At 46.0% G+C, this 60,948-nt stretch overlaps 1 protein-coding gene and 1 pseudogene across 3 annotated transcripts; one reads left to right on the forward strand and one right to left on the reverse strand.

Moving 5' to 3' along the window:
• Nucleotides 1–22,887: 22,887 nt before the first annotated feature.
• Nucleotides 22,888–51,257, reverse strand: VANGL2 (VANGL planar cell polarity protein 2). Of its 3 annotated transcripts, none has more exons than XM_030937030.1 (9): nucleotides 50,952–51,242; nucleotides 42,940–43,088; nucleotides 35,799–36,059; nucleotides 35,525–35,645; nucleotides 32,093–32,700; nucleotides 31,161–31,297; nucleotides 30,529–30,664; nucleotides 27,305–27,536; nucleotides 22,888–26,460 (listed from the first exon to the last, which is right to left on the reverse strand). In XM_030937030.1, the coding sequence occupies exons 3-9, from the start codon at nucleotides 35,867–35,869 to the stop codon at nucleotides 26,200–26,202; spliced, it is 1,566 nt and encodes a 521-aa protein (XP_030792890.1). In that variant the 5' UTR covers nucleotides 35,870–36,059; nucleotides 42,940–43,088; nucleotides 50,952–51,242; the 3' UTR covers nucleotides 22,888–26,199. The 3 variants fall into 3 exon arrangements, with proteins under 3 accessions (XP_030792890.1, XP_030792891.1, XP_010359048.1); XM_030937031.1 differs by lacking the exon at nucleotides 42,940–43,088 and adding an exon at nucleotides 49,741–49,824; XM_010360746.2 differs by lacking the exon at nucleotides 42,940–43,088 and having other exon boundaries at nucleotides 50,952–51,257.
• Nucleotides 51,258–58,860: 7,603 nt separating this feature from the next.
• On the forward strand, nucleotides 58,861–58,993 carry LOC115899328 (annotated as a pseudogene).
• Nucleotides 58,994–60,948: the final 1,955 nt, after the last annotated feature.

Consider the following 60,948-nt stretch of genomic DNA (forward strand, 5'->3'; position numbering starts at 1 on the left):
AGTGCATTCCAGCCTGGGTGACACAGTGAGACTCTGAGAAAGAAAGAAAGAAAAGAAAGAGAGAAAGAGAGAAAGAAAAGAAGAAGAAAGAAAGAAAGAAAGAAGAAAGAAAGAAGAAGAAAGAAAGACAGAAGGAAGAGAAGGAAGAAGGAAGGAAGGAAGGAAGGAAGGAAGGAAGGAAGGAAGGAGGAGGGAGGAAGGAGAGGAGAGGAGATGGAAGGAAGAGAAGAGAAGAAAGGAAGGAAGGAAGGGAGAAGGAAAGAAGAAAGAAGAACGAAGAAATCAAGACGACAAGAAAGAGCTACTACGCAGACATCCCTCCAAGCCCATTCCCTACTAGCAACTCATCTAATATAGAGACTCTCAGCCTAAGAAAGACACTCAATCACTAACATCCATACCAAGCAGACTACATAAGACCGAATCAGCAAAATAAATCTATAGGAAGCATTAATTATATCAACCATCTAGTCCTTGATTACAATCTGGAAACAAAATTATCAAGGCTGGATTTATGGACTTGTGACCTGCATAGTCACTCAAGGTCTCACATTTGATTTAATGCTCTGCCGTTGTTGTTTTTAAATTCTAAATAATTTTTTAACAGGGGACTTGCTTTCATCTTGCAATAGGCAAAGGTCTTGTTTTCGTCTTGCAATAGGCAAGAGGTCTTGTTTTCATCTTGCAGTAGGCCCCACAAATTAGGTATCCAGTTTTGCAATCCATTCAAATCTGGGGGAAGAGTGCGGTGGTGATAGTAATAATCACATCTCATTTGCATAGCTTCTTAAGGTTTCAAAGTCCTTTCACACACATCTTACTTGACTCTTACAACCTATCTACTAAGGAGGCAAAAATGACAAGGAATAGCTGTGTTTGTCCGGGGGCACAGAATCAGAACTTTAGAACAGATATTACCAGCTGTCCAGTTTATCTTTCCTGTTCCTCATCATACAAATTATAAAGCTCAGGTTCAGGGAAGTTAGAAGACTTAGCCAAGATCACACACAAGTACACTATCAGGAAACAAGCCTTCTTGCATCTACTCCAGTATTCCTCCCATGATACCATGTTGTCTCTAAAGAAGTTCTGGACTGTGAAATCCTTGAGGACTGGGATCATATTTTATTTGTTTTGACAGGACCAGAGTGGATGCCTGGTGAATGCCTATACAGTTATTTCCATTTTAAAAATACTTTACTATTTACAGCTATACTATCTGATGTGATCTTCCCAATACGTTTATAAAGTGAGGTAGCTATTGATATTCTCATTTGTTAGTGGAGGAAACAGGTACAAAGAAGATGTATTGTTTTAAGCTTCAAAGTGACCCCAGGGACAGCCTGGGTGGCTCTTTGCCCTTTCTCATAAACTTCTCATCTACTCTCATCAACTAAGAGTCCTCTTTTCCATTTCCTCCTTAGATACATCAGCGCTGTTCTACCCAAAGCAGGAAGAAATCAAATATTTCCTTAGTACTCACTCTAAACAGTATCTGTAAGAGAAACTGGAGCTATGGAAAGGAAAACCAAAAAGATATTTAGATACATATAGTCACACAAAAAGATGGTGACAGAGTCTCATTTGAATTTTAGAAGTGAAAGAGATAGTGTAGCTCATGTAGCCCAACAAATAAGAAAACTGAGAACAGGGTCACACACAAAATAGTTAAAGAAAGGACGGAGATCCTCTTGCTTCCAGGTTAGTACACAACTTCCGCAGACACTACTCCTTTAGTTCACTGCCCATATTATTTGCTTAGTGACTTGAATTTTCTCCTTCTTCTCCCCAGGTATCAAAGCCTGAGAGTCAACTATTCACAACAGTTACCAACCACTCAGCTCTGATTTGCATGACTTGGGATGAGGCCACCGATGGGGACACAGCATCCAAGGGGGCTTACAAGTCATGAATGGTAGTTAAATCAAGGAAGTTAAGAGATAATACTGATTACACTATAGTGTTTTCATGATACTACATCTGTAAAATAACCACATAGAAACAATAAACGGAGAAGAAGAGAGAGCAAGTACACAAAGTTAATCATTCAACTGTTCTCAAATATGAACAGGGGACAGTGATTACCCCACTGGAAAAAGTCATGGAAAACTGATATATAACAAAGATAGTAATGTGTATCAGTAGGAAAACAAAGGATTTTTAAAAATAAATCACACTGGAACACTAGACCTCCTCCCACTACCTGACACTATACACAAAACTCAACTCTAGGAGTATGAAAGACCTCAATGTAAGAGACAAAAATACAAAGATTTTAAAAGGTATTATAGGAGAATATCTTCATGACCTTGGCATAAAAGAGGATTTCTTAAACAAGAAATAAGAAGTACTAATCATACCCATACATTAAATTTTTGAAAATCCTTTTACTTAAAGAAACCATAAAGAAAGTAAAAACCAAGCCACAACTGGGAGCAGATATTTACAATATATGTAACTGACAAAGGACTAATATCCAGAAACATTTAATGAATTCCTGTGAACACACACACACACACACACACACACAAGCAGCATTTCCCAAAGGGTAAAGAAGAAATCCAAATGATCACTGAAGATATGTAAAACTGTTCACCCTCTTTAATAATCCCGGAAATGTACATTAAAATCACAGCGAAGGATCACTACACACCCCTAGATGATAAACGCATTAAAATCTAATAACGCCAAGTATAAGAAAGGACATGGAGCAATGGAAACTTGGTACCTGTTGGGTGCAGAGTCATTTAGTGTAAACGGTTTAGCTTTTTCTTCCACTCAGTAAATCTACCCGTAAATATGTACACTAGACTTGGAGGGATTTCTGCAATCTGCGCCAGGAGACACATGTAGGAATGTTCACAGGAGTGTTGTGCTAATTAGCTAAAACCCAGAAACAACCAAAGTGCTCTTCAACAGTAGAATGAATAAGTACGCTGTGATTTATTCACAGAACGGAATATCATACAACAACAATAAAATCTATAGGCCGGGCATAGTGGCTCATACCTGTAATCCCAGCACTTTGGGAGGCCAAGGTGGGCGGATCACAAGGTCAAGAGATCAAGACCATCCTGGCCAACATGGTGAAACCTCGTGCCTACTAAAAATACAAAAATTAGCCAGGCATGATGGCACATGCCTGTAGTCCCAGCTACTCAGGAGGCTAAGGCAGAAGAATTGCTTGAACCCGGGAGGTGGAGGTTGCAGTGAGCCGAGATCGTGCCACTGCACTCCAGCCTGGCAATAGAGCAAGACTCCATCTCAAAAGAAAAAAAAAAACCTATAAATGCATACCCATGGCTTAGCTCCTACTTAAAAGTGAGAGCATGCAGTATTTGGTTTTCTATTCCTGAGTTACCTCACTTAGGATAGTGGCCTCCAATTCCATCCAAGTTTTTGCAAAAGACATTACTTCATTCTTTTTTATAGCTCAGTAGTATTGTGTGGCATGTATATACACATTTTCTTTATCCACTCATTGGTTGATGGGCACTATGGGTTGATTCCTATCTTTACAATCATGAATTGTGTTGCAATAAACATACGTGTGTAGGTCTCTTTTTTAGTATGACTTCTTTTCCTTCCTACTGGGTAGAAGGAAGTAGTAATCCCAGTAGTGGGATTGCTGGATCCAAGTGTAGATCTACTTTTACTTGTTTAAAATATCTCTAGATTTGATAAATGAATTCATCAAAGTCTTCAGGTTACAAAAATTAATGTACACAAATCAATAACACTGCTATACACCAACACAACCAAGCTGAGAATCGTATCATGAACTCAATCCCATTTACAGTAGCTACCAAAAAAAATAAAATAACTAGGAATACACCTAACCAAAGAGGTGAAAGATCTCTACAAGGAGAACCACAAAACACTCCTGAAAGAAATCATAGATGACACAAACAAACATCCCATGCTCATGGACTGGAAATCTAAGAAAGTGGTATAATGGACATTGGAGACTCAGAAAGGGGGAAGTCAGGATGAGAAAAAGGGATGAAAAATTATCTATTGGGTACAATGTACACTAATTTGGGTGATGGATACATTAAAGCCCAGACTTCACCACTCTACAATTCATCCATGTAACTAAAAAACACTTGTACCCCCAAAACTATTGAAATAAAAATTAATTAATTAATTAAAACTATAAATGCATGCATCAGGTCTGGAAAATCTCATAAACCTAATATTGAAGGAAAAAAGCAACTTGGAAAAGAACACTTGCAGTATAATCCATTTATATAAAGACATAAAAAATAAAAACTATATTCTGTAGGGATGCCAACACAGTTGTTAAACTACAAAGAAAAGAAATAATTATCACAAAAGTCAGCATAGAATTATCTACAGAGGGGAAGGAGGAGGAGGGGCACATAGAGGGCAATGCTCTACTCTTTAAACTGTGTGCTGGTTATATTAGGGTTTGCTTAACTTTAGTTCATTAAACTAAGATATAGTAGTTCATTAGTTTCATTAAATATGAATGAATTGGCTGGGCGTGGGGGCTCAAGCCTATAATCCCAGCACTTTGGGAGGCCAGGGCGAGTGGATCACTTAAGGTCAGGAGTTTGAGACCTGCCTGGCCAACATGGTGAAACCCTGTCTCTACTAAAGATACCAAAATTAGCCAGACATGGCGGCACATGCCAGTAATCCCAGCTACTCAGGAGACAGAAGCACAAGAATCTCTTTAACCCAGGAGGTGGAGGTTGTAGAGAACCGAGATCATGCACTGCACTTCAGCCTGGGTGACACAGCGAGACTCCATCTCAAAAAAAAAAAAAAAAAAAAAAAAAAAAAAAATATATATATATATGTACACACACACACACATATGAATGAATTAATATAGTTCATTAAAATACAATATAGTATATTAAATCATGAAGTTACTATTGTTATGTGCCAAATCTGAGCAAATATTGACAATTTCACATGGTTCAACAAATATAGTCTGTGTGTTCATCCAGTATAGTCTGTGTATGACATATTTCACAATAAAAAAATGAAAAAAGCAAGAAAGAAGCATTGGATAAAAGTCAGGACACCCAGGTTCTAAGGTAAAGAATTGGATTCTAACCTGAGTTATAATACCACACAGGTGCCCTTTACCCTAGATTCCACTCGCTAGTGGTTAAACACTGGATTCTGCAGATGGCAGACCAGGTTTTAATCCCAGCCCAACACTTATAAGCTATGTCTCCTTGGCCCAATTAATCGACTTTTTGTCATTGATTTCCTTTTGTGTAAAGCAGAGGTAGGTAACAGTACCTATCTTACACAGTTATTACGAAATGTATGTAAATATATATGTACATAAAGTGTTGCCAATAGTGTATATAAATAGCTTAGCTTAATACCTGACACTTCATAAATAATTTATCAATGTTAGTCTTGTTACTGGGTCCCATTCTCTTCTGTCACATTTCTTCAGATGGTTTCAGAAAGGGGCAAATGAAGAATTGTGTGAATATGCTTTGAAAAAAACAGAAGATCCCATGCAAGCACTATGACTGTTACTATTCTTATTCTCTTACACGTCCATGTCAGTCCATTATCATTCATCACAAGAGCAACATTATCAGTGTGGAGACACTGGAGGCAAAGCAGCCAAAAAGAGTTAAGACAGAACCACCACTGCTTTCATGAAGTCTGGTGAACAGAACAGAGATTTAAACTGCATACTCTTCCTAACCCCAATCTCCTAGTGCAAAACTGAGAGTCTTGAACTCACAAATCCCAAGCCACCTTTCCAGGGGAGCCAGTTGTGCCAGGGAGTCAAGGTCAGCCAAGGCTTTGAGGATACCAGGAACAGAAGCTCTGAGTGTGTAAGGTCCCTTTTCAGACAAAGCCACAGGCTGCCCAGACTAGCGTGGATTTCTGCCTCACTAGGGCTTGCAGATGGCTTGTTTTTTTCCACCCTGAAACTCTTTTTTTTTTTAATTCAAAGTTGTACAAACTATTTCTATATAGAACGTTAAAAAAATAAACAGGAAATGGGAGGTATCTGCTGTGGAAACAGGATGGATTGTGCCAACGGTCCCTGCCCCACCCTCGTAAACACCCCACCGCCATCCAATTAGCACTAGGCACCAAAGACTGGAAACTCAGCTTAAACTTGGGACCAGAAGAAAGCTTAAAATCCCTGGCTGATTCAGTTTCAACCAGTTTAGTTTAAAAACAAAACAAAACAAAAAACAGGCATGTGGAAAGAAGGCAAGTTATGTAGAAATGTAAGCACAGCATAGCTCTCTCATTCATATTTCAGGTAAGAACTTCAAGTTTTGTTTATCATTTGGCTGATACTGTTGGGTGAATTAAGAGAATGCAACAGACTTCCCAAAATTCAATGCAAAGTACTCAGTTACATCCTTCCAAAAATTTCCTAAGACCCCCTCAGCCCGTAATGTCACAGATATCTGGATCTAATCTCTGGGGCATTACCTTGTTGGGTTCATCATTTATTGGTGTAAAAAATAACTTTGACAACCCCCAGTGAGTCCCAATACTATTCTAGAAACTCAAAAGAAACCAAACACTAACAAAAAGTCAAAATGAAAATAAATACTAAGACCGACAGCCTGGGCAACATAATGAGACCCCATCTCTACAAAAGAAAAAACAAAAAAAAAATTTTTTTTTGAGATGGAGTCTCGCTCTGTCACCCAGGCTGGAGCTCAGTGGCACAATCTCGGCTCACTGCAACCTCTGCCTCCTGGGTTCCAGCTATTCTCCTCCCTCACCCTCCCGAGTAACTGGGATTACAGGTGCGCACCACCACACCCGGCTAATTTTTGTATCTTTAGTAGAGATGGAGTTTCACCAGGTTGGCCAGGCTGGTCTTGAACTCCTGACCTCAAGTAATCCACCTGCCTTGGGCTCCCAAAGTGCTGGGATTACAGGCATTAGCCACCGTGCCTAGCCCCCCAAAAACTTTTTAAATTAGCTGGGTAAAGTGGTGCATGCCTATAGTCTCAGCTACTCAGGAGGCTGAGATGGGAGGGTCGCTTGAGCCTAGGAGTTCAAGGTTGCAGTATCACACCACTGCACCCCAGTCTGAGTGACAGAGCAAGACCCTATCTCTAAAAGAACAAAAAGTACTAAGACTGACCATACACCACATTATTCTTCCCTCACTTCATTTACATTGTCTTTTGCCCAGAGGATGCCCTTTTAAAGATGATGTTTATATAGGTATATTTTATATATATATATATATATATATATATATACATACACAAATGAATTAATATGGTTCATTAAAATACAATATAGTATATTAAATCATGAAGTGACATGAAGTGACTCTATTTACAGTGAGTCATAGATAATTATTCAGATAATTTAGAAATTATTAATTTATATCATGTAGTGATGCCAGTGAACTCCAGAAAGTGTAGCCCAGAGGTAAGAAATTGTCAATGGTTTTGCTACTGTTGAATTACCTTATATGGACCATCTGCAAAAGTGGTCAGTATGGACATACTGTTGGGATTATTCTCTATCCTAGACCTTGTATGAAAAAGGCCCTAGCTGCTTAGTTCACTGGTCAAAACTCACCTTAGCCCAATTCCATTGTTACTCACAAACACCAAGTCCAGTGTTTAAAAGCGAGTGAAGAGTATGGTTCAGGTACAGACATGGCAACATATGAAGAAGGTTCTTATTTGTCTACCAAATCCTTATTCCAGACTGGGATAGTGATAGTGAAGTTAAAATTGAGATATCATCCCATTAGCCATTTGACACACATCCAATTGCTGAGCTTGGAGTGACATGTTGCAAATGATGGGAAACCTGGCAAATCTTAATGACCACTTTTCTTCATCAGTTTATTTCAGGGACCCTACAGCCATCTACACTATTATTTTGGCCTACTTATTACCTTGCAGTGATTGAGGGGCCAAATGATAAAACAACAACCCCTCCTGCCCTCCTGCCTGTGATGTGTTGCTCCTATGTGGAGCTTGTAAAACTGAATTCTTATGTGGTAGGCCTATTGAGGTTCCAAGGAAAAACTTCATCCCTTTAGGTAAGAGTAAAGTTTTTCCTGAAGGGAAGGTCTTAACCATGCTATGGAAAAGTAAGTGGAAAGTAATGATGAGTCCACTGTTGGGTCAGAATGAAGATGCCTGTGGATAAGGCAAATGGGGAAACCAAGATACAAGTTGGATAATTGGTACCTGGAGCCACGCTACATAGCTTACGTGACGTTTCACTATAAAGACAGTGCCAGACTTAACAATTTAACATTTTTTAACTTTATGAGGGTGCAAAGGCAATACACATTCAGTAGAAACCGCACTTCAAATACCCATATAACCTTTCTGGTTTTTACTTTCAGTACAGTAGTCAACAAATTACATGAGATATCAACACTTTTTTATAAAATAGGCTTTGTGTTAGATGGGTTTGCCCATTTGTAGGCTAATGTAAGAGTTCTGAGCACTTTTAGCTAGGCTAAACTATAATGTTCAGTGCATTTTTGACTTGAGATATTTTCAATTTATGATGGATTTATTGGGACATAATCCCATTATAAGTTGAGGAATATCTGTATTGGCAAACTTGTTATTTTATCAAGCAAGTCAGCAGATTTCTCTACAACCAATAATCAAAAATTATGTGCATTGTTGATTGAATTAAATAACAAAAAATGATTTGCAAATTTAAGTGCTATTCAAATGTTCAATTAGCTTGAACATTTGAATAGTATAACTTTCAAATCTCCTAGTAAAGTTTGCAGCACTACACAGAATCACGTTTTTTAAAAAAATTTCAGATCTGTTAAAAAAAAGGATAATAGTAAACACCTATGTAGTCAGCACCCAGTTTAATAAATAAAAATTACCATATAATATAAAAGTAGATACATAGACCAGTGGAAAAGAATAGAGAACCCAGAAATAAAGCCAAATACTTACAACCAAGTAACCTTTGACAAAGCAGACAAAAGCATAAATTAGGGAAAGGACACTATATTCAATAACTGGTGCTGGGAAAATCGGAGCGCCACATGTAGAAGAATGAAACTGCATCCCCATCTCTCACTATATACAAAAATTAGCTCCAGATGGATCAAAGACTTAAATCTGGAAGATAACCTAGGAAAAACTTTTCTTGACATTGACCTAGGTAAAGAATTTATGACAAAGACCCCAAAAGCAAATGCCACAAAAACAAAAATAAATAAATGAGACCTAATTAAACTAAAAAGCTCCTGCACAGCAAAAGAAATAATCATCAGAGTAAACCTACATAATTGGAGAAAACATTTGCAAACTATACATCCAACAAAGGCCTAATATCGACAAGGAATTTACAAGGAACTCAATCATAAGAAGGCATACAAATGGCTAACAAACATGAAAAAAAAAAAGCTCAACACTGTCAATCATCAGGGAAATGCAAATTAAAACCACAGTGAGATACCACTTTTTTTTTTTTTTTTTTTTTGAGGCCGATTCTTGTTCTGTTGCCCAGGCTGGAGTGCAGTGGCATAATCTCGGCTCACTGCAACCTCCGCCTCCCAGATTCAAGTGATTCTCCTGCCTCAGCATCCCAAGTAGCTGAGATAACAGGCACCCATCACCACACCCAGCTAATTTCTGTACTTTTAGTAGAGATGGGGTTTCACCATGCTGGCCAGGATGGTCTCAAACTCCTGAACTCAAGTGATTTATCCACCTCGGCCTCCCAGAGTGCTGAGATTACAGGCGTGAGCCACCAAGCCCAGCCAAGAATAGCCGTTATTAAAAAGTCGAAAAAGAATAGATGTTGGCATGGATATGGTGAAAAGAGAATGCTTAGTCACTTCTGGTGGGAATGTAAATGAGTACAACCATTACGGAAAACTATGGAGATTTATCAAAGAACTGAAAGTAGATCTGCCTTTCACTTTGGCAATCACACTACTGGTTTTCTACCCAAAGGAAAAGAAGTCAATATATCAAAAAGACACTTGGACATGTATGTTTACTGCAGCACAATTCACAACTACAAAGATATGGAAACAACCCAGGTGCCCATCAAACAATGAGAGGATTTTTTAAATGTGATACATATGTACACCAGGGAATACTACTCAGTCATAAAAAAGAATGAAATAACACCTTTTGCAGCAGCTTGGAGCCAGAGGCCATTATTCTAAGTGAAGTAACTTAGGAATGGAAAACCAAATACCACACATTCTCACTTATAAGTGAGAGCTAAGCTATGGGTATGCAAAGGCATACAGAGTAAGTCTAATGGACATTGGAGACTCAGAACCAGGAAGGGCAGAAAGGGGTGAGGAATAAAAAGCTACATATTAGGTATAATGTACACTACTCAGGTGACAGGTGCACTAAATTCTCAGATCTCAGCACCGTACAATTCTTCTGTGTAACTAAAAACCACTTGTACCCCAAAAGCTATTGAAATTAACAATACGTATTAATTTAAAAAGAAAGAAACAAAGAAAAGGTGAATTTGTTGTTAGTCCCAATGTCTAAGGAAAAACAGAGATTAATAGCAAAGAGATGTTTAAATGGGTGGGGGCAATATTTCCTTATTGTAAAAGACATATATCTTAAACAGAGGCCTTACTAATAGCTTAACAGGATTAGACCCCTCTCAGTAAAGTTCAAACTATATCTTTTTGGAATTAAATTTGATTCTCATCCATTAAGTCAGGGCTTCTTAAACCTCTGAATGAATCATCCTTAATGCTTTATAATAATTTAACACAACATTATCCATCACATGGATGTCTCACCAGTGCATGGCCATTAGTAACCAGACATCTCATGAACCTACTCATTCATATTTCATTTGAAAATAGTACTAGCCTTATATTTGTTATAACAGTCCTGTTCATTATACTTATGGACAGAACATCTGGTCACTGTACTTCGAATGAATAAACTGCCATAACTCTTGGCCAGCTTTTAAGTTCCATTAGTGTTTTATTACCCTCCTTTAATTTTGTAAGAAATTAAAGGCAGTGAAAACATTGATAAATCTCGAGGTTTTCAAATTTTAAAATTTGTTCCATAAAGTGTGTGCCCCTATTACTATTAACAGACAAGGATATTGCAAACTGAGAGATAGTGTCTTCTGGAAATCACTTACAGACCATCAAATAAGCCCTTACTTATGAACATGCTAGATGAACATCCTATAAAGTTATACATAGTCACTAAAGAATATGTAGGTGAACAACACTTTGCTTGTATAAATCAATCCAACTATTTACTAATGCCCCCCACAAGGGGAACTGAGCTGCCCCCTTTCCCCTAAGGCCTGATAGAGGAAAACCTGTACAATATCATTGAATAACTCTGTTCTCATACAGCAAGCCAGCCATGCCTGATAATTCCTTTTGCCCTTTCTTTGTTCACGTGTGCCATATAATAGACTACACAAGCGTGGTGCTACCAAGCATCTACTTAAGGAGCCCAAAAACTATGGGTGCAAAAAAATAAAAAATAAGCAAAAACAAAATCATTCTAATGGTCTCCAAAAATTCTGAATATGAGATCTGATTTTGGAGAAGAGAAGCATTTGATAGAATCACCAAGGGAATATTGTAATAAATCTACCATTTTTACCTTTATACAAAACAAATTTAGGCCTGGAGTCTCTTGCATTTCTTTGTAATCAAATTTAGATGGATTTTTTTCCTCCTTGGAAGTCTTTGAGATCCCCCCAGAGATTTGCAATAAGCTGATGTCCACTTGTGCTGACAACCTTTCGCCATTTGTAAAGCAATTGCTGGGTTGCTTCTGAGAGCTGGTAGAAATTGAATGTCTGCCTCGGGACACCAAATTATGATGCAACACGAACTGTCCATCATGAACTGGGTGTCACCTGAACCACCAAATATAAAACTGAATTGCCTAGCAGGAATTCATTATAAAACAGAAGTGGAGCCGGGCGCGGTGGCTCAAGCCTGTAATCCTAGCACTTTGGGAGGCCGAGACGGGCGGATCACAAGGTCAGGAGATCGAGACCATCCTGGCTAACACGGTGAAACCCCGTCTCTACTAAAAAATACAAAAAAAAAAAAACTAGCCGGGCGAGGTGGCGGGCGCCTGTAGTCCCAGCTACTCGAGAGGCTGAGGCAGGAGAATGGCGTAAACCCAGGAGGCGGAGCTTGCAGTGAGCTGAGATCCGGCCACTGCACTCCAGCCTGGGCGACAGAGAGAGACTCCGTCTCAAAAAAAAAAAAAAAAAAAACAGAAGTGGAATATACAAAACTGGATCTGAACAGGTCCAGAATACACAAGTATGCTGCATAAGCAGGGGACTTTGTAATTCCAACTACTCTTCCACCTCTCCCTCGCCCTACACTGACAGCCTAATGAGGAATTCCCTATGAACAGTTAATGGAGGAAGAAAGAGCATGGGCCTGGATTTGCATGCTACCTCAGCCCCAGATGAATGAGAATGGCCTCTCCACTACAGTGAACCTCACTCAGTGGAGGCTTCAAAGTCACTAATGAAAGAAAATCTCTCCAGGGGGCAGAACTTGAAGCAGCATATCTAGTTGTACACTTTGCTTGGAAGGAGATATTGCCTGAGGTACACATCTACATTGACTCATGGGCAGCATCTTAACAGGTTGACCACCTTTCAGGCACTTAAACGAAAAACAATATTGGAAAACCAGTAAAAAGGAAGTCTGGGAAAGAACTACGTAAAATGGTCAGACTATTAAGATATCTGTGTCTCAAGTAAACGCTCTTTAAAATACTAGGGTTTCCTAATCCCAGGGTTCTCAACCATGACACAAACTTACTGTTATGCAGAGCATCCAGATTGGCTGCTCCGTATCACCCAGTGGAACTTAGAAGCAAGGAAAACTAATGCAAATATGAAGCTCATGCTACCTGCTGGGCCAAGGGTAATAAAGACCTTTGTCTCTGACCCAGGAGTCTCATGTTTTTTTGTCAGTACCCATGGAACAGTAGCAGGCAAACTTACTAGTTTAGAAGTGACATAACATCTCAGGCTTTTCACAGTTGCTGGAAGTTCTGGCAATGAGGACAAGATGCTGACAGAGATATGGCTTTCAGGAAGAGGAAAGTACAATAGCCTCTTTGCAGGCCTGGTTGGAAGATCTGAGAGACTCCTGGGGATCCAGTAGTGACTGTTCTCATCCAAGTAGTGAGTGAGAGGTGTAGAATGAGGATACCCACTGTTCTACCTGTTAATGGGGCTGAGAGGTAAGAGTTAGGATTGAAGCAAGCTGTCCAAATGGTGCTTGGTGATTGTTCTTTCTCTTCTGGGCGGAAGGAGCGGGGGCATTATTATGATGAAACAGTAAGCCCCATGGCACCAGCCAACAAGCAATAAGGCAGTGGCCACTAGTTAAGGGGTCCCCACAACTAAAATAAATAGTGTTGGTAGTGAGGATATAGATGTTTGGGTAAACCGCAAACAGAATTTGTTTACTTAAACCTGGATCACCACCAGTCACTTGAAACTGAAAGTAAGAGCAGATTGCTTATTGACACAGAGCCGTACTTAAGAGCCTGGTAAAATCATTGCTCTCTGCCCCAGAGACAAACATTATCTTTATCTCGCTAGGCTATTACTTTCTATAGTAAGTTTGAAATATCTCTTAGATGTCTTTGTGAAGATGTCAAATAAGCACTTAGATTTATAAGTCTAGAATTCTGGGGAGAAGTCAGGGCAAGAAATAGAGATTTGGGAGTACTTGGTATATAACTAACGTTTATTGGGTACTTACTACATGCCAGGCATATCAAAGTAGTTTATGAATATTTTCTCAGTTGCACTCCCAACATCCCTATGAGGTTGGCACTGTGTTATTGTCTTTATTTTAAAGATGAAGAAACAGAAAATTTCCCCAAGGCCACATAGCTACTGGGAGCAAAACCAGAAGAAAAACCCAGGCAGGTTGACCCCAGAGCCCATGTTCATTACTACTATGCTGTGCTACCTGGTACACAGATGGTATTTAAAGACTTGGGATGAGATGAGGATACCCGTGGGTAGTATGTAGAAAAGAGAAAAGGGGACTGAAGTACTGCAACATTTAATGATGTCCTTCAGAATTTCCAATTCCTCTTGTCTGGTTCTACACTTAATAGACAAATGCTAATTTATCAATTTGAACTGTCCCATCAGGAATATACCTGTACAAATTACCAACTCCAGTTCTCAAACTAGATCTATCAGTTGTTGTAAATTGATAAATTAACACTCTTATTTATAATTGCTCTTTTATATGTATGGCTGGTTTTATTCCATTTCCAGAATGTTATTTCCCTTTAATTAATTAATGAAGACAGAATGTCTGGACCAGTAACGACCTCCTAAGATACTGACACTCTGTGAGGTACTATCTGAAGCAAACAGGCCTTCTTGGGCATCTCTTTGGCCACAATATGGCACCATACAAGGAATCTGAGGAAGCAGAGGTTCCACATGGTTTGTTGAAAATTCAAGGGGAAAACAACATCTGAACTGAAAATGCTTAACTCAGAGCTCTCCTCAAATAGTAAATACTACTTCAGGAACTGTTGATAAGCTTTGGCAAGACGCTGCCCTCAGAAAGAACCATGGCAGCTGAGAAGTAGCGAGTACCAGGTATGGGTTCTGTGGTATAAGCATGAGGGGCTCCGCAAAGGTGCTCTTCTCTTTAGTGTCAAGCAATTATGTGTACATATACACAGGGTACATTAGATGTTCCAATTCTTCTCCCTGTCTTTGATTTTATTCTTGAAACAAAAGATTCATTTGTAACTTTTATTTCAGTTGCCGTCACTGAGTCTTAGTAAAATAACAGTCCCTTAGTTGTTCAGAAATTCATTTTTATTTTTAGTTATATGGCTACATAATAGTTGTACATATTTATAGAGCACATATGATGCTTTTATACAGGCACATAGTATGTAATGATCAAATCAGGGTAATTGGGGTATTCATCATTTCAAGCATTTATTTATCATCATTTCTTTGTGTTAGGAACATTCCAATTCAACTATTTTAGTTATTTTTAAATATACAATAAATTGTTGTTAACTACAGTCACCCCGTTGTGCTACCAACTACTACAACTTATTCATTCTATTTAACTATATTGTTGTATCCATTAACCATTCCCTGTTAATCCCCCTGTACCTCCTATTCTCCCCAGCTTCTGGTAACCATCATTCTAGTCTCTATCTCCATGACTTCAGTTTTTTTTTTTAGCTCCCATATGTGAATGAGTACATGCGATATTTGTCTTTTTGTGACTGGCTTGTTTTATTTAATATAATGTCCTCCAGTTCCATCCATGTTGTTATAAATAACAGAATTCCATTGTATTTTTGTATCACATTTCCTTTATGCATTCCTCCATTGATGGACATTTAGGTTGCTTCCGTATCTTGGCTATCATAAATAGTACTGCCATAAACATGAGAGTGCAGTTATCTCTTCAGTATACTGATTTCCTTTCTTGTGGGCATACACCCAGCAGGGGGATTGTTAGATCATATAGTAGTTCTGTTTTTAGTTATTTGAGGAACCTCCATACTGTTCTCCATAGTGACTGTACTAATTGGCATTCCCACCAACAGTGCACAAGTATTCTCCTTGCTACACATCCTTGCCAGCCTTCTCAAGAAATATTTTGACAACTTCCAAGGTCCAATTATTTCGACACTCAATTTTTAGACAGCAATTACTTGTATAAAGTTTGGTTATTGAAGAGAATGGGGAAGCTCTTTCTAGTCAAAAAGATTTTGTGCCCCATCCTTTATTTCAAGGAAACCTTTCCTGACAACCTTGGTCAGGTTCCTACTGTAAGATCCCATAGTCCCCTATACTTCATCACTACATTCATCACCTTTGAAATTAAGTGATTACTATCTGAGAACAAAGACTATATCTGTGTTATTCATTGCCATGCCACCAATACCTAGCATAGTTCCTGGCACATAGAAGGTGCTCAACAAATATTGGTTAAATGACAGAATGAGTGAAAAACACTAAACACAGATAAGACAGCTTCCAGCAACATTTAACTACAAGATTGTCAAGATCTTGAAGTTTGTGCAGTGACCAAGACTTGGGCAAAGAAACTTGAGAAGATATTTCTAGATTATTGATATATGATGCTACCTACAATTATTGAAATATGATGTTACTTTTGTGAAAGGAAAATGAATCTTGGGGCCCCAAAATCACTAAGCTAAATGGAAAAGTCAACCAAGGAACTGCTTAGGGCAAACCTGCCTCCCATTCTCTTCAAAGCCACCCCTCTGCTCACTGAGATAAATGCATGTATGATTGCCTCCTTTGGAGAGGTTAATCAGAAACTCAAAAGAATGCAACCGTTTGTCTCTTATCTACCTATGTCCTGGAAGCCCCTTCCTCACTTCGAGTTGTCCCACCTCTGCTTCAAGTTGTCCTGCCTTTTCCAGACCAAACCAATGTTCATCTTACATACGTTAATTAATGTCTCATCTCTCCCTAGAATGTATAAAACCAAACTGTGCTCTGACCACCTTGGGCACATGTCATCAGGACCTCCTGAGGCTGTGTCATGGGTGTGTGTCCTCAACCTTGGAAAAATTAAGTTTCTAAATTAACTGAGACCTGTCTCAGATATTCAAGGTTCACACTTTCATTCTATACCCATAGAAATTAATGCAAATATTGAAGTACATTAAGTCACCTTATCATGCTATCTCAACATGGTAAAACTCATGAATTTCCTCTGTTCTATTGGTCATTGATATGGTTTGGCTGTGTCCCCACCCAAATCTCATCTTAAATTGTAGTTCCCATAATCCTCATGTGTCATGGGAGGGACCAGATGGAGATAATTGAATCATGGGGGTGATTGCCATCATGCTGTTCTCATGATAGTGAGTTCTCACAAGATCTGATGGTTTGATAAGGGGCCACCCCCTTCAGCTGGCACTCACTTCTCTCACCTGCCGCCATGTAAAACATGCCTGTTTTGCCTTCTGCCATGATTGTAAGTTTCCTGAGGCTTCCCTAGTCATGAGGAACTGTGAGTCAATTAAACCTCTTTTCTTCATAAATTATCCAGTCTTGGGTATATCTTCATAGCAGCATGAAAACAGACTAATACAGAAAATTGGTACCACAGAGAGTGGGGTACTGCTATAAGGATATCCAGTTATGTGGAAGTGACTTTGGAACTGGGTAGCAGGCAGAAGTTAAAACAGTTTGGAGGGCTCAGAAGAATACAGGAAAGTTTGGAACTTCCTAGAGACCTGGAGGGCTCAGAAGACAGGAAAATGTGGGAAAGGTTGGAAGTTCCTAGAGACTTGTTGAATGGCTTTGACCAAAATGCTGATAGTGATATGGACAATGAAGTCCAGGCTGAGGTGGTCTCAAATGGAGATGAGGAACTTGTTAAGAACTGAAGTAAATGTCACTCTTGCAATGCAAAGAGACTGGCAGTTTTTGGTTCTCATTCTCTCTCCTGCTGCCAAGTGAAGAAGGATGTGTTTGCTTCCCCTTCCACCAGAATTGTAAGTTTCCTGAGGCCTCCCTAGCCATGAGAAACTGAGTCAATTAAACCAGTTTTGGGTATTTCTTCATAGCAGCATGAGAATGGACTAATACAGTCACGTTGGCAAAATAAAAATTCTAGCCAAAGATAATTTATATTGTAAACTGCTCCTTTAATTTCTGTGGCCTTTAGTGATAAGATCTCATCTTGGCTCTTTTTTGTGTCATTTTAAATGTCTCATTGGATCAATGAAGTTGCCTACTGAACTGCTTTTGTATAAACTCCACACATAAGGCCTATCTCGCAACATATCATTTAAGATTCTCATAAAATCACAATTTGATACAGGTGGTGCAATTTTATAGCATGAGCAACAATGACTTTACCAAACTATTTATTACATTCATAAAATTTAGACCTCTTAACAATTTTGATCTCTTGCATCAATTATCTTAGAGTTAAGTAAGGCTTGTTTAGGACCCTCAAATTGTCAGGGGTATATTAAGCTTCTTTTAGGGCCTTGCTACTCAAAATAAGGTCTGTAGAACAGCAGCAGCAGCACCTGGTGCTTAATACTGTGTTGCCCCGGGACGCATATGCTGAAGCCTAACCCCCAGTTTGATGTTATTTGGAGATGTGGCCTTTGGGAGGTAATTAGATTTAGATGAGGTTATGAGACTAGGGCCCTTGTGATGGAATTAGTGCCCTTATAAGAAGAGACGTAAGAAACCTGGCTCTCTCACTGTCTCTCTCTCTCTCTCTCTCTCTCTCTGTCTCTGCCATGTGAGGGCACAGCAAGAAGGCAGCATCTTATAAGCCAAGAAGAGATCCCTCATCAGATCCAAACCATGCTTGCCAGCCTGATCTAGAACTTCCAGCCTTAAGAACTATGAGGAGTAAATTTCTGGATTTTAAGCCACTCAGTCAGTCTATGGTATTTTGTTATGGCAGCCTGAGCTGACTAAGACACCTGGGCACCTGTTCAAAATGAAGAAACTCAGACCCTACCCCAGACCTGTTGAATCAGGATCTGTATTTCACATAATCCTCAAGTGATTTGTACACTTGCTATATGTACCACTGAAGTTTGAAAAGTCTATTTTGGGGACCTATTTCAAGACAGAGTAAAAACCCGATGAACATTTCAATTACAGGAAAAAGGTTGCCCAGCATCGAATTCTTCAATATGCTCCAAATCAGAAGTACACAATCTCATACCAGTCACTGAAAATGAAATCTACAAGGTCAGTTTTCCCTGCATACGGTTTGGCTCTGCTTTCACTTTAACTGGATTCCATCTTTGAGGCCGGAGGTACTGTGTTAAGATATAAGTAAACTAGCAGAAGACAAGAAGTCTTTCAACAAGTGTTCTTTATTACAGTAAAAACCATCCCAGCCAACGCCACCCTAAAATCACACGTTCGTATGTCAAAGAGAACTAACATTAACAGGAACTTGAAAGGAGCGAAAATCTTCACTAAGTTAAATCACATGTTTCCTGACTCATTTAAGTCCCCTCATGCAAATTTTTGGTTGTCCCAGTATTATTGATGGACCAACAGAGCTTCAGCTTCCTCTTCAGTGGTCTTTAGCAGATTTCCAAGCTCCAGAGTGACACTGTTAAGGGATTCAAGAGAAACAGCACACACCTGCACATTTGCCCCCTGCATCACAAGTACCTACAATACTATCACTTTTATTACTAGAGCAGTATCTAGAACTAGGTAAAGTTGTGCTTGATGTCTTCTTAGTCAGATTTTTTTAAAATAGAGTTTGTTTGCTTGTATTTATTTATTTATTTATTTTTGAGATAGAGTCTTGCTCTGTTGCCCGGGCTGGAGTGCAGTGGCACAATCTCAGCTCACTGCAGCCTCCACCTCCCGGGTTCAAACAATTCTCATGCCTTGACCTTCCGAGTTCCTGGAATTACAGGCGCATTCTACCAAAATAATTTTTGTATTTATAGTAGAGACAGGGTTTCACCATGTTGGCCAGGCTGGTCTCGAACTCCTGACCTCAAATGTAAAAGACTTTTTAGAGTAGTTTTAGTTTCATGAGAAAATTGAGTGGAAGGTACAGGGATTTTTTATACATGCCCTGCCCCCACACTTGCATGGACTCTCCCATTATCAACATCCCCCACCAGAGTGGTACATTTGTTAAAATTAATCACTCAAAGCTCATAATTTACATTAGACTTCACTACTGGTACTGTATATCCTATGGGTTTGGAAAAATTTATAATGCCAAGTATCCACATTTATAGCACATACACAGTAGTTCCACTGCCCTAAAAATCCTAAAAATCCAGTTTCACTTTTAACCACATACTTACCCTAAGTGAAGCAACAGCATGACCTAATTGTGCCCAAAAGCAAGAAGGGACAAGACACAACCGAAGACCTCATACTCCTAATTATTTTTTCTTTTTTTTTTTTTTTTTTTTTTTTTTTTTGAGACAGAGTTTCGCTCTTGTCACCCAGGCTGGAGTACAATGGCCCAGTCCTGGCTCACTGCAACCTCTGCCTCCCAGGTTCCAGTGATTCTCCTGCCTCAGCCTCCTGAGTAGCTGAGATTACAGGTGTGCACCACCACACCCAGCTAATTTTTGTATTATTAGTAGAGACGGGGTTTTACCATCTTGGCCAGGCTAGTCTGGAACTCCTGACCTCAGGTGATCCACCCACCTCGGCCTCCCAAAGTGCTGGGATTATAAACATGAACCACTGCACCCAGCCATACTCCTGATTTTTATAACCTTATAACCAAAGTCATTCCTGTTACAGGATATCAGAGTACAGATGGCTATTTTTGAGAAGCGACATCAAAATAGTTTACATATCAGGCTCAATACCCTCATACACTGTTGGCTTCAGTCTGCCTTTTACAGATGGTATTTACCACCTCCAGGAAAACAGTGTACTTCCTTGGGTTGCCTACAACACATGACAAAATAAAATTTCCCAACTTATCTTGTAAAAGTCCCCTGAGCTCCAAGGGGAGGGGGCCAATGTTCTATTTATCTTTGTATCACAATGCCTACCACACAGTAAATGTGCCCCCAAAACTTGCTGAGATGAAATGAGAGAAGCCAATGCCTTGGCCAGGTTTCCCAACTCTAAACCAGTACCTTCTCCCACTATTCTACATACTTAAATGTGGCATTCACTGTTATGAGCAGGTAGGATATCATGTCTGCCCTGTCCTTTGTACCAAGGGAAATGGATCCCATTCTCAGCCTAAAAAGAAACTAGGGAACTGGACAGGGATGACTATTCTCCAAGATTTACTATGTAGGTGGTCCCTTATGATCTCTCTAGCATCTTCCATCACCTTGTGTATACTAATGCTGCAGTGGTTTTCCAACGGCTGACTTTCCCCTACCCCAGCCTTCCTGGCAATTGGAAGAGCCTTACTATCATATGCCTAAAGTACAAAAAAGCCAAGGGTTACATTAAGCAAGCTGACTTTCAATCTGTAGAAGCCATTAAGCTATCCCAAACAAACAAAAAAACAAAAAGTAACAAAAAAATTAAAATTAAAAAATAAAAAACTAATAACAAATCAGTGAGACCTTGGGCTAAAGATCTTTATGTCTCCTCATCCAGAGCCCCAGCCCCCAGTTCCCCCTCTCAGCTGTATTTCAAAGGCAAAGGCTAAAAAACAAAAATCACACGTGGGCAGCATATATAATCACATATAATGTCATGAAGTGCCAGGCATGACCCTGACAATCCACCAAGCTGGGTCCCTAACTTCAGTGCTATGTGAAGTACTCCCATGGAAAACACATCCTTTCAGACAAAAGTTACAAATACTCTTTGCTGCATGACAAGTGGTCAGGATTATCACTTTTGCTTGCAGCAAACCTCTAGAGAAAATATGATCTTATGAATCAAATATTGAGGTCTGGCTTTAAATCTATGAATTCCTGGGCCAGCATTACAGGAGGAGGTCCCTGAGGTTAACTAGGCTCCTCAAGGGTCCACCAAGGTTAGCTCAGAGAGGGCAGGACCATATCCAATATCTTTACCAGAGAAAGTACTTTAGCATCAAGCTGGGAACATCATAGCCACTAAATAAAGAATAAACTTAAAAGGTGTTTACTATACTTCACTGTTGAGAACAAGAATAATTTCAGAGGCATGCTAAGGTAGACATTTGGTCACGATGTAAGTCACAAGTTGACTCGGAAATGAACTGAAAACAGCAAGTGAAACTACTCTACAAGCCTAGTTACAAAAAGAACAGAGCCGTGAGAATGGGGATGCAGTTTCAAGGGGAAGTATTTTGTTTGTTTTCACATGAGAAAGACTGGAGTGTAATTTTAAAGGGAGAAGTACATGATCCCTTTCATGAGCCCCTATTGTATTGTTAGTTGTTAAGTTCATTATTCATTCAATAATTTTTTATTGAGCACCAACTATATGCGAGGAACTGGTTTCGATTCTAGGAATACTTAGATGAACAAAACGTAATCTCAAGGTAAGGGTGTTCCCCCATCTTGAGCCTTAAACAAACTCCCTAGATTTCTTGAAGAAGGAAACTCCCCGAGCTCCTTGGAATTCAGCCAGGGTTTGTCTACACTCTGCCTGAGAACACACCATGAAGCCTTGCACTAGGGTCACCCGGCCTGTCACCCCTGTAAATTGGGTCATCCTCCAGGATGAAGCCTCTCTTGCCTTTGCATCCCCAGAGCCTGGCAGAGTATGAGGCAGGGGAGAAGAGGAAGAAATCTAGTGAATAGGCCATCTCCATACAGAAATGCTTGTTTTTAACCTTAGTAGGCTGTTTACATGTGAAGCATCTTGCCCAAAGTCACAGAGGTCAGGTCCAGGTAAGACTGAGAGAAGGGCCCCAATCTCTTGAGGATGATTTTAGTGCCTGATTACATGCATTACAGTGACAACGGAGCAATGAGCTCTCTACATATTTAGAACTAAGACACATACTTCAGAAACTTGTCTCAACGAATTGTGATGAGCTGTCACCATTGACTGATATCTCAATTATCCCCTGAAATTCCTATGGCACTTTCTGTTTTAGAAAGACGTTTTAGAAACCCACTCCTGTCCTAGAGGCCATACAGATACAAGCTTGCTCAGGAGAGTGGACCCAGGAAGTAATCTTTCTTTCTCTATCCTGACAACTATACCAGGAAGTGGTTGAGTCCTCATATTCTTGTTTCTCTCTCTTTAGAATCAGGATTCAGAATAAGCAATTTCCTTTTTCATTTTCCCATTTCTCTCCCACACACCCTGAAAGCCTGCAGAACAATGATGGGCTCACACTGCCCCCTCCTGCCCATTCCCTCCCTAACAAGGAGTATATATTCATTCTCCCCTGGCCCTCTTTTGCTCCCATTCCTGTAAAGAAAGAAAAGCAACAGAATGCCCCCACAAAAGTCAAATGTCTTTATTTTATATAAAAAAAATTTGTACAGTTTTAGTTCCTATGTTTAAGAAAAAAACCCTAAAATTGCCATAATGTTTAGATCCACTGCAAACTGTAGAAACAAGCTTTTTATATATTAAAAAAAATTTACATTTTACAATTTTCTACATGCATGCACAAGGTCTCAGCTCTGTAACCCCCCCAAAAAAAGAAAAAAAATCTAGATCCAACAGTGGAAAATTCTACATTTTACAATCTCACTTGGAAGGGACTCAAAAAGCCCCCTTTCTTTTGCGCACAGAAGAACAAATCACAACAATCACACACCAGGACTGAATCCATCAGCAGATACTGCCCCGTGGGAAGGGCAGAGGAAGGAGAAGACAGACAGACTGACAGACACCACAGAGGAACAGGGGAGTTCGCCTGGGAAAGAAGAGAAGTACAAACCCTGGGGAAAAGATGTGCCAAATGAGAAAGTTCCGGAGAGCCCGATGTCTCATCACAGGTGTTACATCAGGGTTTGCCATTGGAATACTGAGTGGAGATGGGAAAGAGAAAAGTAAAGGACTGAAATGGGAGGGGAAGAGGAAGAAAAGATGAGAGACAAGAGGGAAATAAACAAGAAAAAAAAACAAAGAGAGCACAAAGACTAGTTTAGGAGAAAGGACCAATGAGGACAGTGGCAGAGTGGCGAGGTAGGTGAAGGACTGAGGCACAGCGTCCTGGTGTGGAGGGAGGAAGGGCAAGCGTTCCGAGGTGGTGAAAAGGAAGGCCTGCTAGGCACGGTGGGGATGGGCGAGGATGCCATGAGTCACACAAAAGAGAGTACTGGAGAGGCCCAGCCACAACAGCCCTGTGGTGTCCAGGGGGTAAGAGGTGGGCACACCCCCACAGCAGGAGAATAAGCAGATCCAGCGCATGATGGGACAGACACAGTGGGGAAACTGCTCAGAGGGACTGAGTCAGCCGCACACCCCACAGCAGTTTACAGCATGGAGACAACTTCCCACAGAGGAGAAGCAGAGGACGAACACATGGCCATACGTCTGACAATTCATCCTGACATTTTAAAAAACAATAGTAATAATAATAATAATAATAACAATGAAAGAAGACAAAGATACCACAGTTCTGACGCAAAAGACCAAAATGCTACCATTCTCAGGCACAGCCCTTAGTGCTTAGAGAGAGAGTTGGAGGAGAAAATTCTTTTTTTTAGGAAAGGGGAATGAAAAAAAATCACAGTGATTAAAAACATGGCAGGATCTTAAAATAAACACTCCCCTGCCCCTAACCTAGGACAGCAACTAAGATCCCAAATCCTTTCCCTCTCTCCAACCCCAACCTGCTCCTCAGACCACACCACACTCCATCCTGCCCCCAAAGGCAATGACCCTGGTCACCATCCAGGCCCTGTTTTCCAGGATAGTGAGGTATTTATGTGACTAAGAAGGGACTCCTCTGACACAAGGATTTTGAAGAGAAGAAAAGAGACAGACCCCCAGAACAGGACGTATTTCATACAGGCCTATCTCGTAACCCTGGCCCCAGCCAGAGGCCATGCCTAAGTGAGCTCCACAACCCACCCCTTTGGGGACAAAGTAGGCATTGGCCAATGAGCCCCTCTCTGGCATGTGGTGGGTGAACAGGTGAACTTTTGCAGAAAGGACAGCAGGAGAAACCCCAATCACTAGGCTCCATCATTCCCAGGGCTGGCACTACACAGAGAGGGAGCCTCCCAGGTGAGACCCTGAGGATCTTATCCCAGGATGTGCTCTGCAAGGTAAGTACCAACGAGTCTTCCAGGGAAAAGAAGGGCCTGCAAAGGGACACTGTGAGTTACTCAGAGGAATGGCCTAGTCATTGCAGCCATTGGAAAGGTCCTTCATGTGGCTCCTGGCTAGATGTATATGGGTACTTCCTAATTCTATTTTCCTTGGCAAAAATGTTTGAGTCAAAGGCTCAGATTTATATTGAAAAGATTTATTAGAGGACCAGCAAATTCTGCTGAAAATGAGATCTAAATTATCAAGAATTTGGATTTGGTGCAAAGACTATGGAAGCTAAAATGGGGTGAAGGGTGAAGTACCTACAAAAGGCAGTGATCCTTGTCCCTTTACCCAGTACAGAGGGAGCCCAGAGCTCAGAGAATCAGGCAAGGAGAAAAGGGGTGGGGACCCTGGAAGGCCAAGGAAACCAGACCCCTGAGGCAAAGAACTGGACTTAAGGCAGGGGATGAGGAGGAGCTGCCAGCTCTTCCCCAAAAGAGATGAGGCAACAGGTCTCTGGAGTCGAGAGAAGACAGCAGGACAGGGGTGGCTGATGACAAACACAAAACCATTTGTCTAAGACCACAGGGGCTGGGTCAGGGTCTGCAAGCCACTAAGTCTGTACAGGACTTACCATCCTTCACTGGGAGGAGCAGGGAGGAAAGTGAGGGTAGGGTCAGGGAGCAGGAGTCAATGATGGGGGTCTCTCCAAACTCTCAGGGATCTATTCAGCCCTCCTCCTCAGGGACTGCCTAGGAAAGACACATTGGAACAAAGGTACCTTCCCCCAAGTCCCTGGAAAAGTCGTCACAGAGAGTTTCCACTTGTTTGCCTATGGTCACGTGACCATACAAACCAAAAACATTAGGTGGAGATTTCTGGGAAAAGGATGGGATCCTTCTTTGCTCTAAATATATGTGGAAGCAAATGCTCCTGGCAAGGAGATTCCTAACTCAGACTGTGTGGCAGGAGTATCCCTGCCCCAGAACCCAGGGTTTGTTGTGGCTGGTGTGAGGAACAGGAGGGCTAGTTGCTGCCCTGGAGGAGTTTGGCACTGTGGCTCTCTGGAGTCATGACCATGTGCCCCAGAGAAACCCTGCTGGGGCCACTGAAGAGAAATGCTACAAGAACTTGCGTTTGTGAGTCGAGGTTCAGGAGGGGAAGGTACAATTAGCAGGGTCCTGTGCCCTTTCAGGAGAGACTGCAATCTGGAAAAAGACTAGGTAGGGAAAGAAGAGGGAGAGAGGCACTGATTCCTGCAGGGCCTAGAGTAATACAAACGTTGTTGGGGGCAGGGGAGAGGGGTCCTTCCCAGGTACTGTTGACAGCAGGATGGTCCAGGTTCACATGGGGTAAAATAAGGAAGAGGCGAGGAGAGAAGTTGGGGGTAAGTTAATTCAAGTAAAAAAAAAAAAAAAAAAAAAAAACAAGAGCAAGAAGAAGAAGGGTGGCAGGAATGTGGCTGGGCCTGAGAACCAAGCCCCCTCCCACCCCCTCAGGAGCCCCCCAGAGTCTCCCACTCCCCCTGCTGTTGCACAGTCACACTGAGGTCTCAGACTGCAGCCTCATGACAAACTTGTGCGACTTGGGATCCACAAATTCCTCGGAGAGTTTGAAGAATGGGACCTTCTTAGTGCTGACCACCAGGCTGAAGTCCTGGCGTTTTAAGAGGAAAACGATGCCATCCTTAAGCCCGTTGGTCACCGGCTCCTCGCTCACCAGTGTCCACTGTTTGGCCAGCCAGCGTTCCTTGTGGTACTGGATAGTAGGTCCAGCCGCCAAGTATCGCTCCAAGAAGGCCTAAAGAGGAAAGAAGGGGCTGAATAAAAATCTCTGTCGCCTATGCAGTATCCTTCATCCCCTGAGGCATAGTTTCCAAAGACAACAAGGACATCCCTGAGCTCACTCTATGCATATGAACTAGAACCTCAGAATGTTACAGCAGGAAGGGGCCTGAGATCATCTGCTTCAAACCCTCATTTTATAAATGAAGAAGCTGGAGTGCACAAGGGGATGTGGCTCATCAGGTAGGACTGAACTCGGCTCCCCTGACCCCCATCTGCTGCTCTTCTCCCTGCACCAGGCTGTGACCTGGGCAAGCCCTCCCTCATTCTTCCTTCCTTCCCACACAGCTTATATGATTAATGCCAAGCAGGTTTTGTTTTTTTGCACCAGGAGGGAGCCAGAGGTGTCAAGGTTAAAGTGCAACATCTTTAGTTACCTGCTCACCAAGGGTGGCTCAGGGAAAGCAATTCTTGGAAGCTGGCAATAGAGTTAAGGGTGGGCAACGGCTCAAAATGACACAAAGCCAAGACCAGCTAGTGGAGGTGAAGAGGGTAATGGGGGTAAAGGTGGGCCTTTGGATCTGGTAATTCCAGAGCCCTCATAGAGATAAGAACTAAGTCTCAGCCATCCCCAAAAATGGTCCTGAGGACTCCCTTCTCCTCATCCACCTAAAGACTTCACCCCACACAGATGGGGCAGGTGGAATAGGAATGAAAGAGAAGATTATAAAGAGGAAGTGATGAGGAGAGAGAAATGAGGTGAACAGTGAGGAAAGTAGTGAGAGAATCAGGGAAAATGAATGTGGGAAAGAAGAAGAGCTGGGGAAGGAGGAAGGATGCTGGCAGCAGGGCAGGCCTACCTTGGGCGTCATGTCATGCGTGATGCAGAATTCAAGGTGCTGCAGGATGCTCTCCATGGTGTGGTAGGGTTGCTGCTTGGTGGTCCGAAGGTACTTCTGCATGGCACGGGCCATGGATGCGAAGATGGCTTGGGCTGCCTCCCGGGGGTCCATCACCTCCCTGGGGTTCTTCTGCTCCTCTTCCTGCAGCCGCTTAATGTGAGTGAAGGCCTCTTCCACTGCCACTACAAGCCTAGGGGACAGAAGGGGACTGGGCCAGATGCCACCTCTCTTTCCACCACCCCACCCCTCTCCCCTAGCTCCAACACTCCAGCCACCTGAATGAGGTCAGCCCTTTGTGCTCACCCAAAGCAATACAAAGCCAGGGGCAATCGTGCCTTTCTCCCACTGGGAACAGTAAACAGTCACAGAGTTCATTGGGCCCAACCCAGGGATTCAGAGGGCAAACCTAGTGTCAAACCCCAGAAAGACAACTGGGAACTGTGCTATAGGAAAGACAAAGCATTCCATCCAACTTTAAGGAAAACCTTCTTAAATAAGACCCCCAAATCATATTTCACTGGGTCAACAATTACTAGATATGACTACATCAAAAAGACAGATTTCTATTCAACCATGATCGCATGGGCAACATTAACTGACATCTGATGGAGCTGGGGAAAATATACACATCTAAAACCAACAAGGGATTCATATCTAGAACATGCAAAGAACTTGCTACAATTTCTATCAAGAAGAAAAAGGCAGGAAGCCTAGAGAAAAAAGGGCAAAGGAGGTGAACAGAAAATTCACAGGAGGACTGAAAGGCTAAAGAATATACGAAGTAGTTGCTGGCCAGCAATTAGAGAGATGCAAATGAAAATGTTAGTAAAATACTACTTTTCCATCAAAATGGAAAAAAGAAAGAAGTAACTATAAACCAAATATTGGATAGGATGTTGGGAGTATTCCACGAACTACTGTGCAGCAAAAAGATGCAACAAACTAGATGTACAGGCAACTTGGATGAATCTCAAAAACTCAGTGTTAAGGAGGAAGCACGAAAAAGAAGTCCATTTACATTAAAAGCATACAGATGGCCGGGCGTGGTGGCTCATGATTGTGATCCCAGCACTTTGGGAGGGCGAGACAGGTAGATCACCTGAGGTCAGGAGTTCGAGACCAGCCTGGCCAACATGGCGAAACCCCATCTCTACTAAAAATACAAAAATTAGATGGGCATGGTGGCGCACATCTGTAATCTCAGCTACTGGTGAGGCTGAGGCAGGAGAGTTACTTGAACCCAGGAGGCGGAGGTTGCAGTGAGTCGAGATCACGCCACTGCACTCCAGCCTGGGTGACAGAGCAAGACTCCGTCTCAAAAAAAAAAAAAAAAAGCATACAGACATACACACCAACACCAACGCAGATCACTACACTAACACTAACTTTGCACAAGGATACATGTGGGTTTTAAGGAAATCAAACACACTCAACTGGATGCCTCAAATGTGGGGCTGGAGTGAAGGTGGGAACAGAACAAAGAACCATGAAAAACCCTATAATGACAATATGTTAGAAGCTGAAAAGAGCCATTAATCCAATTATCTGCACTTCAAGTCCAAAAACCAAAGTAAAAGACCCCTGGCCTAAAAGCAGGACCAGCCTGAAGTGACAGGACAAAGAAAGAAAGTGAGGCCTGCTATGCAGAAACCCAGGAACCCAGGAACTTGAGTCATTTCAGATGGGACTCTGGGTATGTAGGTGTGGATCTGTGTATGTCTATCATTTCTTTCTTTATTCTCTTGCTTCCCCTACATTTCTCAGTAAATTCCCTTTGAAAAGATCCTTTTATCTCAGGTAAACAAAGGAAAAAGTTTGCTCCTGGTTACAAGCAAGGTAATGGGGAAAGGAAAGAGTCCTCTACGTGCCAAAAATGGTGGTGGCAGCACAGGAGACTGGATGACCCTGGTCAGGGCAGAAGGTAAAGGGGTAGGGACATCACTGGCTTCCTTCCCATGAAGGCCATTTCCAAGACATTTAGAGATAGGTTGGAATGCCACAGAAATGGCGTTGGTGATCTTTGTGCTACTACGGGGGATGCCAGCCTCATATAAGAACAGGGTAAGGGCTACCTCTTGCCCTTGAAGCCTGGAGATGGTGTGGGAGATGGGGCGGAGGGCAGGTGCGTGGTCAAGTCCAAGGCACTCTGCTCCTCCCTCAGGGAACTCCCGACAGACCAAGATGGAACCCGGCAGAGTAGGCACCAAGTAAGATTCTTCGGGGTTGACTAAATTCACGTAATAATATGAATAGGGAAAGAGATAAGCGAGGATGGCATTTAAGAATTTACCAAAATATAGGCACTAAAACCTCATTTTTTGAAGGCAACAAAAGCACCATCTGGTGAGTCCCCTCAAGATCTAATGGTAGGCAGGCTAGTCTAGCCTGAGTCCGTGCTGTTGCAGATAAAGCTCACATCCCTTTATTGGGTCCCTACCCCAGTGTGGCAGGCAAAATTCAAAGATACCCTCCACTTCTACCAGACCCCTCATTAGACAACAATCTTGGTACATTTCACAGATGTAATTAATGTGCCAAGTTAGTGGCCTTAAAAGAAGACTGTCCTGTTGGGCCTGATCTAATCACATGAGCTCTTTAAAAATCAGAGTTGGGCTGGGCATGGTGGCTCACACCTGTAATCACAGCACTCTGGGAGGCTGAGGCGGGTGGATCATGAGGTCAGGAGTTCAAGACCAGCCTGGCCAGCATAGTGAAAGCCCATCTCTACTAAAAATACCAAAAAAAAAAAAAAAAAAAAAAATTCAGAGTTATCTCCAGCTGGTGGCAGAAGTTAGAGACCTGTTTCTGCTGGGGAAAAAAAGTGCACTGCCATCTTGTAAACTGCCTATGGGGCTATGTGACAAGGAACTGAATTCTCCCCGTAATAATGAGCTTGAAAGAGAAAGCATAGGCTCAGATGAGAGTCCTCTTGATTTCAGCCTGTGAGCCCTGAGCACAGCCTCCAGCCAGCCTACACCTGACCCATGGAACTGGGAGATAATAAATGTGTGCTGTTTCACAGCTGCTAAGTTTATGGTAATCTGTTAGGGCAGCAATGGAAAACAAACACACCCCCCACTCATGTCATCATTGCTCTATATTTCCAGCAGTTATAGAAGTTCCTTGGTCTTCCCCATTCACCCAACAAGCACCTCCCCTCCTCTTCTCCCCCAGGGACCCACCTGGCCCTCCTCTTGCGCACCCTTCGCTCGTGCTCAGCCTCCTCATAGTAGTACTCATTGTGACTGTTGTCCCGCCTCCGAGCTGCCGCTGCAATCACAGCCCGAGACTGGCCAGTGGAGTTGTTAGTGCTGTTTTCTGCACAAGAACAGGATAGAGGAGATGGTCACATCAGAGTGTGGCCTCTCTTCCCACTCCAGGAGCTCTGGAGACAGCAGCCTGACATGTCCAGAAGAAGCTGCTCCCACCACCCAGCAATACCTCCTAATCCCAACCCTCCTGGCCACCTCTGGGAGAGGCCACAGGAAAGCAAAAAGGAAGGCACTGGAAGCGCAGGAGTCCTGCAGGTGTTCCTCCCCAGTGCAGGGGTTCTGCAGCCCCAAGAGCTGAAGGGCTTAGACCAGGGCTGATGAGAGATACTGAGGAGCCAGATCAGGGGACACGCCATAGCATAAAGGGACAGCAAGTAGGATGAGCAGCTCAGCCACCTGGAGTCAAGGGAAGTGACTGAACAGAAGCGGCTGGAACATAGGCTAAGGAAAGGAAAAAGCAAGGGACGAAGGGTAAGAGAGAGGCGGGAACTTGGAGTCCTGCTTGGGAAGACAGGGAAGGGCAGAGGAGCAGGGCTGCTCACCCTCTCCGAGGGAATACACCTTGAAGCCAGACACTTTCTTGGCCAGGACGGACTTGGGCAGGTTGAGGAGGGCGGGGTTGTAGACAGGGAAGTCATGGTAATACTTCTCCAGGATCCACACTGCCACGCGCTGGATGCTGTGGGGGAGATGGCAGGAGGGAGCGGAGAAGGGACAGACAAGGGGCACAGGGGAAGGGACACATTAGGGTAGGTTGGCAGGGCAGGAGAGGACACAGGACAGGGACAAGCTGCTTCCAAGAAGCCCGACTCTGGGCCTGAGGTCTACTTACCAGGCTCCCAAGCCTTCCCCAGGGCTGGGCCTGCCAGTCCCTCCCTGCCATGCCAAAGCCCAGCAGAGAAAGGGCATTGCGCCTGGGTCCCCAGTCAAAGATCACCCCATCCCCATCCAGCATTCCCCCAAGATTCTCTACAGGACCAAGGATGTGCCACTGATACTCTGTGTGGCCTCGAGGGGTAGCTTGTTTACTGGGAGCTGAAGAACTCTCCTCCTTATCTCTTTCTCTGGGGATCCCTCCTCTGGCCAGGTCACTTCACAGGCCACTAAGTGCTCACAAGAAGCTGTGCCTCCCAGAAAGGACTAGAAAGGGGATCCAAAAAGCCCCTGTTTGTGCACCCCCCAATATTTCTTCCCTTTGGTTCATCCCCCTCTAATATTCCCTACCTCTAAATGCCTGTTCATTCCCAATTCGTAACTCCCAACTGATCTTGCCCCACAACCGTGTACATGAACTTGCCCATCAAGCAGCAAACATTGGTGAAAACCTACTTGGTGCAAAGTACTCAACTCCCTCCCACATAGCCCTCCAAGCCCATCACCTCCAGCCCACCATCACACCCTCCCACCCTAGCAGTCACTCCACATCCTCCCATGCCCTTTCCCTCCCAACCCTTCTCCAGCCGTGGGCTAGTACCTGAGATGGCCAACGTTGTAGAAGCGGCTGGCGCCGTCGGTGGAGCGCACGACCTTGAGCGTGAACTGAGGCTGGAGCTGGCGCAGCTCCAGCAGGACCACGGCCAGGTAGTGCACGAAAAGAAGGGCGTCCACCAGCGACACGGCGAACTGCACCACACCCTGGTAGCTGCGCTCCCGAGCATCGAGGATGCGCACACCATAGAAGAGCCAGTAGGAGACCACGAGCAGGAAAACCAGCACCATGAGTAGGGCGCGCAGCACAAAGATGCGGGGCAGTGAGGCCTTGGGCCGGCGGAAGAACAGAGCCCAGCTGCCCAGCAGCAGGATAAGCAGCTTGAAGGCCACAGAGATGAAGAGGCCCTCGCAAGCCGTCCCGCAAGGCTCCAGCTCCTCCCGCCACAGCAGTGGGGGCAGCAGCAGGAAGGCCAGCGGCGTCAGGAAAGACAGCAGTGCCAGGGTGGCCCCTGCCGCCACACCCAGGTGACGGGAGCAGTCCAGAGGGACACTGTCCTCCATGTCCTTGGCGATGCGCGTGAGGTCATCGTGGGAGATGCTGTGCTCTGAGGTGCCCGTTACTACTGTCGTCGTTTCCCCCCAGTTGTCATCCTACAGGCAGAAGGGGGCCAGCCACACAATAGGGAGGAAAGGATAAGAAGAGGAAGAGGAGATGAACAGGAGAAAGGGCGAGGGGAGAGGAGACAGAGAGGAACACATGGGAAAGGAGAAGGCAGAAAGAAGAGAGGGTAATCAACAAATACGCAACCATCAAAGTATTTACTGAGCTCCACTGTGTGTCCAAGTCTGGCCTCTGCAGATGGCCAAGTCCAAGGCCCGAGCCCTCGGGGAGCTGGACACTGGTCAGTGAGAGAGGAAAAACCACACATGCTGCAACGACCCTCAGAGCAGACAGCACAGGACAAATGCTGAAGGAACTGCTCAGGCAGTGACTGTGATCCGAGGGCAAACTCGCCAAGCAAAGCAGGCAGGTGGGACCTGAGCTGATCCTTGGGGGAGGGGAGCTCCCAGGAAGATGTTCCCAATCCCAGATGCACACATTAGAACACTTATGGAGGTCAGAAAATAATACTAATTACTGGGGAATATGATCTGCTTGTGAACCTTTTCAAAAAAAAAAAAAAAACTCCCCAGATGATTGTAGTGGCATCCAAGACTGAGAATCGTGAACTAAATGATCTCTAAGGGCTGGTTGGCTACTCAAAATGTGATCTGTGGACCAGCAGTGTAGACATCACCTGGGAGCTGGTTAGAAAGGCAGAACCTCAGGCCCACCGCACGTTTACTGAACCAGAACCTGCATTTTAACAAGATCCACATGAATCACTCAAACATTAACATTAATTCTGGAAGTCCTGCTGAACGCGGTGGCTCATGCATGTAATCCCAGCACTTTGGGAGGCCAAGGTGGGCGGATGACCTGAGGTCGGGAGTTTGAGACCAGGCTGACGAACATGGAGAAACCCTGTCTCTACTAAATATTAAAAAAAAAAAAAAAAAAAAAAAAAAAATTAGCCAGGCGTGGTGGCGTGTGCCTGTGGCTACTTGGGAGGCTGATGCGGGAGAATCGCTTGAACCCAGGAGGCGGAGGTTGCAGTGAGCCAAGATTGCACCATTGCACTCCAGCCTGGGCAACAAGAGCAAAACTCCATCTTAAAAAAAAAAAAAAAAATATGGAAGTCCTATCTAAGTTCTTTCCAGCATGCCATGATTTCAGCAGAAGCTAGAGGAGGAGCCTGCAGGGCAGGAATGGCATGAACTGAGGCACCCAAGGGCTATGAGAGCAGAGGATCCATGTGCAGAAGCACAGCAAGGTGCAACCAGGAAGGTGAGGCAGAGAACAGCCAGGCGGGGCTTGTGCAGGCCATGCTGCAGTGCTGGGCTAGGCAATAAGCACCTATTCTCCAGGCATGGAGAGCCACTGAAGGTTTCCAACTAAGGGAGTAACCTGACCAAAGCAGCACAGAGAAGCAGAGAAGACCCCAGGGGTAAAGGGGTGAAGGTGTGAAGGACACTGTGCAGACTCAAGGCCACCCTGGGTCTCTGGGTCTCTGGTCTGCAAGGCCACCTCTGCTGGGCCATCTAAATGTCTACAGCACAGAAGCTGCCTATCCCTAGAGGCAAGAAGGTGGCCAGGATGAGGTCCCCAGGTGCCCCTCTAAGTGTGGTCTGCTCAAGCTATTTCTCTGCAGTGGCTGGAGATCATCCCACAGAGGAGTCCCAAGACCACCAGCCGCCTTCAGCACCCACAGCCTTCACTCCTGGGACAGCCTGGGGATATGGAATCACATCCTGACACTTAGAAGGTTCAGATTACAGGATGAAGGCAGCCCGACAGCACCAGTGATTAGGGAGGCTGAGGAACCTCCTCTCCACAGGATGGGGAATGAGTCTGATGTGAAGATAGAAAGCAGATGCACTGACTGCTTTCAGCTCAAGGCCCTGGGTCTGTTCCCTGCCCTCTGACCCCCAGACATACTGCCCACCCCTCCAAGGACCAAGGGCTTGGGACCTCCTCCCCAACAGCAGGAGAGCTGGTCATGCCTCAGGGTCACTTGAGAACTCAGGAGGCCAGGCCCCAGGGAGAAGGGATTGGGAGAGAGGGAAAAAGAACATTTCCTTCAGGTATTGACCTGCTCCCAAGGCCCAGGAATTCCCAATGTCAGTCACAAGGATTTCTTCTGAGGAAAAAGGAGCTGGGAATCTCCAGCCCCCAGAGATGGTCCCAAGAGGAATGAGACCTGGGCAACCTCAGTGTCACCTCGAATCCTGCCTCTGCTCTATTCCAGGACTGTGTTCTGTCCGCTGTCCTCCCTACCAGGTGAGCACAGTGGGCAACAGAGGTTAGAACAGAAAACCTGCTCACCCCTGTCGTGGAGAACTCTCTCCGAGGGTCTCTGCTCCATCCCTCAGCCTCACTTCTTCTCCCTCAGGCTTTCTTCATCTACTCTTCCCACACTCCTTTCCCAAGACCTATGTGACGCCATTCTACAGGCTGACACCAGAGGGCACAGAGCGCCCACACCTGGAGGCTCCAGGAAAACTCAGCTTTGCTCACACACACCCCAGGCCCAGCCACCACCACTGCCCTCCTGCTCCAGACTCCCAGCGGGCCTGACTGGCTGGCAGCAGCTCCAGAGGAGCTGGGCAATTCCCATCACACAGCCCAGGTCACCCCCCCACCCCTCTGGAGATAAAGGAGAGGCTGCTGCTTCCAGAGGGATCTCTATACTGAAATTTCTGAAGGTCCTACTTAAGACACTGAGCCAACCTAAGTATAACACAAGACACACTCCCCAGTCTGGCAGCTGTCTGAGACCAGGTTTCCAAGCCCTCCCCCACTCTGTGGAGCCTCCAGCCCCTCAGGAGCAGTCTGAAAATGCCCAGTCTGGACCACCACATCCCCGGTGCTCACCCGCTCATCCCCTCGTGTGGACTCATTGTCCAGCAGGGGCTCCCCGGGAGCCTGGATTGTCACCGACTTGTCCCCTCGGCTCCCATCTCGACTCTTAGAGCGGTGTCGGTCCCGGCGGTCCCTGCGGCAGGAAGCCAGAAGAGGCACAGAAAGTCCAGCAGTGGACCAGGGTCTTCTCGGCAGCCACTCTACCCCACCACCCCTGCACGTGCCCACCTCTTAACAGCCCCCAACCCTCCCTCCGCCACACATGCCACCCCACATGCCTGCCCACCTGTGCTTGCGGGAGCTGCGGGAGTGGCCCGACTTGTAGGAATAGCCCGAGTACTGGGACTCGGTGTCCATGGCGTCTGAACGCCGCGCCTTATAGCGCTCCAGGGCCGCAGGCTGGGGCCTCTTGGGGGGCCCCACAGCCACCTCCTTCAGCACCGGCTTCTTCAGGCCAAGAGGCACCTTCAGGAAGTCAACTGTCACCCTGAGGGACTCTATTTTGCTGGACGGGTGGGCTTGTCTCAGAGAAAATCCAGCGACGCTCCTGGTGAGAGGAAGAAGCTGGTTAGAGGCGGCTTGAGCTCTCTATGGGGTCAGAGCAGAGGAAGACCATCCACATACAACAGCCACAGAAGGCTCAAATGAGCCCAGCCATGGCCTGAGAATATCTCCACCCAGGTTCCTGCTGTCCACTGGGCCCAGTTCCTCCTACCCTACTCTAGAAAGAGCCCTGCCAGGCTGTGCCAAGGACTCAGGCCCTGGGGGAAGATGGCTAGCAAAGGCTCCTAGGGCAGGAAGGCTCACCCAGAATGACCCAACCACAAGCCCTCTGAAAGGGAGGAGCAGGGCATTGCTTCCCTATTCTCAGCCAGGAAAACTGAGGCGTGAAGAGGGCAGGTTCTGGCCAAGCCAACAGGCTGAACCAATGGACACCTCAGAGGGCAGAAAGGAGCTGGCTTCTGTCCAGGGGCTACCCCAGGCATCTCCTCCACATGCTACACCTCCTCCCCTCACTCATACTTTCTGAGTGTGCCCACAGCAGGCTGCTTCCCTTGGTACCATCTCCCCAGCATCTACTTCAAACACACCCAGGTTTACTGGTAAGATCAGGTTGGCAGCTTCCTTGAGGCTGCCACGCGTATGCACACCCCCAGGTGAGGGTGAGGGGTGGAAACTATGGATAATATGGTGGGGGTGGGAGGAGAAGACAAGTTTCTACTTGCCTAAAGTTCTGAAATAGGCAAGGTACAAGTTTATCTGCCTACTTATAGGCTTATCTTTCAACCATACTTGACCTTCTGATTCTGCAGAGGAGATGACCTCTCCTGTCTCTAATCCCTACCCAAATCCTGCTCATTCTTCAGAGCCCAGCCCCACTCCCTCATAGGAGCCCCCACCTACTCTAGCACCCAATGTTATCTTCCCTGCAGACCCTGACTCCCCTAACAGTTATCATCATCCACTGAACACTTACTTCCTATCTTCAGTCATTGACGCATCAAATCTTGTTTGAGCACCTTCTATGAACTTGTATTCTGCTAGGTGTAAAGTGGTATAACAAACCCTGAATTTACAGTCTAGCAGGGAAGAGGGCACACCAAACAAGTAAGCAGATAAGTATAAATGACCGATTGCAGGTCGTTTATACTTATGGATGGAAGGGCGGAACAGGAAACTATGAGAGACACCACATGGGGTAAGGGCTACTTTAAACTTAGCGGTTCTAGAAAGTCTGAAAAAAATGACACCTCAGCAGAGGCCTGAAGAAGAAACAGGAATTAACCAAGCAAAGAGTGCAGGAAAATGCCCATGGAGCAGAGGAATCACATGTGTGAAGGCCAAAGGCAGGAAAGAGTTTGTTGTATTTAAAGAACCAACAAAGGCCAGTGGGGCCAGAGTTGAGGAAGAGAGTGGGCGGTAGAAGGTGGTACTGCAGAGACAGCCAGGCACCAGGTGAAGAGCATGAGCTTTATTTTATTCTAAGGCCACAGGAAAACTTCGAAGGATTTTAGCTATGCAGATATGGATTGAAAAGAGGGAAAAGTAGAAACAGGGAGATCAGTAAGGAGGTGACTGCAGTAGTACAGGCTTGCTAAGGGTAGAGCCACAAAAGAGTGAGTAACAGTCAAATCAACAGGACCTAATGAGCGGGACGGGAGTGTCAAGAATCCCCAGCCTGAGCAAGGGAGCAGATGGTAGCACCATCAGTAGGGTAGGGAAGACTGAGGAGGAAGCAGCCTTGTGAGGGAAGACAATTAGTTCAGCTTCTAGCCTGCTAAGTTAGTGGCCATGAGACAGTAGGCAGCCAGGTATCAGAGGAGCCAGACTAGGAGGACAGTCCGAGCTGAAGGTACTGAGGGTGTGAAAAGCTATGGGGATAGATGGAATCACCTAGGGAGAGGACTACATAAGGACATAAAGAACCCCGACATGTACACATGTCCAGAGGAAAAGGAGCAAAGGGGATGAGAAGGCCAGACAAGGAGGGGAGCCAGAAGAGTGGGGTCTCAAGGCAGCCAGAGTGTTTTGAGGTGGCAATTAAGTCAACCAGGTCAAATGCTGCTGAGAGGCTGATTATGTTAAAAACTAAAATGGGGCCGGGCAGGGTGGCTCACATCTTAATCCTAGTGCTTTAGGAGGCCGAGGTGGGTGGATCACGAGGTCAGGAGTTCAAGACCAGCCTGGCCAAGATGGTGAAACCCCATCTCTACTAAAACTATAAAAATTAGCAAGGCATGGTGAGACGAGATCATGCCACTACACACCAGCCTGGGCGGCAGAACAAGACTCTGTCTCAAAAAAAAAAAAAAAAAAACTAAAATGGATTTGCTGTGTATAGTTACCTTTACTCCAACTACTCTAAACCATCAGTAATTTGAGAATAAACAATATGATTGATACATATTTATATCAATCTCCCCTCCCATAGGCGCAGAGCAAGGAACTAATACCAACCTAGTAAATGAACATAGTCATGCCTCGCTTAACCACAGGGATACTTTCTGAGAATGTGTCATTAGGCAGCTGCATCCTGGGAACATCACAGAACGTACCTACACAAACCTTGTGTTTTTGTAGTATAGCCTACTACACGCATAGGCCTTATGGTATAGTCTATTGCTCCCAGGCTACAAACCTGTGCAGCATGTTACTGTACTGAACAATGTAGCCAACTGTAACACAATGGTATGTACTTGTGTATCTAAACATAGAAAAAGTACAGTAAAAATACAATAGTATAATTTTATGGGACCACCATCATATATGTAGTCCATCGTTGACCAAAACATCCATGACTGTACACCTCTTTGGCTCTCGGGGCAACTATAATGACTGTAGGGAGATGAAAGCAATGTGAAATCTATTCATTCATCCTCTTAACAGAGCTCTATGGAGGCAATCCTCCATAGGATTAATTATATTTGTCAGTATCCCCATGTCAAAGCATGTGTGTGATAAGGGCACACTTATAGGACAGAGACATAATACCTTAACCCAAGCATACGACTTTCCAAAAACCTTTGCAGCAAAAATGATCCTTATTTATCCACTTACCTGAAAAATATATGTTGGGCTCATCTACCCACTCTCCTGAGGACCCTTTCTACTGGCCTATTCCTCCATATAGTTTAGACATCTCACCTGCATTTCTCTTGTGGTTCCAGCCTATTCTTTCTAGTCTTCCTCATAAAAACTGAATTTTGCCAGGAGGCTCAAAGATAATAAGTGGGTCACAGAGTGACATGGGGGTAGAAAAGGGGGTGGAGAAGTAAACAACTGCCATGGACTAGAGTCTAGACACACACACTAGATCCCAGGCTGTCCATCTCCTAATCCTCCTGTATACCAACCATCTGCCAAAGCCAACAGCCAGAAGAGCCAGGGATGTGCACTCAAAGATCTGAGTTTAAAACCTAACTCTTCCACTGACTAGCTGTGTGACCATGTGCAAGTTACTTAACATCTCTGTGCCTGTAGCCTGGTAAGCTCATTAGTAAAATAGGGAAGATAATGATGCCTTTTTCATGGGGTAGCCGTAAGGATCACGAGGGTGAAAGAAGTGCTTTTATAAATGGCTCAGCTAGTAATTAAGCAATTAACAAGTTTTAGCTCCAGGACCACTCATACTCCAACCCCCAGACACTTCCTCTGAGAGTAGAGAAAGAGGTGGTATAAATAAATCCTGCTGTTAGTACAACTAAATAAAGAAGTCACACACACACACACACACACCAACCAGAACCACCACTTCAAACACACCCAGGAGGTAAACTGATGCCATTGCATTTCCCCTCCAGATAAATTTCAAACCAGACAAGGGTGCCAGTCCCCTCCCATCCTTTTGTTCTGAGCTGCCCAGCCTAGTGCCCCCTATCTTCCTCCCCTGCTACTTACTACAGACTCAACATGAATCCTGCTCCCCTGGCCTGCCAACCCAAGTTAGGGAGCCCAAAAAGCACCAAAACACGCTTCTCTCCTCCCTACCAAACATAGGCACCAAAAATGAACCCGACTTCTGAGACCCTTGCCTGCTGTGTCTTCAAGTACCCCAGGGAACTAATCCAAGCACTGCTGCTGGGGGGCCTGGGAGGAGGGAGGGGAGGGGAGTAAAGAGAAGGGCAGAAGTTCCCCTTATTTAATCAGTCTCAGGAATCAGGGGTTTGGAGGGTCTGCCGGGTGGGCAGCGTTCCCAGGGAAGAGATGGGGGGAGGGGATCACTGGATGAGATCAACAAGTGGAAATGTCAAAAGGGATGACGAGACGGGGAGGGAAGTCCGGACTCGGTGCAGGACAGGGAGCTACCCTAGTCTGGGGAAGGGGGAGGCTGTAGAAAAGGAATGTGCCCCACTGCCTTTCACCTTGCTCCCCACTTCCCAAGACACAAACACACACACTCAGTCCCCTGTTCAAACCAATCATGGATTATCTGGGGTTAAAAAGAGGCCAGGGAAGAGAGAGGGAGAGAAGAGAGAGCCTGTTACAAAAAGGAGACCCTTCTCCCCTCCAAAGGCCTTTCAGAAATAAAATTAATGGAATGTGTCTCAGTATCATCCCAAGGGGATTGGGGGGAGCTCGGTGGGGGGGGATGTGGGGGCTTTTGTCCCGGCTGCCCAGCTTCTCCCACATTGATCACCATGGCAACAAAAGCCCCCTGTTGCCTAGGTGATGGCAGCCGGGTCCTGGAACCCATACCCAGCATCCAAAGGGAGGGAGGTTATAGAGGTGGGGGCGATAGGGACAGAGGAGGAGAGAATGGGGTTTCTCCTCTGACGGCCCCAGCTTTTGTCTGAGCTCTGGGATCAGGTTTCTTCAGGAAACAATTGGAGGCCCCTGGAAAAAATACACTCAGAACCTGGCAACAGGCAGAGGGAGCAGGGCCCTAGAGTAGTGTGTATGTGGGTGTGTGTGGGTGTGGGGGTGTGTGTGTGTATAAGGGAGGTGGGTGTTGGCCAAAACACAGACCAGGGTGGACCAACCCTTTCCCATTTCCCACTCAAAGGAGACAGCTTAAGTGGGCAAGGCGTTGAACACAAACGCCAGCACCCCCATGCGTGGCGCGTGCTGAGGACCGATGACCAGACGCAGGCGGCTGCAGGCGCCACCTCCTGCCACTGCTCTAGCCTGGGCCCACCCCGCAGTCCAGTCCCAGCTACTTTAGGCCTGGGGTGGGGTAATGAGACAGAGCATAGATGAAGATGGGGCTGGGAGAAAGAGCTGTGGAAACCAGGGTGACTCCCGCGAAGAAAAGGGGGGCGGGGACAGAGCACAAACATGCACCTAAAAAGGGCACCTATTGTTCCTCATCTCCACCAAGGACAGGGCTGGAAGTGCCTAGCCAGCCGAGCTGCAGAGGGTGCTTGGGTTTGATTTTTAAAAGACTTCCAGCCAGGTGGGAAGACGATGGGAAAGAGGACAAGAAGCCTCAAGTTCTCCTCAGACAGGAACAGAGATCTCTGATAGGACCATTTTCCTCTCCACAGTCAGGGACTAGAGAAGGGTGGTTCTGCCTGACCACAGGGAAATGGGCATGATTACTGCTTCAGACCCTGCCTGAAGAGTCGTCTGTGGGCCCCTGCCTACTAAAGGTCTCCGATTCCTATACAGGGGCCTGGGTCTTCCTGCATATTCCCTGCACCCCTTTCCCACTGCAGCCCATGGGCAGGGGTATACATGTGGGCACCCCCTAGCTGCCTGGCTCCCTAATCACCAACCGTAGTGCCAAGGTCCAAGGATATCAATGTAAGTTCCACTCAAAGTGCTGGATGCCCACCTTCAGCCGTGGAGATGGCAGGAACTAAGCCGAGGGTCCAACCTCCCAACTCAGGATCCCAGGAGCTAGCTCTCTGTGCAGTCAGGGCACCTCACCAAGGCCTAAGGCCAGTGCAAGGCACAGCAGAGACTCGAGACACAGCTGTCCCACTCACAGCCTTGCTTGGTTTTCCTCCTTGTCACACTCCTCCCCTGAGTTTCACAGATGTGCTTAACCCAGGCAGAGCTGTCAGGCCCTGGTAGGGGGCTGAAGTTGATGGGTGTGGGTTGAAAATGCAGATACCCAACATGGCTTCCACAGAGGAGAGGAGAGGAAGGCACCCGAACCTCTGACTATGCCCACATCACTCCCTGACACCCCTTTCCTTTTCCCTTTCCCCTTCAGGAGGACACGGCTGGCTGAATCACCCTCTTCTCAACAGTTTCCAACACAAGCTGAAAGGGGCCTCTCTCTGGGACCCAGAGAAAGAAGGTGACTAGCCCATGGCCACTACTTCTACAGCAGCCCATTTCCGGCCTCCTCTGATTGTTGGAAAATTGTACTAACACTGACTTTGAGGGGTGCTCTCTTGGAGTGAGACCAGGTTTCTCCATGAGACTGCTCTGGACGCTGCTTCCTTGAGTAGACACAACTGCAAGAGGGCCACGACAGGAGAGGATTTGCTGACTCCATCCTGCCCCCTCTTCTCACCAGGGACAAAGAAACAGAGACTAGACAGGCCTCAGCTAAGACAGCCAGAACCAAAGAGCCTCTATCCCCAAAAGGGGTGGTTCCTGCACTCATCCTTCTACCACTTGTAAGAACCGTGATGTTCCTTCATCCCCATCCAGCCTTGGGCCGTGGGCAAGCCACCCATCCGGAGATGCTGGGCTTTGCTATCGCCAAAAGGACTAAGGTACAGAGTAGGCAAGGAACAGCTCCAGTCCTGGACCACAAATGGGGTGGAGATTTTGTCCCGACCCGCATTCCTAAACCCTGAAAAAGGCTGTCCTTGGATGACAGTGCTGCCCAGGAGGCCAGAGAGAACAGCTGGATCTTGGTGGGCTGAGGGGTGGGAAGGGCAAAGCAGGGAGCCCAGGAACTGGCACCAGGTGCCCCACCCCCGCCCTGTTAACCAGGCATTCTCCCAGGACAGCCCCAGACATGAGCTCACCATCCTCATAGCCCCAGGGTGGGGGCAGGATCCTTCTCCTCACTGGGCTGAGTGGCAGAGGAGGGGTGGGATCCTGGCCGTGCTTGGGTCATCCAGGCATCTAGGCTTCCAGAGCAGCATCTCACCAGCAGACCGCAGTGCAGGGTGCACTGCAGGGGAAGGGCCCACAGACTAGGCTCCTGGCCAGGATACCTGAGCTTGCATTCTAATTCAAAAGCAGTTGGGGAAGCCAGAGCCAAGCCCCTCTCCACCTACTTCCTTAATTTCCCTCAGTCTAAGGCCAGGGGTGAAGCTGGGGACCTCTAAATCCACAGACACAGCGAAACACCCACCCTCCACACACATACACCCACACTCTGTTGCCCCTCTGAAACCTGGAATCACTCCTGCCTGCCCCACCCAGCTCCACCCACCCTCGCTAGGCAGGTTCTGTAAAGACCTGCTCTGCTGTCTCTCCAGCACCCCCACCCCCATCCCAGCTCCCAGAGGTACCTGCCCCCCAACACAGCACACGAAAGCACACACGTGTGTACATACATGTCCCATAGCACCCCATGCCCTAGCCTTCCCCAGACCCATTCCCAGTCAGTCTTGCAGAGAACACTGGGGGTGGAAAGGCTGCAGGAGAAAAGGTGAGTAATCCCCCTGGCATCTGTCCCAGGTAGGGGCCGGTGAGAAGACGGGACACTAAGCTGGTGGGAAGGTAACCAGGGCTTCTGGATCCTCCATTTAATTTTTACCAATGGGCAGGCACCACAATTTCCACCACGGGGATTTGAGCTGCTTCCTCCCTTGACCTAGGCAGAGAACTGGCCCCTACCTGCCCACCAGGTGAGCTGTGGAAGAACCAAGAAGGAAAACAGGCAGCTTGAGGTGTCTTCAGGGAGAGGGTGGACAATGAGAGGTGGGTGAGCTGTGCTGACCCATAAGCCAGCTTCCTGTGCACTCCAAAAACAAATGCCCCCTCTTCATAGCCTGCTGCTCCAGGTAGGCCGCAACTGTCCCTGGCTCCAGAAGACCTTCAAAGCCTACTCACCTGGCCCCTGCCCTGGGGTGCAAAGACGTGAAAAGCAGCTAGTTGGGAAGGGGAAGTTAGCCAACCTTGGGCTTGCTGTGGACGGGGGGAGTTGAGCTGTGAGGATGGAGTGCAGGGGAAGAACACATGGGGACACCGTCAGGAAAGGCTGAATTGTAGGAAGGCAGTAGAGTGGGCCTCCGAGTGTGAGATACAGTGTGACTGGGGGTGAGGGTGGCAGAGCTGGGTATCCCCATCCTGAGAACCTCCTGTTGCCTCAGCCCAGAGCCTTGGATCTGGCAACTTGGCTAGTTATTATCTAGAAAACCAGAGACAGCTGAAAGGCCCAAGTACCAGCCAGCCTCCACCATCTTGACCACCCCTCTACCTAAGATTCTCACTCTTTGCTGAAAATTCTCATCTCCCCCATCCCTTATATCTACCATCTCCATTCCTGAAGTAAAGCAGGTGACAAAATGCATGTTTTGTTCACAGTCTGTTGTTTTTTAAGTGACTGCATTCACACCTCGAGCTCAGCACCTGTTCCTATCTAAACCCTACTTACCCTAAAAATCCAGACCCCCTGGGCCAGGCGCAGTGGCTCATCCCAGCACTTTGGGAGGCCGAGGCAGGTAGATCACCTGAGGTCAGGAGTTCGAGACCAGCCTGACCAACATGGTGAAACCCCACCTCTACTAAAAATACAAAATTGGCTGGGCATGGTGGCACATGCCTGTAATCCCAGCTAATTGGGAGGCTGAGGCAGGAGAATCACTTGAACCAGGGAGGCAGAGGTTGTAGTGAGCCGAGATCATGCCATTGCACTACAGCCTAGGCAACGAGCCAAACTCTGTCTCAAAAAAATAAATAAATAAATACAGAACCCCCTCCCCAGACCCACAAACAAACACACCCTCTGTCTCTGACCAGGCTGAGGGAGCCAAGAACACTCTGGTGAAAACAGGGGTCTAGGCCGGGCGCGGCGGCTCAAGCCTGTAATCCCAGCACTTTGGGAGGCCGAGACGGGCGGATCACGAGGTCAGGAGATCGAGACCATCCTGGCTAACACGGTGAAACCCCGTCTCTACTAAAAAATACAAAAAACTAGCCGGGCGAGGTGGCGGGCGCCTGTAGTCCCAGCTACTCGGGAGGCTGAGGCAGGAGAATGGCGTAAACCCGGGAGGCGGAGCTTGCAGTGAGCTGAGATCTGGCCACTGCACTCCAGCCTGGGCGACAGAGCGAGACTTAGGACATTGTTAGGGGCTGTGAAAAAACCCTATAGACAATAAGGACCAGGCTCCTCCCAGTCACAAACAAGACCCCATGGGCCATGGTGGCCAGAACCTACAGTCACTCCCTTCCCCCAACCACTCTGCAAAATCATGGCCCAGCAAGAAGTTTCTGCAGAAATGCCAGCCCCACCCCAGGTTTATGACACCAAGGTGCTCCTCCTGGAGACGAGATCGTTCTCTGACTCCTACCCTCAAGGGTAGGCTTCTCTACTCCTCAGGCTGACAGTGGACTCATGTTTGCTTTTCAGAAAACGGGGGAATTACTCAAGTGCAAGATTAAAGGCAATAATGAGCAATCAGACCTAACTGGAATGACAGTCAGGGAAGGTGAAGAGACTTTGGGAAAAAGGAAGAGCACTGACGTCAGACCTGGCACAGTCTTTTACGAGCTATGTAATCTCACGTGAGTCGCTCCTCTTTTCCAAACCTCAGTTTCCTTATCTATAAAATGGGAATAATAGTGCCTACTTCAGAAGGTTAAGAGTTTTCAGCAAAATAATGTATACAGAATATTACAGATTCTGGCACACAATAGATGCTTTAAAAAATGTTAGTTCCCACCTTTTCTCCTTTAGTGGGTCCACAGCCAACCCCCTCCACTTCCTGCTCCCATATAACCTCACTGTAAGGAGAAACACCCCAGAATAAGATGGAACCACCTTTAGGTGCAGGGTTGGCCCTGTTCTAAATTAGACCATATCCAGGTACTGCCTGAGAGAGCAACCAAAATGCCTCTTCCTCCTCTCTGCTTCTTTCTTCAGCGGCCCTTGCATCCCCCACCTTTCTTCCTCTCCTTCCTCCTTCCTCACTTACAGTAAGGCAGACCTGGGTTCCAATCACCTCCCACTCTCCTCTAGGCTCTATGCCCAGCTGTGTGTGGAGTGGCAGGGGAAGGGGGTCCCAAGCCTCCCACCCTACCCAGCCCCCAGCTTCTTCCCACTCTCCCCTTTCCCTGCCCCACCCTGATTACTAGGATATCCTCAGCTCTGCTGATTCCAAGCCTGCTTCTCCCAAACCAGTTCCCAGCTGTTATGTCTGTAATTACCAACCTTGCCAGGGGCATCTGACAAAGCACAGCAAAACCTCATTTCCAAAGGGCCCCACCATAAAGGGCCTCTGCCTCCTATTCTGTACCAAGCAGGGTAGAGACAAGGAATGCAAAAATTCTCCCTGGCCTACCACAGTTCTAGCCAGATCACAACAGAGAAGGCGAGAGAGGGCTGCCCAAGCCACAACACCAAGAGACAGGATCAAGAAGGGGAGGGCCGCCGTAGGGTAGAGTGTGAGTAGGACTTACTCCCAGGCTTTCCTTCACCTCTGCTGACAAAATCTCATCATGCACAGGGTTACCCACTTTGGAAGGTAAAAGGGGAAATTTCAGGTCAATTCAGAGAGAGGGGAAGTTGATGCCAAGTGAACAGGGAGATGGCTCCCCACAAGGATGAGGGTTGATGCATACAGGAGTGAGCTGCCCAGGAAAGAGGAGGAAAGAGCAAGTTTTAAAAGTCCCATCCCTAGCCCAGAGCCTAAGAAGAGGCCATAATACCCTAGCCTCTCTTCTCCCTTAATACCTCCAACTCTACCAACTCCATAGGACAAGCAGGAAAGGGATGATAACTTTGTTTTATAGACAGAGAAACTGAGGCCAAATCCCTACTTCATACTTCAAGGTGCAGGACTACCAAACACCCTGTGTACCTTCTTGCTCACACTGAGCCTCCACCAGCAGTGCCCTCCTCAGATCCTTCCTGTTGGCCTAACTCTTTCTTTAACCAGCTAAAGTCTATCACACAAGGGAATAATATTCAGCTATAAAAGGGAATGAAGTACTAATACATGCTACATCCTACCATGTGAATTAACCTCGAAAACATTATGCTAAGCGAAGGAAGCCAGATTCAAAAGGTCACGCATTCTATCATTCCATGTGTATGAAATATCAAGAATAGGTACATCCATAGAGACAGGATGCAAACTGGTGGCTGCCAGGGGCTGGGGTAAGGGGAAATGGGGACAACTGCATAATGGGTATGGGTTTTCTTTCAGGATGGTGCAGATGTTTGGGGACTAGACAGAGGTGGTTGTTGCACAGCACTGTGAATGTACTAAATGCCACTGTTCACTTTAAAGTGGTTTATTTCCTATTATGTGAATTTCACCTTAATTTTTTTTAAATCCAGCTAAGGGGGCATCTCCTCCAGGAATCTTCCCTGGCACCTCACCCCAGGGCCAAGCACTCTTCCTCTATGCTCCAGTGGCCTCCTGAACACACATCCACACAGCACTCACTGGGCTGCAGTGAATCAACATGTTTTCGCATGTCTCCCCTGGGAAACGTCTTATATTAGCCCTTCCATCCCCTGTGCTTCATACAGCGCCTGGCAGATAGGAGAGAATGCCTAATGTGGCCGGACAGAGGAAGATCAGAACCAAAGCCTTTTTCTCCTGTCCCGACCCCGACCTCTCTCCCTTAGCCATGATTATCCCTCAGAATCCAAACCATCCAGCTAACATTTACTATATGCCAGGAACTGTGCAACGTGCTTTCTCTATTATTTCAGTTAATCCTCATAACCCTAAGAAGTAGGGCCTATTATTAATTCCAATTTACAAGTGAGGCTTCAAAAAGTTACCAGTTTTGTCTGATGTCACAGAATTAGAAAGTGGCAAAGCCAGAATTTAAAAGCAAACCAGGGAAGAAAGCCACTTGGCAGGGGACCAGGGATTCCTTGTGGAGGGGCTCAGTCTAGGCTTGGAGGATGTGCCTTAAGACACCTAAGAGGCTGGGGAATGGGGTTTATTACTTGCCGAGATCACACCACTGTTAAGTACTAATTCCAACCAACTCTGACTCCTTTCTCTGGCCTCACAATGTGAGGAACACTTGAGGGAAGGAGAAGACTGGAGTCTCTAAAACTCAGAGGGGATCAGATCTCTTCCTTTTCCCTGCCAAAGCTTCTGTTAGCCAAGTTCCCTCCCCATTAACTGGAAGGACCTGGAAACCAGATGAGCAGATAAAAGACTGTCCTGCTCTAGGGCCAGGGAAGAGGGGATATTTCCTCAGACCTAAAAGGATCAGGAGAAGAGGCAAACAAACCAGAGAAGCCTGCCCCGGAAGAATTAGAGGAAGTAGAAGTCAGGAGCAAGACAATGGGTGAGGAGGGGCCAACGTGGCCACCGACTCCCAATCTGGAAGTACTTTCAGATATGGCATTTCCTATTATCTAACCACAATTCCTCCTCTTTGGAAGAGCCCCCACCAGTATAATATATCATGCATGTGATGAGTGTATACAGAGCAAACAAGGTACCCCAGAGGGCCAGGGCACACCATCTTAGATGCAAGTGCCTTGCTAGCCCTGGGAGCTCTAACTGTCAGACAGGTGTTGGGTTTGGGGGAATGATCCATTAAAAAAAAAAAAAAAAAGGCTTTTCCTACTCTGCCCCGTTCCTCATTCAAACATTTTGTAACCCCCACTACTCTTATCTCCAGGCCTTAGGGAGGGTAGGGAGCCCTGAGGACTAAAGAGGGAACATTCCAATTGCACATGCCCATTAGAGACTCTAACATTCCAATTGCAATTGCCCAGAGACCCTAATGGGCATGTGCAATCTCACCTCAGCTCTTAAAACTGGGTGCCTCAACCCAGCCACTGGCAGCCAAAAGAAAACTGCTAGAGTGTACAATGGAGGAAGGCTAGTATCCTTAAGAAGGAGGTGAGCAACCTCTTCCCTATACCCCAAAAGAAAAAGGATAAGAGAGGACAGGGAGAGAAGGGAGCTGTGGCTTCTTGGTGGAAAGAGACATTCACTTCCTGGATAGTCACCGACTTCCCACCACACTATCATGATGATGAGTATGGGTACAATGCAATGGGTACCTGGCCCTTTCCCGACACAGTCAGTCAGTCCTGGCCCCACACCCAGAGCTCCATCTCAATCATGCTTCACACCAGGGAAAAGGGAAACTATGTGATAAACCACACAGACTCACTTGCAAAAACTCCTGAAGAAACACCCTATGCCACCTTCTCAACCCCATGGGCAGGGAACCCAAGTTGTTCCCTACCAGGTCTCATCCCTCCAGACATGCTTCCTCCTCTTGTTTCCATCCCTCACCAAAATCCCAAGACTCCTCAGGAACTTTAGTATCTTAGACTCAGGGCAGAGTTAGAAGGCTCTGAAGCAGCAAACTCTGAGACGGCTTTCCAAGAGAACTGTGGCCTGAGGCTTTTAACTAAGGCTGGGAATATAAGAATGTAGCCTCTCCAAGCGCTGGAACCCAGCCTATGATGATGGGGGAGGAAGTTCCTCTTATTCTTCTCCCTGACCCCGCCAATCTTCCAAATTCCTCTAGGACTACAACCAGACCCCTTGTTCCCTACTCCCCACAACACACGCCCTCTTCCAGAAAAACCCATCCCCCCAAAACAGGCACTTCGTAAGACAACCCATTCTCTCCCACCCATAGGTCTCAGATACTTAAGGTACTACCCCTAAATCCAGGCGAGGCCATCCACGAAGTCTCAAAATCCTGCAGACAGCCTTCCTTTCGGGACTTTTGCCAGGAAAATCTGCCTGCAGAGACAAGAGGTACCCCTTACACACACTCAGAAACATACATACCAGCTAAGGCAGGCACACACACTGATACCCATCAACACAGGTTACACACAAGAGAACACAGATTCACTCACATCCCTTCCCAGTACACAGGTGCACATGCACCTATCCACATACACTCCATTCTGCTTTTACACACCCACCTTCCTTGGTACCTACACACCTCTTTCCCGTGAATCCCTCTCCCAGTACACACACACAGACATACACGCCTTCCCCTAAGTATACATATAAACACATATCCAAACACACAGCAGATGCGTGGTCAGCCGCTCCTTGGGTGCACACACAGTCAAGCACACAGAAAAACACCTACACATCCAAACCAGGGGCCCACCTGCAGGAACATGCAGCACGTCAAGGCATGCACACACACCAAAACAAAGAATCATGCACACGGATCCTCCACCAACCCTTCAAAACTCACTAACGCAGAGCCCACAGTCCCCTAAATGGGTAAATATGAGTGGGGAGAAGGATGTCAGCGTCTGTTCCCTCGGCCCGTATACACAGTCTACCGCTTCCAGCCCCATCCTCTGGCTGTACACACACCCTATCTACTCTGCCCAGCCCGCCCCACAGACTCCACTCTAAACCCTTAATGCATACCTGCCTCCGTCCCTCCCCACGCTCCTGAGGGGTGTGTGCACCCCAAAACACCCTTGGCTTCCAATACCTCCAGACTCCGATCCTTCCACGCCTCTCCCCCCACCTCCAACACAAGCTCCCAGTCTCCGGCTTCAACCGGCTCCACTGGGATCATTAAGGCCCCCGCCCGGGCCCAGGAAAGTCCCCGGCTCTCCAGGCCTGGGCTCCGCCCCCTCCCCCACGAGCCCCTTCTCCTCCCCAAAGTTGGGGGGGTACTCCGCTGAGCCGTGGGGAAGCGCACCGGAAGGGGGTTGCCCGGAGCCCAGCCCCCCTTCCCCCATAAGCCACCCCGCTCGCTCTGGGGTCGGGCACCCCCTGGCCCCTTGCATGATCTTCCCCCTTTGCCGTTTCTTTTTTTCTCTTTCTTTCTTTTTCTTTTTCTTTTTTTTTTTTTTTTTCAAACTTTGCCCGCGCCCCCGCGGCCCGGCACTCACCCGCCGCTGCGAACTGCCGGGTGGGCTCAGCGGGCGCCCCGCTCGGCCCGTCGCCTTTGTATCCGCAGCGCTTCGGGTCGCTCCGAACTCGGCGCTCCCGGACAGGCAGCGCGGGCGATGGGGGTGTTGAGGCGGGGGGTTCTTGAGTCTGGTCACCCCCTGCTCCGTCCCAGACCGCTGCCTCTTCCCCCTCAAGGCCCCGAGGGCTGGGGGCCAGGGGGGAATAGGGGGCGCTCAGGCTCCCATGGCGGGACCAAGGATCAAGGAATCAAGGATCAGGAATCAGATCGGGAGCCGGCGGCGGAGGGGGGAGGGGGCGGAGGGGGAGGGGATGAGGGTGGGGGGTGCAGGGGGCGGGGGAGCGCGAGCTCCCGGGTGCCGCCTCCCGGCTGTTCCCGCAGCCGCCGCCCCTCCTACCGCCGCATCCATTGTCTGCGGCCCCGCTCTTCCCGGAGTCGCCGCTCCCCCAGCCCTGCGCCTTCAGATGCCCGGCGGCCCTCAGCGATTCTGGGAATCCGCGGTGGGGCTGACACTCGGATCCCGAACGGTGGGCAGGAGAATGCCTCGATTCTTGGCTTTGGCCCAGCCCGCAGTCCCTCCTGGGGCTGTCCTCCTCGACCCCTCCTGTCGGAGACGGAACTCCCAGATCCTCGGGCCTGGCCATATTCCCTTTAGGGCCGCGGACCCGGCTGCACAAAATCCAATGGAATCTGGGAAGTGGGAAGACTGAATTTTTTTCCCCCTAGGGGTGCGAGAAGGGAGGGTCATCCCTGATTTTAATTAGAGGCGACAGACGCACGCCTCTTCCCATGCATACGGGGATTTCCCTGACACCATCACCACCATATCCCCTCCTTCCAAAAATAATTTAATTACTTGGAGTTCTAGCTGCGAGTAGCGACCGCCCCAGTCAGTCTGGGACGCTCCCTCATTAACACGTTTTTCCTCCCCTCTGGTTTAAGTGTTGGGATTAATTACAAAGGGAACCCTGCCCTGGGGAAGAAGGGGAGGAGGAGACGACGCGGGCGCCTGGGAGTTTGGATGGCGGAGGAGAGGGGGCCTTCTCCCAGGAAACCTTCAAGAGGAAAAATGCCTTGGCCTGTTGGGTCCCCAACTCCAAGCAGGCAGACTGTGCATCCCAGGAGTTTCAGATACTTTAGAGTTGAAGGTGTCACACAGGGATTGTAGGGTCTCACAAAATATCCTACACGTCTGGGGCATTTCTGCCTCCCAGTATGCCAAGAAATCAGTTAGGGTTCTTTTATATCTGACCCTACAAGAGTGACCCCACACCGTAAAAGCCTGGGCTGTGGGAAGTCCATGTTCCCCTTGGAGTAAGTGAAAGCAGTATTCAATTATCATTAGTGTTATTGGCGAGCAACCCGCCACTTAGAGTAGTATCATTTCGAAAGCATCTTCACATACTTCTCCTTAAGCAGGCCAAGGCCTTTTCAACATCTCAGCCTCCTTCAGTTTCCAGTCCTGGCACCTGCTCTAACAACCCTGTGATTAAGGAATCCCAGAGAAGGAGACTCCCAGCCTCTGTTCCTCACTTGTTTCGGAATTTTTGCTCCTCCCTAATGAAAATTATTTCCTGAGACCTAATCTCACCCCTTTTGATAGTTCATTCTAACCTGTCCAAAGATGAGGACAGAGCCAACTTCGCTGCATTGTTCAAAGATGCAGAACAGTAAAACACACTTCCTTTCTCCTTTGCCCAAACTCTGCCTTTCTTCATCCCCTTCTCCAGTAGTATGGGTAAGCAGGTGACTCAGCACCAAGACTACATGAAATATGCAGAATCATCATTTCATGTACCCAAGTCCCTGCATGCGTCCAGGCACTCATTCACCTTGTGCCTATCATGTGCAGACACCGGGCTGCACTAGGGCTCGTATGAGGGGGTGGCAGGAGAGCTGGGAAAGGGTTAAGGGAAGTAGGGAGGACGTAGGTGTCCCCAGCCTTGCCCCAGAGCACACCCCAGTGCTGGGCAGCTAGTGTGTAATTTGACACAGAGTCAGGGCTGCCATGGCACCGTCTGTCAGGCAGATTCAGTGTGAATTATGTTCACATGCTGCTAGCCTGTTTCTCAGACCTCAGAAGGGCCCGAAGAACTGGAAAAGGGGCTCCTGATGCCAGAATTACAGATAATTCCATAGTCTGGCCCCACTGAAAGCTTCAAACCTAAGTCAGGATGTTAACAGACGAGGCTTCCCAATTAACAGGTATCAGGCATCAGGCTAGAATAAGTTTGGTCCCTCCTTTTTCTTCTCTGAGGGTGAGGTTGGGGGCTTTCAGTTACATCTCTGCAATGAAAACACCGGATTACAGAGTCCAAGAATAAATTTTACTGGTGTGGTCTGTCCCATTCAGCAATTCTCTGTACTACCTTCTACCTTCACCCCAGGATAGAATCCCATCTGGATTTCACACGTCCCCAAGTCACGGAGTAAGGAAACAGAGACCCAACTAGAAGGCCCATGTGCCTACGGTCTAAGGGACCTAGCTTAATTCTTTAGAAGGAAGGAGAGCACTGAAATGACATTCAACTGAGATTTTCCCAAAGGGGTCAATCTACAATAACAGAGGGAGGCCAGGAGCCTGAGGGACAACAGAATGGAACAGATTGGATTTTGTACAGCTCCTGTCCTTGAAGACATAGTTGAGTTTCTTGATTTCTTCAAGCCTCAATTTCTGCTTGTATAAAAAGGGTCTAATGAAATAACCGAAGGAACACCCTCCACATACCCATAGTGTCACAGTCAATTCCCAATCGAGCTTCCCCTCTCTGTTCTGTGCCTAGGACACTCCTCTTAGGAGAGAACACTTCTCTAGGACACTTCTTTCAGTACTCTTCCTCAGAGAAGGAGGGCCCTAGCTAAAAGCCAGGGCTCTCCATTAAAGCCCTTTCAACGCCTCACCAGCTCACTAGGTGGAGGTGGGGCTGGCGGAGTCAGATCAGGGGCTTCCCAGGAACCCTGGGAGTTGGACTCTACTGGGGAAGATTCAGGGAGCTCAAGAAGTGACAGTAGACTCTCTCTGAGGGAAGGTCCAGACTATAGAGAAGCACCTACCTACTTCCTGTGTGGTTGAAGCTGTCCCTGGAGGTCAGGCCCAGACCACAGTAGCAAAAGTTAGGTTTTCTGCTCTGATGAAAAGTAGGGCCTTTTTACAATGCTGCTCAGAGAAAGGGAATCCTTGGTACCTTACTCATAGAAGCTTCACACTACCAGAATGGCCATCAAAGTGTTTCCATGTGAGCAATTAGCAATTTTAACCACCTCCCAGGTACAGGTGACTACAGTAATGTACCCACATGCAGGGCCACAATCACCATCTACTTCCAGCCCTGCTGATGAGCCTGGGGATGAGTTGATCTCCCGGAATAGAGATCTTTCCCCAGCACCCACCTTCCCAGAAAGGCTACTCTCAATGCTCACAAAAGGATTTCCAGACCCAGTCTATATTGTGAAATACGTGGTATCTGAGGGTGAGGGGTTTCCCCCGCTCAGTTTTAGTAAAAAAAAAAAAAAAAAAAAAAAAAAAAACTGCTCACACAAAAAAAACTTAACTGGTCAAGAACTGTACTACATCATAGGCTTGTGGTGAGGTGTCTCTCATTTGAGATCCTGATCTCTAAGAAGGACCACACCTCATTCATTTCTATATCTCTGGCACATAAAATACACTAAGTTAGCATTAGCTGCCTTCCCTTCTTTCTTCCTTCTCTTTCTCCCTTCCTCATCTATGAAACCTTGATCACTCCCTATTCACCAAACCTTTATTAAGTGTGAGTTTCCTCAAATCCAATCCTATTATCATGAATCTAAAATGTTACCTACAATTAAACCAGTAGTTGTGAACTTTGACTGCAGATTTTAATCTCCTGGGAAGCTTTGAAAACACATCAATGCCCAGGACCATCCCGGACTCATTAAACCAGAAACTTCTGAGGTGTGACCCAGCTATTGGCACTTTTTTAAGATACCTCAGTGATTCTAATGTGAGAACCACTGAATTAAACTCTTTCTGATTTCCTTCCTCCTTCTAGGGAAGAATAAACACTCTTTACCTCCCTTGCCTGGGTCCAGGCCCTGCAGGTGTGTGTTATATCCTGTCCTTTCCCACCTCCATCCATTATTCCCAATCTCTCCTGTAACTAACTTCGGCCTCTTCACTGATCTTTGCCCAGCAGACATAATAAAATGAAGTACCTTCCTCCACTCAGTAGTCTCCTCTTGCTTTAGCCTTCGCTTTCATTTCTTTCTCATCTAACCCTCTTAAAAGAGTAGATTATTAGGCCAGGCCTGGTGGTTCATGCCTGTAATCCTAGCACTTTGGGAGGCTGAGGCAGGTGGATCACCTGAGGTCGAGAATTCGAGACCAGCCTGACCCACATGGAGAAACCCTGTCCCTACTAAAAATACAAAATTAGCCGGGCGTGGTGGCAGGTGCCTGTAATCCCAGCTACTCGGGAGGCTGAGGCAAGATAATCGCTTGAACCCGGGAGGCGGAGATTGCGGTGAACTGAGTTCACACCATTGCATTCCAGCCTGGGCAAAAAGAGTGAAACTCCGTCTCAAAAAAAAAAAGTAGATTCTTCACTACTATCTCTCTTCCTTCCTTCACTCCTCAGCTCCTTGAACCCCAGCCACCCTTCCAATGTGTTTTCTACTCCTGACTCCAAATACTGTTATTTCCCAGAATTTAGCCTTTGGCCCCCTTACTCCCCACTCCACATGCTTTTCCAAAGCAATGTCATTCACTCCTGTGGCTTCAGTCAGTGCTCACTTATGAATGCTGTTAAATCCAGGTCTAACTTGTGAGCATAAGACTCAAATTTCCGACTTCCTACCATACATTTTAACTTGGATATTCCTTGGGTATCTTAAATGTAATAGGTTTAAAAGGAACAACATTATCTTCCTTCCACCTCTATCCCCTTGACTTATTCAGACCTTTATCTTTTCCAAACATGTCTCATTCTCTTTCAATCCATCTTCCTCCCTGTTGCCAATGTGATTTTTATGAAAGGGAAATCAGCCTGTCACTCTCTTACCTAAAACAACCCATGGCTTCCCACTGTCTACAAGATAAAGTCAAAACTTTTTGGCACCATATATAAGAAACTTCAGGCCCCAACTCATTCCCCTTCTGCAGGCTTATCTCCTAGTGTTCCCTGTGCATTTAAAGCCCAAACTTTCAGCACACGTATATCCAAGCTATAACCATCTACTCGTTGTTCTGCCAACCTGAGGCTCTACTACTTCTCTGCCTTCTCACAAAATTTCCTTTGCCTAAAATGCCCTCCTCCTTCTTTCTGCCTGGAAAGTTCTGTTCATCCTTCAAGACTCGACTGTAGCCTCCTCTGCAACTCTTTACCAACTTTCCCAAGCAAAGCTAGATGGCCCCACACCCAGAGAACCTCCTTTGTGCTCTCAAAGCTCTGCATACCTTTGTTTTAGCATTTATGACATTGTATGGTAATTTCTCCATAATAATTGAATGGTAATTTCTCAATAATAGCATTTGGAGATTGGAAGAGACTCTGAATTTTACAGATGAGGAAACAGGTGCAAAGTAAGTGCCTCATTGCCCAAAATCATATGGCTAATTAGTGGCAGCACCAGAACTAAACCCCAGGTCTCCTGACTTACTGTTCAGTAGTCTGTCAACTGCACCACATTAACTGAGCATGGTTTCATCTGAAATAAAGATACAGGGTAGTGACTCCTAGCCTTTTGTGGACTTTCGAGACTTTGATGAAAGCTACAAGTACTCCCCAGAAAAATGTACACATGTACACACACAGAACTTCACATCCATCTCAGGGCATACAGGGGGGTATGTGTGGCATTAGTTTAAAGAGAGAAGAATCTAGAAGTAGCAAAACCAGTAAGAAGGCTAATTAAACAGTTTGGGGGGCAGAGTGGGGGAGGGGAGTTGAGCCTGGTTCCAAGGCTGTGGGGATAGATAAGGATAGAAAAGAAAGTTCGTTGCCAGGCACCATGGCTCACACCTGTAATCCCAATACTTTGGGAGGCGAAGGCAGATGATCACAAGGTCAGGTGTTCGAGACCACCTGGCCAACATGGTGAAACTCTGTCTCTACTAAAAATACGAAATTAGCTGGGCATGGTGGTGCATGCCTGTAATCCTAGCTACTTGGGAGGCTGAGGCAGGAGACTTGCTTGAACCTGGGAGGCAGACGTTGCAGTAAGCCAAGATCACTCCATTGCACTCCAGCCTGGGCAACAGGAGCGAAACTCCGTCTCAAAAAAAAAAAAAAAGCTGAAATTTGGAAGAGATGACCTGCAGGTGGGATGAATAGGGTTGAGGAACAAAGAGGCATTTAAAATGACTCAGAATGACTATCTGGTATGTATATTAAGGAAGCTGGTGATACCATACATAAAATTAGGGGCTACTGAGAGAGCAGGTTTAAAGAGTAGATAATATGTGGGATTTGACAGGTATCTCAGGTATCTGTGGGTTATCAGGGTAGGGACATCCGTAGGAAGCTGTTAATAACATAAGTACTTTCCACATCTCTCCTGCCACTCTTTTTCAGGCCACGGGAACAATCTATTATTCCCTAGCCCAAACACATGCTTTACTGCCTCCAATCCCATTGTTCATCCTATTGCCTCTATATAGAGCACCTTCCTTACACCATCACTCATATCCAAAATATTTCAAGGTTCAATTTGAATATTTTCTTAAGTCATTCCTGACATCATCAGTTTGACTTAATATCTCTCTTCTGTAAAGTCCCAAATCTTTCTTTGAATCTCTCCCACTATATTCACTTTTTGTCTTTTTTTTTTTTTTTTTTTTTTTTTTTTTTTTTTTGAGACAAGGTCTTGCTCTGTTGCCCAGGCTGGAGGGCAGTGGCACGATCTCAGCTCACTGCAGCCTCAATCTCCCCAGGCTCAGGTGATCCTCCCACTTCAGTCTCCCGAGTAGTTGGGACCTGCAACAATATCCAGCTAACTTTTGTATTTTTTGGAGAGACAGGGTTTCACCACGTTGCCCAGGCTGGCCTCCAACTTCTGATCTCAACTGATCAACCTGCTTTGGCCTCCCCACGTATCAGTATTACAGGTATGAACCACCATGCTCGGCCATATTCACTATTTTGAATTTCAGTTATTTATGTTCCTGAGAAAAAGGGGCAAGAAGAAACAAAGGACAGATGGTACAAATAGATAACAAATAACAAGACAAAAGTTTAAGCCAGGCTATATCAGTAATCACATTAAACATAAATGGTCTAAATACTAAAATTAAAGGCCAGGTGCAGTGGGGTCATGCATATAATTCCAGCACTTTGGGAGGTCAAGGAGGGCAGATCAGTTGAGGTTAGGAGTTCGAGACCAGCCTGGTCAACATGGTGAAACCCTGTGTCTACTAAAAATACAAAAATTAGGCGTGGTGGGGTACACCTGTAATGCCAGCTACTTGGGATGCTGAGACAGGAGACTCACTTGAACCCAGGAGGTGGTGGTTGCAGTAAGCCTAGACCGCACCACTGCACTCCAGCCTGGGTGACAGAGTGAGACTCCGTTTCAAAAAAAAAAAAGGTATAATTTGTCAGATTAGATTATAAAAGCATGATTTGTCAGATTAGATTATAAGAGCGATATCTAACTGCCTAAAAGAAATCCTTTTAAATATAGACATAAATAGGTTAAAGCTAAAGGGATAGAAAAAATGTACCATGCTAATGCTAATCAAAATAAAGTTGGAATGGCTATACTACTAATAATAATGTAGATTTCAGAGCAAAGAATATTGCCAGGGATAAAAAAGGATCATTTCATAATGATAAAGAGGTCAATTCATCAAGGAGACATAATAACGCTAAACATTTATGTACCCAATAACAGATATTCAAAGTACATGAAGCAGCTTTGCACAATGGCAAGTATCATAGCCAATGAGGTTTATCTGAGGCACGACTATTGCTAATTGAAAACTTTTCCCGCCGGGCGCGGTGGCTCAAGCCTGTAATCCCAGCACTTTGGGAGGCCGAGACGGGCGGATCCCGAGGTCAGGAGATCAAGACCATCCTGGCTAACATGCTGAAACCCCATCTCTACTAAAAATACAAAAAACTAGCCGGGCGACCTGGCGGGCGCCTGTAGTCCCAGCTACTCGGGAGGCTGAGGCAGGAGAATGGCGTGAACCCGGGAGGCGGAGCTTGCAGTGAGCTGAGATCCGGCCACTGCACTCCAGCCTGGGCGACAGAGCAAGACTCCGTCTCAAAAAAAAAAAAAAGAAAAAAAAAAAGAAAACTTTTCCCAATAGCCCACTGTGATGACTTGTAACACAGTCAGCATTGACAATTTTTGACACTCTTTACGAAGACTGAATTTGAAAAAAAAAAAAAAAAGCTGGGCTAGTCACTTTTGGGAGGCCAAGGTAGGTTGATCACTTGAGCCCAGCAGTGCAAGACCAGCCTGGGCAATATGGTGAGACCCCATATCTACTAAAAATACAAAAATTAAACAGGCTTGGTGGCGTGTACCTGTAGTCCCAGCTACTCAGGAGGTAGAGTCTGAGACATGAGAATCGCTTGAATCCAGTAGGCAGAGGTTGTGGTGAGCTGAGATCATGCCACTGCACTCCAGCCTGGGCGACAGAGTGAGACTCCATTTCAGAAAAAAAAAATACAAATACAAATACAAAAAATTAGCTGGGCATGGTGGCTCACACCTGTAGTCCCAGCTACCTGGGAGGCTGAGATGGGAGGATCACCTGAGCCTGGGGAGGTGAAGTCTGCAGTAAGCCATGACTGTGGCACTGCACTCCAGCCTGGGTGACAGAGTAGGACTCTCTCTTTATCTCTCTCTCTCTCTCTCTCTGTGTATGTATATATGTTTGTGTGTGTATATATATGTGTGTATGTGTATGTATATATACGTGAAGCAAAAACCAATAGAACTACAAGGATAAATTGACAAATCCACAATGATAATCAGTAATATCAATATCCATATCTTAATAATTTATAGAACAAATAGAAAATCCGTAAAGATATAAAAGATTTGACCAACAGTATCAATTAATTTGACTGAATTGATTATTGAACATTCCATCCAACAGCCAAATTTTTTTCAATAACATTTCACTGGAACATTTACCAAGGTAGCCATAAAATAAGTAGTGATCAATTTTAAAAGAATCAGATTATATAAAATATATTCCCTGGCTACAGTGGTATTAAAGTAAATATCAATAATAGAAAGATATCTAGAAAATCTCCAAATATAATACCAGAGACTGGAAAGGGTGGAGGGGAAGGAAAGGATGAAGACAGGTTGATTATGGGCACAAGCATATAGTTAGACAGAAGAGATAAGTTCTAATGTTTGATAGCAGACTAGGGTGACTATACTTAGCAACAATATTATGTGTATTTCAAAGTAACTAGAGGAGAGGACTTGAAATGATACCAGAACTTCAGAATGATAAACACTCATTAACAAGGTGATAGGGGATAGAAATCTGACATTAAGGTGTTGGTAGGGCTATGCTTTCTCTGAAGGAACTAGGGGAGAGTCCTTCCTCGCTTCCTCCAGCTCCTGGTGTTTTCTGACAATCCAGGGCATTCCTTGGTTTGTAAATTCATCACTCCGTTCTCTGCCTCCATTGTCATTTGGCTGGATTCTCTCTCTGGATCTCTGCATCATCTTCCCTCCCTGTGTGTCTATGTCCAAATTTCCCTCTTCTTAAAGGACACCAACCATATTGGATTAAGGGTCCATCTTACTCCATTACCTCATCTTAATGAATTGCATCTGCAAAGACCTCTATTTACAAACAAACTCAGAGTCACAGGTACCAGGGGTTAGAACTTCAATATATCTCTTGGAAGGAAGGGTCAATTCAACCCACAACACTAACAATGAACACTCAAAAGATTAAATTTAAAACACCATTTACAGCGACACCAAAAAATGTAAAATACTGAGGGACAAATCCTGCCAAAGAT

The sequence above is a fragment of the Rhinopithecus roxellana genome, chromosome 8 (genome assembly GCF_007565055.1).
Source record: "Rhinopithecus roxellana isolate Shanxi Qingling chromosome 8, ASM756505v1, whole genome shotgun sequence".
Classification (NCBI taxonomy): domain Eukaryota; kingdom Metazoa; phylum Chordata; class Mammalia; order Primates; family Cercopithecidae; genus Rhinopithecus; species Rhinopithecus roxellana.

Bases quoted from the DNA above. Each gene is read 5' to 3' on its own strand.
- VANGL2 (XM_010360746.2), bottom strand. From the start codon at position 35,869: ATGGACACCGAGTCCCAGTACTCGGGCTATTCCTACAAGTCGGGCCAC. The intron at 27,537-30,528 runs GTGGGTCCCTGG...TCTGTCCCCTAG, and splicing joins GTGCGCAAGAGGAGGGCCAG to GCTTGTAGTGGCAGTGGAAG. The intron at 26,461-27,304 runs GTAGGCCTGCCC...TTTCCTCTTTAG, and splicing joins CGCATGACATGACGCCCAAG to GCCTTCTTGGAGCGATACTT.